Genomic DNA, 72,089 nt, shown 5'->3' with positions numbered 1-72,089 from the left:
CGGTCAGTGGCAACAAGTGTTGACGGCATGATGCAAGGGCACGCTGTCCCAAGCAGCCTTTCTTTCTTTCTTCTTTGTTTTTTAATTTATTTAATTTATCTATTATAATTTGCACAAGAATTTGTAAATAGGTGATAAAATACTAAATCAAACTTGAATTTATTGGAAGACTCAAGTTATTTAATATTTGGTTACATTTAAGAAAAAAATATTTTATATGCACCAAATGTTTTTTTAAGTACGGATATTAGGATCGAAAATAAATTTAGAGGAGATGATAAATTTGTCTCAAATAATTTTGGTTGTGTTAGTAACACTGAATTTTGTTATTATCACTTGGGTTCTCAGCAACTCAATCAATGTCAACTGTGCGAAAGTAGACTTACTGAAACTGGTTGAAAAAATGTCTTAACAAGAAGGTCAGTAAGGGAAGTAGATTGAAATGTTAATTAACACAAGGTTATTTCTGGATGTTCGAATATTTAAAAACTCTTACGTCACCGTTTTTTTTCTCAGAAAGTTTGTACTAAAAGACTTTGGTAATTAAAAGTAATTTGAAATCACCCACTTCAGCAGAACTTAAGACCGTCTAACTGAAACTCTTAGTAAAACTCCAATCTAAATACTTTGAGCAATAATACTTCTTATTCTCAATTACACTGGTTTCACAGATAAATTCTAAGTACAAATTTGATTAACAAAATGATAAGATAATGATATATTAGCGTGTGCTTGTTATTTCAGTTTGACTCTAAGAAAACTTTTACGGAAAATATTAATTTACTTTTATAATTCAAATATAGAAGGTGTGACTAACTAACTTAAAACTTTTTCATCTAATCTATTTTTAACTTTAATATGCAACTGATAATATTTTCAAAATATATTCTTTTTAAATGCAGATGAAGGCTTTTGTCATGTCATCGTACTTTCCGACATGTTCTGATAGTGTGTCGAAACCTGACATTCTATTTAAAATTTAATGACGGTTAGTATACAATTGTCTCTCTCACAATAACAAATTATATATATATATATATATATATATGTCCCATTTTATTAAATAACATGATCTTAAGTAAAAAAAATTAAAAAATAAAAAAGAAGAAAAATATAATATAAAATAAGATTAACAATTTATATATATATAAAATTTGTTTATGGGGAGAGATCCTTCCGATATAAATTAGATATAAAATTTAGTTTAATTTTAAAATATTAAAATAACTCTTAATTTTATATGTAAAATTGTCAAATGACCATTTAAAGAAATTTAAATTATAAGTTAGGAAGAAACTTAATTCAGTATTTAGTATGTGACCTCAAGTCTTAATTTATTAAATAAGAAACACAGTCCTAAGTAAAAATAAAAAGTAAAAAAAAAAACAATTATAAAATAAGATTAGCATTTATATATGTGTGTGTAAATTGTAATTAGTTCTTGGGGAGAGATCTTGCAAATTTAAATTAGATCAAAAATTAAATTCAATTTAGAAATATATTAAAATCAACTCTTAAAAATAAAATAAAATCAATTACTGAGTTTCATATTATTAATTTAGAATCGAATATATTATGTGTGTGCGTGCGTATAAAAATTGGTAAACAAAAAATAATTATTAAAAATATAAATATATAATTATTAGATAATTTATTTTAAAAATTTCAATAAGAATGAGATCAATAGAAGCATCAATCTATAATTTTAAAATTATTTTTAATTTTGTTATTTTAATTTGAGTTTTTATTTATAATAATTTTTTTTATAAGTATGTGAAAAAAAATCTTTGTACATGTTGGTGGCGCTATTAGGGATGACTTTTTGGGTTATTTTTGTAACGTTCTTCAAACCAAATTAATTTTGATTTTTTTTAAGATAGATATTTTTAAGAGAAAATTGATTTTAAATCCTCAAACCCATACTTATCTTTATCGTAACTCCCTACACCCAAAAATTTTTTGTCCAAACTCCCTAAAAAGTTTAAAATTGACAAAAATACCCTTACATATTTTAATGATTGATTTTCCTGGGGAAAATGGTATCAGAGCCTAGGTAAAATTATTTCAAACATACAAATTAATTATTATGAAGTAATTAAATGTTTGAGGAGGAGAATTTTCTCAATTGACATGAATTCGAACCCAGGTTCGAGATTAATTATTTACAGGATTTATTCCAGAACTCTGGAATATTTGAAACAGGAAGATCTAACCAATGTTAGATATCAAAAAAGAACTTATCAGAAGCCTAAGGTAAACTTATGATTCAAAATAACAGGTTCTTAGAAATAGTACCGGATTCCTGTAAACTCTCCGGAGATCTTAGAGAGATTCAAAAGACAGTACAAAATTATGGCAATATGTTGTATTATGTACCACAAAATGTGGAGAAAATCCTTAACCAGGAAGAAATCCTTGAAATATTAAAGGATATTCAAACAAGAATTCAAAACCTAGAACAACAACCAAGTTCTAGTAAAATGACTTCAGAAGAAAGGTTATTACCATCTTTTGGAACTGAACCCTTGTTACATCAACGAGGGAAGGCCAAAGTAATGCAAAAACCTTTGACTGAAGAAGGAAAAATGATCAATCTAATTAAATCTGTCTCAGAAAAGAAATTAATCTGATGACAACTTTAGAAAAGATTGGTCTTGATGATCTACAAGACTTTGCAGAATCATTTGCAAATCTCAAGGTCGTAGATATGAAGATGAACACAACTGGACGGTGAACAACCTTCTATAACCTGGTCATTTTCTCAGGAACCACCAAGGGAAAATGTGGGATCTCAGAATATAAATATGAAAGAGTCTCAACATGAAGGATCGTGTGCTGAGCACCTTAAGGTGCTTCAAACAAAATATTCTCCAAGAGCTGCAATAGCTCGTGTTCTAAGAATGTATACACCAATGAATTAGATTGAGTTTAGTATTAAACCAAGCGGAAAACACTCGAAATAATCATTCGTTAAGAAACACTGATATATTTTATATCCTATATAACTGAATAACTGAAAATAACAGGAATCAGTTGTGACATATATCAGTTCAGCTATGGGGAAAAACTGAACCGACGGATGCTCTTACTGATCAGATCAGTTTGAAAACAATAGTTAAACAATTAAATACACAAGATATGTTTATGGATGTTCGGAGACTTCAACTGCTGCTACGTCACCCCTTCTATCACCTCGAGTAGGATCCACTAGAAGACTTTGATTAATTACAACAAGTGTAATAACCCACCCAGCTTAGGACTTACCCACTGCTTAACTGAACTCATAGACTAGACTAAAGGCAGTACCTTCCAGTCAACACTTGTTTAATGTCTGTGTGTCAAAGACTACATACACAAGTTTATTGTCTTTGTGCAAGACTGTGTTTGAGTGGTGGTATGTGTGCGTGTGTGAGAACTGAACAAGGAATGCACCACGAAGGTGTTCTCGCACACTAAGGAAGTAAGCTTCTAAACTAAGCTGATAGCCTGATATGACTTGAGTATTCCCTCCGGGCAAATTGCTTCTAGAAAACTGATATGCAATATGTGTGCCCCTTTTCTTTGTATCTTCACACACTCTTGTATGTTCGTCTACTTGCTGATGGTCTTGAGCTTGTATTTATAGAGGCATTGAGATCGTGCTTCAAGACTCATCACATGTGATCGTTGCAGTTTGAATGCGTTCCTTGATATATACGTCTTGACTTTTCTGACATGCCTCCAGGAATCTCTCGGCTTTAATCTTTGCTACAACGTCCATTATTGTACCATTGATCGTACAGATGCTTTGTATCTTTGTTCGTAGCTGGAATCCATATAGATAAGCTTGTCTTGATCTGCAACTGATTGATTCCCAACTGATGTTCGTAACTGGTCATCTGAAATGATCTTCAGTTGGGCTGGTGAAATCAGTTGACTCGTCAGTTGAAATGATTTCACTCTTTCAGTTGAACTGGTCAGCTGGATTCTTCATCAGTTGAACTCTTCATCAGCTGGTCGGGCTTCTGAAGGTTTTCTGCTGAACCACTTATCAGCTAGACAATCAGTTGGACTGTTCTTTGATATGTCAGTTGAACTGATTCAGTTTGGTCGATCAGTTGGTGTTTTCAGTTTACGTCTCTCGATAGCTTCAGTTTTGGCTCGTTTACCTAATCAGTTCGAAGTCTGATCAGTTCCAGCTTCCTGCGCACTTAGGTAAATCATTAGAAACAAAATAACAAGTTTTGTTAACATCAAAATCAAGATTGCGAACATGAAATGTTCCAGCACAACCTGATTTCCATACTGGTGAAGAATCACACCCAGCGGGAACAAGTACACGGAGAAATCAAATTCTCTTGCACCAAACACCATATGAGAAAACAGTTTTAGAACCTATACATCCTTATGGGGTTATGATTAACCTTGATATACTAAATTTCAAAAACAGAGAAGATCTCATAGATGACTGAACATCTGCTATGAGAATCACTGCAAGAACACTTGATCTCAACAGAGAATTATTCATTAAACTTCTAGAAATGAGTCTTATGGGATCGGTTAAAATTTCTTGGGACATGACTTTGGTAAAAACTAAAGAATCAGTCCTATTCGGAGAATCTCTAAGCGAGATAGCCGGAAGAATGGCTACCCTTTTTAAAGCACAATTTATAGGGATAGACTATTTTAACAGTCAAGATACAGAGAAGAGAAAGAAATATGCTCAAGCTCTGTATAGTCTTGAATTACATGATATATGTTTAGTGGATGGAATACATTATGTTATTCACTAAATATAGATGAAATTCAGGGGTCAAAGAAGATATAGCAATGCAATTTTTCTTCGCCAAAATGCCAAGTCCCTGGAGAGAAATACTTATAAGGGAATATGTCCCTGGAAATCCAGATACGTTGGCAAGAAGAGCCTCTTTTCTCAAAGGAAAATTGGCAGAATTGTGTCATATGGAAACATTACAAAATAATTACAAAAGATATCAATAAAACAACTCCTTTGTGTTGTAAAGAATATGATCTTCAAACAATTATTGGAAGTAAACCACAAAGGCAGAAAAGAAAAAATTTTAGATCTCATCATCACGCCAGAAATGGAAGGAGTTCTTGGAAACCAAGAACAATATGGTCTAGACAGAAAGCTAGGATCTTACAAATCTGGACAAAGAAGTGGACCATCAAGAAGTAGGATATCATCTCAAGCATCAAGTATATCTCGAAGCACACGAAGAACACCTACAAAGAAAACTTTTAGAAGAGCTCATACTCGAGCTAATGAAAGTTTTAAATATTGTAATTGCTGGACATGTGGAGCAAGATGCCATATCTCAACCAAATGTCCAGAAAATGAAAAAAGAGGTATTAAACGCTTCGATCCAACCCCGGATATTGAAGAAGCAGTTTATTACGAGGATCTTATTCAAGTATACCAGTTTAAGGATATTGCCTTAGACGAGAATATATATATGAAGAAGAAGAAGTTTTGAGTCAGGAATAATATGATAGAACTGAATCGAAATCTGACAGAAGACGAGGTGTTTCAACACGAAACACATGAAGATTTGTCTAGTTTCTTTAGCCAGACAACAATATCTCATAACATGATCCGAAGAATATGAGAAAAAATCCTAGTTTTCAGAGATATCAAGGGATTCTCTGCAGGACATGTAGAAAAGTTCTAAGGAAGTCTCAGACTAAGAAACTGAAAGCATCATCTAATCTATAAAGTTTCCAGAAGGGAAATGGCAATTCCAATGGAACTTACAAGAAATAGAATAGAGATGCAACTAATTCCTTCTGAAAAAATTAAGGATGAATTACAAAAACTCGAGATAGAAGTATCACAGACCATGTCCTGGATTCATTTTGGAGCAATCCAAATTATGATAAAAGCTACTTTCAAAGAAGGAATAGATTCACCCATTGATATTGCTATATGTGATAAACGAATGGGGAACCTTCAAGATTCTGTACTGGGAACTATCTCAGGAAATCTTTGCGCAAGAAAGATTTTAGGAGTGGTTTATCTGAGAATTACCTACAACCTGGCAGACCGAGATTTCAGTCGAGTCTTGACATTACATCATAATTTCAGGGAAAAAAGGCTGATGAAAAAATGTAATAGACCATATTCTATTACCTATTAGATTTCATATGCTCTATCTAATACACATCATTCAGAATTGTTTATTAGAAATGAGTTCATTGAAATATCTGAGATATTTGAAAAAGTTGCACAGGAAATTTATCTAAAAAGAGTTGAGTTTTCTTTAATACAGGAAACAAATATTCAAATACAAGACAAACCGATTCTACAGATGAATCAAAGTCTTAGATTAGAATCAAGAATACTATCTTTTCAGGGAGATAGAATTATAAGTTACAGGCGGGGAAAAAACACACGTCCAAGAAACCCAACAGGAGCTAAAAAGCTTTTCCACAATAGGAAAACTCAGATGCCCAGAAGGGTGAAAGGAAGTAGAAATAGTATTTGATATTACGAAACAAAGGAATCAATTTCCTTGTAATACCATATACTATTTAGAACAACCAATGATAGGAACTTACCAAGGAATGATCAATATCGGAGAATTGGAAGTTCGTATCAAAGGAATTCCAGAAAAAGAACCAGATTGATGGGTTCTTTGACTAGAGTTTCTAGAGGAACATAAACCGTGGAAACAACTAGAATATGGAATGGAGTTTATGACCGAAGATAGGATGTGGAAAATCCAATAAACACAAGCCCATTCTCGATATACATTCCACTCGGGATGTTATACGAACAATACAAAGCAGAATACTTTGCTGCATATATTGATTCAGGAGCAGGAATCTGTACAGCAAAAAGAGGGGTTCTTCCAAATTACTGAATCAATATAAGCAGCAAAATATTCTACTTTATATTGTTCGTATAACATCCCGACTGGAATGTATATCGACAATGAGCTTGTGGTCATTGGATTTTCCACATCCTATCTTCGGCCATAAACTCCATTCCATATTCTAGTCAGTTTCCAAGATTTATGTTCCTCAAGAAACTCTAGTCCAAGAACCAAATCGATCTAGTTCTTTCCCTGGAATTCCTTTGATATGAACTTCCAATTCTTCGGTATTGATCATTCCTTGGTAAGTTCCTATCATTGGTTGTTCTAAATAATATATGATATTACAAGGAAATTGATTCCTTTGTTTCGTAATATCAAATACTATTTCTACTTCCTTCCACCCTTCTGGGCATCTGAGCTTTCCTATTGTGGAAAAGCTTTTTAGCTCTTGTTGGGTTTCTTGGACATGTGCTTTTCCACATCTGTAACTTGTAATTCTATCTCCCTGAAAATATAGTCTTCTTGGTTCTAATATAAGACTTTGATTAATCTGTAGAATCGGTTTGCCTTGTATTTGAATATTGTTTCCTGTATTAAAGGAAACTTAACTCTTTCTGGATAAATTGTCTGGGCAAATATTCCAAATATATCATGTATTTCAATGAACTCATTTCTATTAAACAATTCTGAATGATGTGTATTAGATAGAACATATGAAATCTGATAGGATAATAGAATATGGTCTATTAAATTCTTTCATCAGTCTTTTTTCCTTGAAATTATGATGTAATATCAAGGCTCGACTGAAATCTCGGTCTGCCAGGTTGTAGGCAATTCTCGGATAAATCACTCCTACAATCTTTTCTGCCCTAAAGAATTCCTGAGATAGTTCCTAGTACTGGATCTTGAAGGTTCCCTATTCATTTATCACATATAACAATATAAATGAGTGAATCTATTCCTTCTTTGAAAGTAGCTTTTATCATAATTTGGATTGCTCCAATATGAATTCAGGACATGGTACGCGCTACTTCTATCTTGAGTTTTTGTAATTCCTCCTTAATTCTTCAGAAGAATTAGTTGCATCTCCATTCTATTTCCCGTAAGTTCCATTGGAATTGCCATTTGCCTTCTAGAAACTTTATAAATTAGATGATGCTTTCAGTTTCTTAGTCCGAGACTTCCTAAGAACTTTTCTACATGTCCTGCAGAGAATCCCTGATAACTCTGAAGACTATAATTTTCTCTTATGATTCTTTGAACCATGTTATGAGATATTGTTTTCTGGCTAAAGAAACCAGACAAATATTCATGTGTTTCGTGTCGAAACACCCCGTCTTCAGTCAATTCTGCTTCAGTTGCATCAGATTCTTCCTGACTCAAAACTTCTTCTTTTTCATATATACTTTCGTTTGAGGGAATATCCTCAAATTGGTATACTTGAATAAGATCCTTGTAATAAACTGCTTCTTCAATATCCGGGGTTGGATCAAAGCGTTTAATACCTCTTTATTCATTTTCTGGACAGTTGGTTGAGATATGACCTCTTGCTCCACATGTCCAGGAATTACAATATTTAAAACTTTCATTAGCTCGAGTATGAGCTATTCTAAAATTTTTCTTTGTAGGTGTTCTTCGTGTGCTTCGAGATATACTCGATGCTTGAGATGATATCCAACTTCTTGATGGTCTACTTCTTTGTCCAGATTTGTAAGATCTAGCTTTCTGTCTAGACCATATTGTTCTTGGTTTCCAAGAACTCCTTCCACTTCTGGCGTGAGGATGAGATCTAAATTCTTCCTTTTCTGCCTATGTGGTTTACTTCCAATAATTGTTGGAAGATCATATTCTTTACAACACAAAGAAGTTGTTTTATTGATACATTTTGTAATTATTTTGTAATGTTTTCATATGACACCATTCTGTCAATTTTTCTTTGAGAAAAGAGGCCTTTCGTGCCAACGTATCTGAATTGTCAGGGACAAATTCCCTTATAAGCATTTCTCTTCAGGGACTTGGCATTTTGACGAAGAAAAGTTGCATTGCTATATCTTCTTCGACCCCTGAATTCCATCTATATTTAGTGTACAACATAATGTATTCATCCACTAAACATATATAATGTAATTCAATACTATACAGAGCTTGAGTATATTTCTTTATCTTCTCTGTATCTTGACTGTTAAAATAGTCTACCCCTATAAATTGTGCTTTAAAAAGGGTAGCCATTCTTCCGGCTATCTCGCTTAGAGATTCTCCTGAATAGGACTGATTCTTTAGTTTTTACCAAATTCATGTCCCAAGAAATTTTAACTGATCTCATAAGACTCATTTCTAGAAGTTTAATTAATCCTTATCTGTTGAGATCAAATGTTCCTGTAGCGATTCTCATAGCAAATGTCCAGTCATCTATGAGATCTTCTCTGTTTTTGAAATCTAGTACATCAAGGTTAAGCATAACCTCATAAGAATGTGTAGGTTCTAAAACAGTTTTCCCATAGGGTGTTTGGTGCAAGGGAATTTGATTTCTTCTTGTCATTGTTCCTGCTGGGTGTGATTCTCCACCAGTATGGAAATCGAGTTGAGATTCTCTCATATTTATATTCTGAGATCCCACATTTTCCTTGGTGGTTCATGAGAAGATGACCAGGTTATAGAAGGTTCATCTCCCGTTGTGTTCATCTTCAGATCTACGACCTTGAGATTTGCAAATGATTCTGCCAGGTCTTGTAGATCCTCGAGACCAATCCTTTCTAAAGTTGTCATCAGATTAATTTCTTTTCTGAGACAGATTTAATTAGATTGATCATTTTTTCTTCTTCAGTCAAAGGTTTTGGCACTGCTTTAGTCTTCCCTCATTGATGTAACGAGGGTTCAGTTCCAAAGGATGGCGGTAACATTCTTTCTGAAATTCTTTTACTAGAACTTGGTTGTTGTTCTAGGTTTTGAATTCTTGTTTGAATATCCTTTAATATTCCAAGAATTTCTTCCTGGTTTTCAAGAATTTTCTCCACAATTTGTGGGGCATAATACAACATATTGCCATAATTCTGTACTGTCTTTTGAATCTCTCTAAGATCTCCGGAGAGTTTAGAGAAATCCGGTACTATTTCTAAGAACCTGTTATTTTGAATCATAAGTTTATCTTAGGATTCTGATAAGTTCCTTCTTGATATCTAACCTTGGTTAGATCTTCTTGTTTCAAATATTCGAGAGTTCTGAAATAAATCTTGTAAATAATTAATCTCGAACCTGTGTTCGGATTCATGTTAATTGAGAAAATTCTCCTCCTCAAACATTTAATTACTTCATAATAATTAATTTGTATGTTTGAAATAATTTTACCTAGGCTCTGATACCATTTTCCCAGGAAAATCAATCATTAAAATATGTAAAGGTATTTTGTCGAATTTAAACTTTTTAGAGAGTTTGGACAAAGTTTTTTAAGCGTAGAGAGTTAAAATAAAGATAATTTTGGGTTTGAAGACTTAAAACCAATTTTCCCATAAAATAACTTGATTTAACTCCAAATATAATCGAATTAATTTAGATAATATTCAAATATTCAAAAAAATTAAAAAGCCAACCACCAAATTCTCCAACTCAAACCCTAAAGGGTAACGGGCAGAAGCTGCCCGGATAGGCATCTATCCCACACCAAGCAGGTAAGCCTAAATTCAGTGGCCAACAATGAAGGGCAGCATAACGGCAGCAAATATCTTATTCGATAAACTCGTAGATATTTTCACGCCCAATAGCAACAAAGCCTTTGATATATATTATATACAATATTAATTAATTTAAATATTAATTTAAAAATGAAACGTGGTCCAATAATATTCAAGATTAATATTAACGAGATTATTCAACTTGGCCATGTGATGCATGTGGGACCATAATCTTTATTGGTAGTGATCCGAATATATTACATGTTATGGCATGACATGGTTTCAGACATGCATGTCAGACTGTCAGTACATAAATCTTGATAAGATGCATTGAATTTAAAGAAACTTCGTATCCTAGGAATTTTCAAAAATTAAAGTCTCAATTTTTTATTTTTTTTAATCTTAGAACATGTAACCGTAATTTGTAGTAGACAAAAACTTGTGTGAGACGATCTCACAAGTCATATTTTGTGAGACAAATCTTTTATTTGAGTCATCCATGAAAAAATATTAATTTTTATTGTGAATATTGATAGGATAAACTCGTCTCACAAATAAAGATTCGTGAAATCGTCTCACAAAAGACATACTCGTCAGTAAATTAAATTGACCAGATAAATCATATTAAACAAATCTTGTTTGAAGTTGATAGTGGTCTGATTCAGATATCTGATTCTAAGTTAATATAATTATTAAGAATAAAATTGTTTGAATAACAATAATTATATAGTTAGAACTATGATCGAAAAATGTGATGTTCAATATCGTTGGTTATTATAACTTTTAGTAAAATAAAAATTATTACATCATTCTAATGCACATTCTTTACAAATTTTATTGATCAAACATTTTTTTTATAAATTAAAAAATTCTTCTAGCGACTATGGCTACATGGCTAATCACTATGAATGTAAAAAGTTGAAATATAATTTAATTATATGAAAAGTGTTGTTGTACAATAATTGTCTCTGTTATATAGAGCAATTAAAACGTAACGTTCGGACTGTTGTAAGATTTAAAATAGTTAATTCACAATGTTACTATCAGTTATAGCTTTTGGTGCCAGGTGTATGATTGCTTGTCATTCTACTAAAGATTATAACTAATGGTAACAGTGCAACTAAAATCTTTTAAATCATACAACTACTCAAGTGTCACATTTCGGTTGCTCTACCTAACAAAAAGATCATTATTGCACCACAATAATCCTCTCTCAATAATTGTACAATTTGACAATACGTAGAATTCGAACATATGACATTAGCTCAAGTACCGATTATAGATTAAACACTTGTCGTTTTACTGAAAATAAAGCTAATGTTACTCACAACGCGAATATTTTAAACCACCCAACCACTGATGATCTACCCATTAAGAAGAACTATTGCACTTATTTTCACCTTAACAAAGGGATCGAATCTTACCATCGGAATGATATATAAAGTAAAGGTTCCAAACTATGGCACTAGAGTGGGGTTAGCCATAGGCCATAGCCAATTAGCCATTATTTATTTCCGAGAATGATCATCCCAATTTTTAATACCTCAAGCTTGACTTGAAATTTTGTTTTCAGAAGACACCTTATCGAGTATAATAACATGTAAGTGCCAGAGTTTGAATAGTAAAGACTTGAATTCGAAATTATCAAACTCAACCGGAGTTCAAACTTGTTTGAATTTTGAGCCGAATCTGACCACAAATTATTTTATCTGAGAGCTTGCAAACTTTGATATATTTATTATTAATAGTTTATAAATACTAAAATTAAAAAGAAATCATGAACTTGATAATAAAGCTTGAAAATTTAGTTAAACCAACTACTTGACATTGGGCAAGGCTAGTCAATTAAAGAGGGAAATTAGAGACAGAGATATTAGGTAGGCTCAGTTCTTTGATAGAAGATGTACTTTGGTTTACTGCACCTTTATTTGAAGAAAACCTCGTCACCTGAAGAAGTAAGAAAATGTTGCAGACAAAAGTAATGCTGAAGCGGAACTCAGAGCTATGACTAATGGTGCGTGTGATATCGTGGCCGAAAAGGGTTCTTGAAGAGTTGAAGTTAGACTGTGAAGTCCAAATAAAATTATTTTGTGATAACAAGTCTGTCAAGAGTATAGCCAATTAACATGTTCAACATGATCATACCAAATAGATTGACGTCGACTGACATTTTATCCAAAAACACTAGAAAGTAGAGTCATCTGTCACGTCTAAACAACAAATTATCTCTGTCTTGACAAAGGGTCATTTAAAACCAAAATTTGAAAAATTTCACCTGCAAGTTGTGTTTGTGTATCATGTATATCTCCATGCCCAACTTGAGATGGAGTTTGGGGAAAATAGAAAGAAAAATAATACTATTTTAATATTTTGTACCTTACATATCCCAAGCTAAACTTTGTACACTACATATGATTAAGATAGGTAATTTTGCGTACACAGGAACAGGGGCAGATGAAAGTTGGGACAAAGCTGCGTTATTGTCCGGCAGTTTTGCCCTAATGTTTTATTGTCTAATTTCATGTTGAAAATGGTAAAAATCTTGGTAGAATTTCTATCCTATAATTTTAATAGTCAAATCCAATTAAAGTAGCCACCTCTTTTCCCAACTTTAGTTCAATTTTGAATCTGGTTAGTTTTCTAATACTGACTTGAAATATCGATAAAAATAACAAAAATAATCGCCTTTGAACTACGATATTAACAAACCCAAATCAGTGCAGAGCAGTAATGAATCATACCTTTCATTCAATAAAATTTCCTTTTCTTTCCAGTCCAGAGCCTGAAATCCGGCATCCTCTGCCCATTTCCTTTTGAAGGATTGATAATCAGTGTTGTGGTTGATATCCTAAATATCAAATGTGTGTTTGGTTGATGTGATTAAACAAGGATAGATAAATAATCACATACTTATCTAATGTTTGGTTAAAATTTAAAATATATTAATAATCATTTTCATATTTCTGTTCTTAAGTTATGGTTGATATGATTAAATAAGGATAGATGAATAATCACATACTTATCTAATGTTTGGTTAAAATTTAAAATATATTAATAATCATTTTCATATTTCTGTTCTTAAGTTCTGCCCAAATCCAGAGATGGTTCCCTCTTGGCCATTGCCGGTTACTGTTTTGTAAATTTTATTGTAATGATCAAAATGCCCCCAATGCTAATTAGGTCTTAAACCGGGTCAAAATGATTATTAATATATCTTAAAATTTTAACCAAATATTAGATAAATATATGATTATTCATGTATCCTTATTTAATCACATCAACCAAACACACCCTCCAGTACTTAGGAGTAAACTTCTGAATCATTCTGAGAAGAGTTGGATTGTGTCCAGCAGCCTGACATAAATCAAGCAACAGTCGAATCAAAGGCTAGTTCTCTCTCTTCCATTTCATCAAGAAAATTTGCTGCCTCATCAAAATTACCCCTCAAAAGAAATCCCCGAACAATAATGTTGTAGGTAATCCTATCAGGAATACAACTTTTTTGTTCCACTGTTCGAAGAAAATATTTAGCCTCCTCGAGTAGCCCTTCTGGACAACATCCATTTATCATTGTATTGAATGATATAACATCAGCCTGGAATCCTTTAGAGATCAGATCATAAAATAATTTTTGTGCGCTATCTAGATTTCCAACTTTGCACAATCCATCCAGGAGGATGTTGTAGTGAGTAATATGAAGATATGCCCTTTTGTCCTCCATCGACTCCAACAATGACAATGCTCCAGCAACAAGCCCATTTGCGCACAAACCACCCAATATATTACAGCAAGTAAAAAAATTAGGTTTTTGGCCTGCAATTTGCATCTCATCAAAGAGTTCAAGCACATCACAACACCTGCCGACACGAAATAGCCCCTGTAACATAGATGCATATATAGCCACGTCAGGCTTCAATCCTCTGTGGGACATCTCAAGAAAGAGGTGCATGGCATCATCAATTTTCATCTCCTTGCAATATCCATTAATTAAAATGCAATAGGCTTGGACGTTAGGGAGAGCATGGCTCATACCAGCCATAGAGTCAAAGAGCTTCCTTGCCTCGTTGACTCGGCCTTGCAAACAATATCCACTAATCAATGCACCATACACAACCACATTAGAACCACATTATTCTGGATCATGATGTGAACTACACCACCGGACTCATCCACCAACCCTTTCTTACACAAAGCATCAACCAGTATGCTAAACGTGATAACATCTGGATATATTTTACATTTCATCATCTCCTTCATTAACATACTAGCATCTTTCAAATGACTCAAACTACAAAACCCACATATCAAAGCAGTATAAGCAACAACGTTTGGGATGATGCCTTTTTCGAGCATATCATTGAACAAATTCACTGCAGAATCTAACATTCTATCCTTACACAACGCATCTATAATCATGCTATATACATAAACATTAGGCCTACAACTCCCACTTTCCATCACTTTAGGCAACTCCATTGCTGTGCCAGTATTACCAACTTTACAAAGTCCATCGATCACAATTCCGTACATCATAATATCAACTGAGCAAACATGTTCCTGTCTGATCTTTCTAAACAATTCTTGTGCCTCGACAACCCGATTTTCTTTGAATAATCCTTTCAGTAAAGTACTAAAAGTGGTACTATCCAGCAAACACCCAAGCTTAAAGAACCCACATAGCATAGAAAATCCATAATCAACACGATTGGAAATACAATAAACATTAATCATAATATTCATTGTATAATTATTAACTGGAATAGCCATAGAGCATATATCTTTGTAAAGAGAAGTAGCAAAAGAGTACTCTTTACGCTTTACAACACGAGAAAGCAGTTGGGTGAATTCACGCACAGAAGGCAATGGTTTTACTCTAATCATTTGTTTGTATAAACAGACCTGCGTCATCTAACCTATTAATGCTGGAAAATGTTTGTCCAACCCTGCCACTCTTACTTGCACGCATAACTTGGTTAAATTTAGCAAGGCCAGGAACGGAAATCTGCAAAAACAAGATGGAGAAGGTGAAAAATACATGATAACTGGACATATTCATCACCACCACTACCACCACCACCACCAACGCCGAATATCTTAGCAATAATAGAAAACGAACCTGAAAGAAAAAAAATTCGGGGAAGAATCTGCCTGCAGAAACAAAATGGAGGGGTGGTTGTTATAGATAAAAATGCAGTGGGCTCAAAAGAAGGTTTACTAAAAGAGAAACAAGAGAGGCCCATGTAGAGAGGGAAGTATATTAAAGAAAGGAAAATAGTAGCTAGCTTTATGTCATTTTCATCTTTTGTGCACGAGGACTAGCCAGAGTGGTAAGGATAGTGGAGAAAAGATTGTACAGAGACAACTCTGGATTTAGAACATTCATTTTCAGTTATAACTCATATTTTTTTATATTTCACTTCGGTTCATCCCTTTATTATTTTAATGGGATTATCTTAAATTCTTACCGCGTTTTGTGATCAAATACCATTGCATGTCAGTGGTTAAGCAGTTCCTAAATGTTATAAAGGAAAAAAATAACAACAGAATCAGGTTATACATCTAAAACTATTAATGCTAAGAGTTTTCTTGGGATGATAGTGTGAAAGATAATAAGGGTTTGAAGTTTTCGGACCACAAACAATGGAATTTGGATATACAGCACCCATTTTTAAAATCCAAAGCAAATCAATTTTTTGATATAATAAATGTCCAATCAGATGTGGACTCGAATAATGGTATCGGTTGGGTAAAGTAGAGAAAAAGATTAGTAAATTTGTTTCCATTCTTGCTTACCAAAATATATTTTACAGAAAAGAACGGCTTCAACTTAAAGATAAACTCTAAACCAACAAAGCATGTTGTCCATGCAGGATGCCAAAAAGATGCAAAAAACAAATCGATATATTCAACAAATACAAGGCAACAGGAAACCTAAATTTTTCAGTCAACAGCAGAGAAAGAGCTTAAGGCACTTTGTCCACATAACCTCAAAACTTTTCACGTCATAATTCAGTCATCACTTGCCTAAGACGAAACTGGCCGATCTTTTTCTACACCCCGGCAGTTGGCTGCCATATACACAGATAAAATCTAAAAGCATGAACATCCTGGTTGCATATACCTAGGTGAAAACTAAAAAGGACACAGGTTGAACACACAATCACAGAGATGCAGTCCCTGGCTACATCATTGTGCCGCCTGCAGTGTTCTCCAAGTGCTTGGAAAAAATGATTTTGAATCGGAGGGAGACAGAAGATTAGAAATTTAAAGAAATTGGTTTTTTATGTACACTTGTTTTACTATATCAATCTTTTCTTTCATTCTCGCCTAGAATGTAATACACGACTCATTCCCCAGTCTAACACTGTCTTCATATGTGTTATTCACTCAATTCTTAATTATGCGTCAGATTTACATAAACATACATGGGGGCACTGTGAGGAGTTGGGAAGAAACACAAATTTCGAGAAAGAAGCACATAAATTGAAAGAGCTTTTGTATCTATTGTTGAAGATTTAATAAATTAAATCTATAAATCATGTGATTAATCCATATATCGCAATAAATCAGGAATTCATGTCGAACTATCAGAAAATATAAATAACAGTAAACACGTATCAGAATCTATTGATTGATGTAGCCTCGGGGTTATGGATCTTCCTAGGCAACAGAGAATAATACACCTTATTTTTGCCTAAGATATGAGAAGGAGAGAAATCTAGAAAAAGTGTATTGTATATATTCAGTGTTATTCTCTGTGCCTCGGGACCATAACCTTCTATAACATTAGCAGTCTTCGACACATCATTGAAGACATAATTAGGCTAGGTTTCTATATATAAGGTGGATCGTACTAATTTATTTAATACTTTGGAAACACATAATTAATTAGATCACCTTATTGTGTCTTTTATTAGATAGCTTGTCCATGTACAATTAAATAAATTACGTGAGCTCACAAAACAATTCTAACATCTATTTCCTTGTAACAAAAGTTTTTCCCTCAATCTCCTCAAATTCTCAACTAAGTGGGGTGTATTCAATTCAGACTTTTGATGATTTTTAATGACTTTTTCAAATTATAGACTTTTATAAAATCGATAGATTTTTATTGACTTATACAGAATCTCACAGATTTATAAACAGATTTATTTGGATTTATGTAGACTTTTTTGTAAGATTTTTATAGACTTTGTGATTTTTTTTATAAAATTTATAAAAGTTTATACTTAATTATAACATATTATGAACTAATAATTAGTTGACATATATAACATATTCAGTTTGAAATATTTTTTCGATATTTATATTAATAAGTCAATTTATTTATTTAAAAGTTAAATCATTTAATCTTTACATATCTATATATGTGGGTTTGTATGCATGTTTGTAAATTTCTAAAATACATCAATTGATTAATTTGTAACATTGTTTTTGAATTGACACTACAAGAAAAAAGGCGAAAGACAACGGTTTTTAACCGTTGTCGTAGGTAAAAAAAAATGTTGTTAAAGCCACTGTTGTTAAATAGTGCGCTCAAAGACAACGATGAAAAATCGTTGTCGTAGACATCAAAGACGATGGTGAAAAACTGTTGTCGTAGGTCTTATAAAATCATTGTTAAAGGCACTGTGGTTAAAAGGGTGCGCTCAAAGACAACGGTGAAAAACCGTTGTCGTAGCACTGAAAAATCGTTGTAAAACAAAATTTTGCGACGATTTTTCTAAATAACTCCGTCGCTAATAGCGACGGTTGTGGTTGTCCGTCGCTAATTAGCGACGGTTTTTGTTATGATTTCCGTCGCTATTGTTTTTCATAAAATAAAAAAAATTACGGTTATAATTTTATAAACCTAACAAAAAAACTAACAATCTTACTAAATTAATATATTTATAATCTTTAACTTAAAATTGAAGTTTAAGGAAAATCGTGGACAAATCGTGGAAGAAAAAAAAAATTTGAAAAGTGAAACTGACTAAGGAAATGACTTAGGTGTGTGAACAAAATGACCAAGGACGCGGATATTTATAGACAGTGTGCGACGGTATTTGAGTAAACTGTCGCTAGTAGCGAAACCGTCGCTATGAGCAACTATTGTAATATAACCGTCGCTATTTGCGTCGGTTATCTACACCGTCGCTACGAACCGTCGCATTTTTAAATTCTTGACGTTTTAAATTAGCGACGAAACAACCGTCGCTAAGTTAAATCGGCGACGGTGTGCTAAAAACCGTCGCTAATTTTAGCGACGAACAGGCGAGAACTGTCGCTAAAGTTAGCGACGGGTTTTTTAAAACCGTCGCTAAATTTAAATTAGCGACGGTAATTTATAAAACCGTCGCTAAATATTAACCGATTTTTTTTAAAAAAAATTAGAAACTACGACAACGTTTTTTCAAAAACCGTTGTCTTTAACCAAATAAAACACTAAGAAACGACAATGTTTTAAAAAATCGTTGTCGTAGTTAAAAAAACCATCCGAAAGACAATGGTTTACACAAACCGTTGTCTTTGACTCTTGACAGAATCTTATATAGACAACGATTTTTGAAAAAACGTTGTTGTAGCTCAAAAAAACCATGCAAAAGACAACGATTTTTAAAATTCGTTGTTGTAGCCTAAACAAAACCGCTCATAGACAACGGTTGTTAAAACCGTTGTTGTAGTCCAAAAAAAAGCTCTTAGACAACAGTTTTTAAAAACCGTTGTTGTAACCAAAAAAAAACGCTCATTTAAACCGTTGTTGTAGACGCATAAAAGACAACGGTTTTTAAAAAACCGTTGTCTATAAGCGGGGTTTTTTAGGCTACGACAACGGTTTTTGTTAAAACCGTTGTTAAAAGAAAAAAGACAACGGTTTTAATAAAAACCGTTCTCGTATGAGTGTTGTTAATTGAAATTTTTCTTGTAGTGTGATAATATACATGTGAAAAAATATTAATTATCATTATATGGAAATAATTTTGTATAAAAATATCATAGCTTACACATTAATTGAAACTGCTAAAAAGAATTTAAAAAATCATGGTTGTTGCGAGACTATTCAATTATTAAGAATTAAGCGACATTTTTTGGATCATCTTTTATTATTATTGAATATTACATTAATTTGTATAAATCATAAATTAAAAATCACAAAATCAAATCTAAAATTCAAATTTTCTTATGATATTAAAATAAAAAATTATTAAATAAAAAATCATCCAAAAAATGAAAATTTTGATAAGAAAGATGAAAATATAGAGATATATTTCGAAAATTCAAGAGAGTGATATAGATAAATGAGAGGAGAGAAGATAAGATAAGAAGAGAGGTGATGTGAAACGACAGAGAGAGATATAAAATAGCTCGTGTATGAGTTAGAAGTTTTAAAAATCCATCCCAATCTTTGGGTTGAACCAAATACAATTTTTAACAATTTATAGTTGTACCTTAGGTTTTAATGTTTGTATGTTAACCAATTCCACGAAGTTATTAAAGTCTATTGAAAATTTGAATACCTCTAGACTTTTAGGGAGTTTTTAAAAGTCAATGTTGAATACCACTTGACTTTTTAAAACTCCATGAAAATCTATTTTGAATACCACTAGACTTCTATAGAGTATGCAAAAGCCTTTGATTGAATACCTCTAGACTTTTAAAATCTACAAAAGTCATTAAAAATCAATAAATCTCCTACATTGAATACACCCCCCTAAAGTTCTTTTAGAGAAATGCATCAACATAAAGCAACCGTATAAATTTCAAAAAATTTCAGAAGACCCACAGGACATAGTTAGTAAATCACACAGAAGCAAAACTTTCTGTCTCCCCACTATTCTCTGGAATTGTAGATAACCAAAATTACAAATCCTGTATAGCTGACAAAATTTAAATCAATTCTGCCGCATACATCAAGTAGAACTATAAATGCCACCTGCTATCTTAAGGAGACAGTAAGTTATGAAGAAGAATGTCTGTATTTTGGACACAAGAATCACAACATATCATCAACAGAGAAATCACCTTTCGTTGTTCTGCATCTTGTGGTGGAGGCCAAAACAATGAGGAAAACTGCAGGCTGTCAATCCACCTCTCATTTGAAGTTGCCATAAGCCTTCATATTCAAACAAAATGGACGCACTCAGATGTAGGTACATCGTATTCTTGCACCCAAGACGCAGCGGAAGTTTAAAAATTTTGTTCTTGGGCGTTGTGTGTTTAAAAACATTCATATGACGTTTAAGATTATACTTTTACGTTCTTGACGCTTGACTCCAAAATATTCCGATGTTAAACGGATATAGTCCTTCTTGTAAATCCCTATGAACGACTCTTCAAATTTGATCGCCTAATTAGGTCCACGATCATAAACTTTGTTACTCGCTTGGATTGCACTAGAAATCGCAAGCGATTTGTGCGTTGAGACTGTATCCTCCGAATTTCAAAAATCCAGAGACAAAGTGGCACGGCGGTGGAAGAAAATCAAATGGCCTAAATTCTCCCAACCCTTTTTGTATAGGCCGAGAGTTTTTCTTAATTTTTCCCTTTTGATTCTCAATCAATAATTAGCCAAATAATTATTGATTCTTAATCAATAATTAGCAAATCTAATTTGCTTAATTGGAAAAATCTTTCTTCCCATATTTTGGGATAGCCGTGGGTTTTCTTTAAGTAAAGGAGAGATTTTCTTTTATTTTGTATGCAAAATTCATCATCCAACAATGAGCCCTAATGGTGTATTTATATATTGAGACTTCTAATCTAATTAGCAGTCAATCTCCCACAAGGACTCTAATAATTTCATTATATTTAAACTCCCACATAATTAATATGTAATGTATTTATTAACCTTTAATAATACATTATATAATAATATCATATACACATATTTTATATCACCATATAAAATATATACATGTATATGTATATTAAATTAAATAAGTATTATTTAATTGACAAGATAACTCTTTGGTTAATTTAATTCTAGACTCTTCTAGAATATTTATGGGAATTTGTGCACATTAGTAGTCACCACTACTAGCACAATCATTTAATTAGTAAATTCTCAATTCACTAAATAAATGATTCCGAACTCATTATAACCCCGATCGACGATCCCAGAGCGTCGATGTATCAAGGATACAAGTCTTGTTCATATAATGAAAATCGAAAATTTCGAAGATCAAAATTTTCATTTTGCCAAATTTAGAACTTACCATTATGGTAGTTACCATATATGGCAGTTACCATATTTGACAGCTGCCAGTTTTAGTGAACTCCTTCACAAAACAGGCAGTTCCAGTCACCTTCCTTATTTAGCAATCATGCTAACTTCCACTTCTTCCATCCTATGGAATCAGCTCATAAAATCCTTTATAAGCTTTCTGTTTGATCTCCATCAAACTATAGTCGCCAAATTCCAACTCCTTGAAATTTGACTATCTCAACGGGAGCACAGAATCCGATACTTGTGTGACCCTCAATGGTTCAGGGATACAACTAACCGTGGGTTCACATCTCCATGTGACTCAGAATAACATTTATTCTTATTCGGGTTTACCCTAGTTAACCCCATTTTTTCATCAACTCCTTGATCAAGAATGTCAGAACTCATTTCTGATTGCACCCATCGGATTATGGTAAGAGCGTCTAGTAGTATCGCCCCACGATCCTCTACGTATCACTGATAGTGCCTGCAAAAACTTTTAGTCATGGTTAGCGTACAGTACGGTCCCTTTAACACATATATCCCGATCGAATCTGCAACCATTGGTATATCGAGAGTTGCATATGAATTCGATAACGATGCGATTTATCTTTGAGTACTAATAGTTGCATGACATGCGCAACTAGGAAAACACCTTTCCCTAAAGCACATTTCTTGCTCTGGCCAGAGACTCCTCGCACTATTAACTCATCAGATAAAATAGGATATCTTCACCCGTAGGCGAACGATGAATCCCTGACTACAATGCATTTGCTCCTACGTATTTCGAAACTACACCCAACCTCGCCACCTGATGACTCGATGGAGTCGGTAAACGGATCAAAGTGTATGCTAGTACGTATAGCCCCTACATTGTCCCGGGTCAAAGGACTAATGGTGTACAACCATAAATGCAGACTATTTCCACTCGATAGGTGAGAATCACTTGGACAGTCCGAAGGAGGGTTGTTCAAGTGCATCATCACATGATCACCCATCTGTGTGAATGGACATCTCCATGCCCTTGCCAATGAAACATGGCGTTTACATCACAGATGCTAGTCTCGAGCTCGAGCGATCTTTATTCTTGTTTTAGGTGGCTGAATCGACTAGGAACCTGTTTAGAATATACGGTACGCTTCCTAATGAGTTTCATGATCTTACGTTACGACGCAGACCTCATGGTACCTATTGTATATTCAAGGACTTTATCTATGCAGCTTGCATGGTATACATATAAAGTATAATGTCATAATCGAATAAAATCGTAAAATATTATAAAATAAATATTGTTTTAAATTAGAGTCAATAAAGCCCGAGCCACAAGTTGGCTTACCGGGCACCTACTCTAACAATCTCCCACTTGCCCTATAGCCAACTACCCATAGATCCTAGACCCATGGCTTCGCGATGCTTCTCAAACAATGGTCCTTGCAGGGGTTTTGTTCCTTATGTCGTAAGCTTTCTTTTGGTAGCACTTTTGGAAACTTTCGAGAAAGACCCGTCGGCTCCGTTTTTCTGCGTGATTCCGGTCATCTTTTCCGGCGAGTTTGCCGCCTGTTGTCGGTTAGCTTCTGTGTAGGCTTGATTTTAGCCACTACTGTTTGGATTTCAAGCTGCCTCGGTGCGAATTGTTGCCTACGTGAATTTAATTCAATTTCGACTCAAATAATGTACATTATTGATTAATTATTGGGTTATTGTTGTAGGTTCTGGAATTGTGCAAGTTGGAGGTATAATCTGGTGAACCTAGAATTTATTGCAGTCGCTTAAATATTAGTTTAGCGTCACTTAAAGCTAAAAAGAATATTTACGACGATATAATAGAAATGATTGATTTTAGGCATTTTAGTCGAATATTGGAATTTTAGGAATTTAAAATGCCTAAATAGTTGAAATTGGATTTTTAGTGAATTTAAATGGTTCTGGAATTTTTATATGATAATAAGATCATTTAAATTAATATTCAGGTGATTTGTCTGAGTTGGCAATTCCAGGACTTTCTAGAGGATTTAAATTACTGGTAAATTAGTTGAGATAGGTAGAGATCAGTTATTTTCACGATGTCTGACAGAGGCATCTGATGATCCTGTGTATGATTTATTTGCTATTTGCTGACTTATGTGATATTATATGCTGACTCGCTTATTATCAGTTGGTAATTGATGTGCAAAATAAAATAAAATATTTCTTTTGTTCACACACATTTTATTTTAGTTAGACACATCAATACCACTGAACATATCATATCGAGCCTATCTGTTATTGAGATCCAGTTATATTTCGGTTGAGATCCGTTATATATTTATGATGTGTTATGGTGTTCTGGAGATGTTTGGCTACCTTGATTCGGTCCAGCTTAGGTAGTTGCTGGCTTCGAGGCTGCGCCATATCCCAGGCACGGTATGCTGCGTCGTGGACCAGCTCGAGCATATATGTATGATTGTTGATATCGATCATTTGATTCCTGATATCCTGTTATCTTGCACCTATTCATGCATTGCATTCATGCATGGCATCATTGCATTTCTATGTCATATATCGTGGTTTCTTGATGTCTCGTACTGGGGTTGCTGACCCCCGAGAGGGGGCTGTCGTGTCTTTTGTGTGTGGACATGACAGGTGGTACATGTGGTTCGACCTTCAGGTGCTCGAGAGGAAGCCTCAGGAAGTACCAGAGCTCCTTGAGAGAAGACGCAGTTGTATTTAGGTATTGCGTGGTGTTGCTGTCTCCCAGATACTCTATGTATATATTTGGAGGATTGTATTATGGTATTATCGAGCCTTGTTGGCTCTATGATATTTTGGTTTGGATATGTCATGATCGTGTCTGGCTGGCACGTGTGTATGATGTTGTGTTTATTGAGGGCACATGTTGTTTATTTTGAGTATTTGATTTCTGGTATGTCCTATTTACTGGAAGGTTATGCCGAAATTTTTATAGGCCCAAACGCAAATTTTTAACTCACTTTTCTGCTGTTTACTGATTAATCAAGATTGCATGTTAATAAATCGTGATTAGGATAACGGGCCCTCACAGTTGGTATCAGAGCGTAGACTGGGATACGCTCGTATTAGAGTTAGTACACTCGAGTTTAGGCACAAGAAATTTGTGTGCATGTATTTGATTATTTGAAATTATTTGCTCTTGCCTGGAATGAATTATATGTTAGTATCTTAGAGATACATGTAGATTATACATTTGAGTTGTATTTCAGTGCCTTGGATTATGTTGAGGTTATTGAATATTTTGGGAATTTAGCCTTAAATTCTGTAGAATGGCAACTAGAGGAAATAAAGGGAAAGGAAAAGAAGTGGCTCAGGAGTCTGGGGCACAGAATATCGGAGGAAATGATAGAGTTCCTCGAGGTAGGCGCGGGCGTCCTACTGCAGAGGTAGCTGATAAAGCTAATGCAGAGGTAGAACAGTTAGTGCACAGAGTTGATGAAATGGAATTGGCTGTAGCTCGATTTCAGAATATGCATCCTGCAAAATTCTTTGGAAATGAAGGCAGTGATCGAGCAGAAGGATGGCTGAAACACATGGAATTCTTGTTTAACACAGTACATTATGATTCTGATAGAAGGTTAACTATGACAGTTCTCCAACTACGGGATCATGCACAGCGTTGGTGGGAGGCTACTACAAATGTATTGCAACAAACAATGTAGTCAGATCATTTGGGAGGTGTTTCGTGCTAAATTTCTCCAAGAATATGCTCTACCATCCTATTACTCAGCCAGAGAATCGGAATTTCATCGACTAGTTCAGGGCAATATGTCTGTTGAGGAATATGATCGACAAATTTCTGCTCTTCTCACTTATGTACCCCACGTGGCTGTCAGCGAAAAAGAAAAAATTTCAAAATTTTTGGAAGGACTGGACTACCAAATACATGCTATGGTTATGGCTGGGTCGCCTGCAACTTATGCCGAAGCTGTGGACAAGGCGATTGGAATTGAGGCTGGATTGGAAAGGGGTAAACAACCACATGCTCCACCGATACCTAGTGGTAGTTCATATTTTTCAGCAAGTACACCATCCATTCCATCTCAACTGTCATATCAACAGCAGAAACAAAAACAATTCAGACCAAAAGGAAAACAGTTTAAAAAGAAATATCAGTCCTGTTCCTCTAGTTCGAGCAGTTCACAAAGTGCAACAGGTGGATAGTACCCCATTATTTTTATGTGATAGATGTGGGGGCAGACACCCTACTGTGCAGTGTCGCGGAGTACTGGGGTCATGTCATAGTTGTGGTCAGCCAGGGCATTATGCCAAAGTTTGTCCGAGCCGTGCACAGAGACAGATGCAGCCACAGCAGTTACCTTATGCCAGAGGTAGTTTTTCAGGTGGCTCATCTCAGCGACCATTTGCTCCTGCACCGTCCTATCAGCAGTCTAGTTACCCACAGGTCAGGGAAAATGTGCCACAGTCTTTTCCGGGTCCCCAACAAGCCAGAGTATATGCTTTGACTGAGGATCAGGCTAGAGAGGCTCCAGGCGGGGTGATCGCATGTACTTGCCATAATTACGATCATATTGCATGAGTTTTATTTGATACTGGGACATCTCATTCATTCATTGCATCCGATTATGTCGATGAATATGAACTTTGGACTACATCATTTCATGAAACTGCATCTGTGTCTACGCCAGCTGGTCGATTTATTCCATCTGGGCAAATTGTGTTAGATTGTGTGTTGCATTTCGATGATAGCATTATGATCACAAACTTGATTGTATTACCGATGCATGATTTTGATTGTATCATTGGTATGGACACAATGTTCAGTTATCGAGCCACTATAGATTGTTTTCATGGTGTAGTACGATTTAGGCCATACTATGGTAGCAAATGGAATTTTTATTGTCGAGGATCATAGGCTAAGATACCGTTAGTCTCAACGATGGAAATGTTTAGATTATTATCTTTAGGAAATGATGGATATATGGTTTATGTTGTGGATGCGACAAAGAAAGAACCAAAATTATCTGATATCCCAGTAGTGAAAGAATTTCCTGATGTCTTTCCTGAAGAAATACCAGGCTTTCCACCGCAGAGAGAAATTGATTTTAGCATCGACTTGATGCCGGGTACTGCGCCGATCTCTAAAGCGCCGTACAGAATGGCTCCGGCAGAACTGAAAGAATTGAAAGAGCAATTACAGGACTTACTCGAAAAAGGTTATATACGCCTTAGTATGTCACCTTGGGGAGCACCTGTACTGTTCGTAAAGAAGAAAGATGGTTCCATGAGAATGTGCATTGATTATAGGCAGCTCAATCGAGTTACTGTTAAAAATAAATACCCTCTGCCTAGAATTGATGATTTGTTTGATCAGCTTGAAGGAAATTCTGTTTATTTGAAGATTGATCTTCGATCAGGATACCATCAACTTCGGGTTAGAGAGGAAGATGTTCCTAAAACAACTTTTAGAACTAGATATGGGCATTATGAATTTCTAGTAATGTCATTTGGTTTAACAAATGCACCAGCAGTATTTATGGATCTGATGAATAGAGTGTTCAGAAATTTTCTGAATAAATTTGTTATTGTCTTTATTGATGATATACTGGTGTATTCGAGATCAAAGCGGGAACATAAAGAGCATTTATGATTGGTTCTTCAAACACTTCGAGATTCTCAATTGTATGCTAAATTGTCGAAGTGTGAATTTTGGATGGGTAGCGTGATATTTTTGGGTCACGTGATATCAGCCCAAGGTATATCTGTAGATCCGAGTAAAGTTGAAGCAATCCTGAATTGGGCTAGACCAACCAATATACCAGAGATTCGAAGTTTTATGGGATTGGCTTGGTATTACAGACGATTCATTGAAGGATTTTCACATATTGCCCGACCTATTACCCAACTGACCGAGAAAGATGCAAGATTTATTTGGTCAGATGAATGTGAGAATAGTTTTCTTATATTGAAAGAGAAGCTGACAACAGCACCAGTGTTGGCATTGCCATCTGGATCAGATGGATTTGTGGTTTGTACCGATGCATCATCAAGAGGTTTGGGATGTGTTTTAATGCAACATGGAAAAGTTATTGCCTATGCTTCAAGGCAATTGAAAACACATGAATCCCGATATCCAGTTCATGATCTTGAACTAGTAGCCATTGTTTTTTCTTTAAAAGTTTGACGACATTATTTATATGGTGAGCAGTTTATTATCTACTCAGATCATAAGAGTTTGAAATATCTCTTTACTCAATCAGAACTGAATATGAGGCAGAGATGATGGTTAGATTTACTGAAAGATTTTGACTGTGAAATACAGTATCGGCCAGGAAAAATGAATCAGGTTGTAGATGCATTAAGTCGGAAGTATCAGGATGTTATGATAGCATCTATCCATGTCTGGCAGAAATATGATGATTTATGTACTTCTGGTTGGAATTTTCAGCCGAAAGGCAATCATTTTATTGTATCTGCTTTACAATTTGAGCCGGATTATTTCGAAGATCAAGAAAGCTCAAAAGAATGATCCACAAGTTCAGAAATCAAAAGACTTGGTTTTGTCTGGTAACCCAGATAGATACAATATCTCATTAGATGGTTGTTTACGAATGAATAACAGGTTAGTGGAACCAAATGTCACAGGATTGAGAGAAGCATTGCTTCAAGAGGCGCATTGCAGCCGTCATAGTGTTCATCCTGGTACTCATAGAATGTACCACATACTGAAACCATATTTTTGGTGGGATGCGATGAAGAGAGATATTTCAGAATTTGTAGCGAAATGTTTGACATGCCAGCAGGTTAAAGCCGAGAGAATGAAACCTTTGAGGTATGTTATAGAGTTTAGAAATACCACAATGGAACTGGGAACATATTGCAATGGATTTCATGACTCACTTGCCCAGATCAAACAATGGTTGTGATGCTATCTGGGTGATAGTCGATAGATTGTCCAAATCAGCGCATTTTATTCCATACGATCGTACTTATGCTTATAATAAAATGGCACGATTATATGTGGATAATATTATTCGATTGCATGGAGTTCCAGTATCTATTGTATCTGACCGAGATCCTAGATTTGCTTCCAAGTTTTGGAGTAGTCTTCAGAATGCTTTGGGTACTAAGTTGGCAATGAGTACAGCTTATCATCCTCAAACAGATGGTCAGACAGGGAGGACTAAACAAACTTTGGAAGATATGTTACGATCAGTGGTCATGGATTTTGGTGGAAACTGGCAAGAATCTTTACCATTGGTTGAATTCTCATACAATAATAGTTTTCAAACAACTATAGGGATGGCACCATTCGAAGCTTTGTATGATAGAAGGTGTCGATCACTCGTATGCTGGAATGAGGTTGGAGAAAAACCATTGGTACAACCTGAGTTTGTTGAAGAAACGAATGAAAAGATAAATTTGATTAGAAAAAGGATAAAAGCATCTCAGCATCGTCAATCTAGCTACGCAAATAAAAGACGTAGGCCTTTAGAATTTCAGGTTGGCGATCAAGTTTTCTTGAAAGTGTCATCATTTCGTGGGACGATGAGATTTGGGCGAAAAGGAAAATTAGCTCCACGTTATATTGGACCGTATACTATTGTTGAGAGGATCGGTTTATTGGCTTATAGATTGGACTTGCCGCATAGTTTGTCTGCTATACATGATGTGTTTCATGTATCTATGCTGCGGAAGTATGAGCCGGATCCATCTCATGTTCTGCGACACGAGGATGTGGAGTTGGACAGTTCTCTTAGTTATGTTGAGTATCCTACACAGATTCTTAATCGAAAGGATAAACAACTTCGAAATAAGACGATTCCGCTGGTTATGGTACAGTGGAGTAGACATGGGACTGAAGAGGCTACATGGGAGTTGGAGGCTAAAATGCGGCAAGAATGGCCTCACTTGTTTGAAATTGTTACAAATTATTCCATGTACTCTGACTTTCCTATGTACTATCAATGGTAGATGTTTGACTAGGTTGTATATAAGATGTGTTGTGTGTTTCGATTTTGAGGGCGAAATTCATTTGTTAGAGGGGGAGAAATGTAATGACCCGATTTAATTATATGTTATTTGGCTATAATTAAGATTAATTATTTTAAATTGAGGAATTTAAAATAATTAAATTGTGTATTTAAAATATGTATTAGAAAATATCGGTTTATAGACGATATTAAAATGCATATTTAAATTTTATATCACACAAGAGTTGAAAAAAAATAGACCGGGTCAAGTTTCGAACCCCAAACGAAGAAAAGAGAAACACATATAAATATATATATATATATATATTATATATTATAATACACTCTCTCTCACACACTACACCTATAAACACACACTAATCATCTCTCTCCCGTAACTTCAGCCCAAAGCTTCAAACCACCGCCCCACATTGACCGTCGATTGTGGCCGCACCTAGTCCGCCGGAAAATTCAAGTAAATATACGATTGGAAAGCCCATGATGAGAGCTATCCATTGATACCACTCTTGCTAGGTAAAATTTCGACTCCTGAAAACACGTCGAAAAACGTCGCCTCTTTCACTGCTGAAATCGCCGCTCAAAACTAAAAATTGATTGAGGGGTTTTGTTCCTTGTGTCGTAAGCTTTCTTTTGGTACCACTTTTGCAAATTTTCGAGAAAGACCCGTCGGCTCCGTTTTTCTGCGTGATTCAGGTCATCTTTCCCGGCGAGTTTGCCGCCTGTTGTCGGTTAGTTTCGGTGTAGGCTTGATTTTAGCCACTGCTGTTTGGATTTCAAGCTGCCTCGGTGCGAATTGTTGCCTACGTGAATTTAATTCAATTTCGACTCAAATAATGTATCATTATTGATTAATTATTGGGTTATTGTTGTAGGTTCCGGAATTGTGCAAGTTGGAGGTATAATCTGATGAACCTAGAATTTATCGCAGTCGCTTAAATATTAGTTTAGCGTCACTTAAAGCTAAAAATAATATTTACGACGATATAATAGAAATGATTGATTTTAGGCATTTTAGTCGAATATTGAATTTTAGGAATTTAAAATGCCTAAATAGTTGAAATTGGATTTTTAGTGAATTTAAATGGTTCTGGAATTTTTATATGATAATAAGATCATTTAAATTAATATTCAGGTGATTTGTCTGAGTTGGCAATTCCAAGACTTTCTTGAGGATTTAAATTACTGGTAAATTAGTTGAGGTAGGTAGAGATCAGTTATTTTCACGATGTCTGACAGAGGCATCTGATGATCCTGTGTATGATTTATTTGCTATTTGCTGACTTATGTGATATTATATTCTGACTCGCTTATTATCAGTTGGTAATTGATGTGCAAAATAAAATAAAATATTTTTTTTGTTCACACATATTTTATTTTAGTTAGACACATCAATACCACTAAACATATCATATTGAGCCTATCTGTTATTGAGATCCAGTTATATTTCGGTTGAGATCCGTTATATATGTATGATGTGTTATGATGTTCTGGAGATGTTTGCCTACCTTGATTCGGTCCGGCTTAGGTAGTTGCTGGCTTCGAGGCTGGGCCATATCCCAGGCACGGTCCGCTGCGTTGTGGACCAGCTCGAGCATATATGTATGATTTTTGATATCGATCATTTGATTCCTGATATCCTGTTATCTTGCACCTATTCATGCATGGCATCATTGCATTTCTATGTCATATATCGTGGTTTCTTGATGTCTCGTACTGGGGTTGCTGACCCCCGAGAGGGGGCTGTCGTGTCTTTTGTGTGTGGACATGACAGGTGGTACATGTGGTTCGACCTCAGGTGCTCGAGAGGAAGCCTCAGGAAGTACCAGAGCTCCTTGAGAGAAGACGCAGTTGTATTTAGGTATTGCGTGGTGTTGCTGTCTCCCAGATACTCTATGTATATATTTGGAGGATTATATTATGGTATTATCGAGCTTTGTCGGCTCTATGATATTTTGGTTTGGATATGTCATGATCGTGTCTGGCTGGCACGTGTGTATGCTGTTGTGTTTATTGAGGGCACATGTTGTTTATTTTGAGTATTTGATTTTCTGGTATGTCCTATTTACGGGAAGGTTATGCCGAAATTTTTATAGGCCCAAACGCAAATTTTTAACTCACTTTTCTGCTGTTTACTGATTAATCAAGATTGCATGTTAATAAATCGTGATTAGGATAACGGGCCCTTATATGTCTCCTCTTCCCACAATCTCCCGGATTATGTGGAACTGCCTCAGTATATGTTTGGATCGCTGATGAGACCTCGGTTCCTTCGCTTGCGCTACGGCACCGGTGTTGTCACAGTACACCGGGACTGGATCAACTGTTTTGAGAATGACACCCAACTCTTTGGATGAAATTCTCATCCAAACACCCTCCTTTACTGCAGCCGATGCAGCTATGTAATCGGCCTCAGTGGTTGAATCCGATGTGGTGTCTTGCTTGAAACTCTTCCAAGAGACAGCATCACCATTGAGCTTGAATACAAATCCATGGGTCGATTTCGAATTATCCACATCTGATTGGAAGCTAGAATCAGTGTAGCCTTCCAATTTTAGTTCCCCACTCTCGTATACCAAGAACAAATTCTTAGTTCTTCTCAAGTACTTAAGAATGTCCTTTACTGCTTTCCAATGCAGTAGATCGGGATTCGACTTATATCAGCTTGCAACACTCAGTGCATGTGCAATATCAGGTCAAGTAGATATCATACCATACATAATACTGCCTATAGCAGACGCATATGGAATGCGGCTCATGGTTTCTATCTCTTCATCAGTCTTAGGACACATAGACTTGGATAGATTCACACCATGAGACATTGGGAGATATCCTCTCATGGACTCCTCCATAGAGAATCTCCTCATTAGCATTTTCTTTGATCTATCCCTATAGATCTGTATTCTTAATACATATGATGCTTCACCCATATCCTTTATGGAGAACTTACCAGCTAACCATACTTTAGTTGATTGCAACATCCCTATATCATTCCAATGAGTAGTATGTCATCAACATAAAGTACTAGGAATGTCACTGCACTCCCACTAACTTTCTTGTATACAAAAGGTTCCTCAGGATTTTTGACAAAATCAAATTCTTTGATAGTGTTGTCAAATCTGATATTCCAGCTCCTCGATGCCTGTTTGAGTCCATAAATGGATCTACTGATGTGAATCATTCAGGTTGAGACATATAAATCTCTTCCTTAATATCCCCATTAAAGAACGACGTTTTCACGTCCATCTGCCATATTTCATAGTCATACCATGTTGCTATGGCTAGCAGTATCCTAATGGACTTGAACATTGCGACTGGAGAAAAGGTTTTCTCATAGTCAACGCCTTGTCTTTGAGTATATCCTTTTTCTACCAATCTAGCTTTGAGGTTACCACCTTCCCATCCGCTCCAAGTTTCCTTTTGTAAATCCATTTGCATCATATTGGAACAATTCCCTTAGGTGGATCTACTGAGGACCATACTTGGTTCGAATACATGGAGTCCATCTCGGACTGCATAAATTCAAGCCATTTAGATGAATCGGCATCAGACAATGCTTCCTTGAAATTTCTTGGATCACATCCAGGAATGGGCTCCCCTTGGACCTCTTCAAGAAGCAGGCTCAACCTATTAGGCGGCCTTGGGATCTTTTCGGATCTCCTAGGAGCTTGTCTTTCTTTGATTGGCTGTTGGGGTGTGGATTCTACTACTTGTGTAGTGGGTGATTCTCGAATCTCATCGAGTTCTATCATTCTGCTTTTTCTATCCAATAAAACACATTTGTTTCACTAGGATAATAGAAGAAATATCCAACAGAGTTCGTTGGATATTCCACAAAGTAGCACAAATTGGCTCTACTATCCAATTTGTCTCCCACTGCCTGCTTCACGTAAGCAGGGCATCCCCATATTCTTAAGCAAGAATATTTGGGCGGCTTTTCCATCCATATCTCATATAGAGTTTTATTCACTGCTTTTATATGGACTTGATTCAACGACCTTGCCGCTGTTTCAAGCGCATATCCCCAAAAGGATGGCGGCAACTTAGTGAATCCCATCATAGATCGGACCATGTCCATCAATGTCCGATTACGACGTTCTGACACACCATTAAAACTGGGGTGTGGCAGGCGGAGTCCACTGTCAGAGAATCCTATTCTCTTTAAGGTAGTCTTGAAACGCAGTACTCAAGTACTCTCCACCTCGATCTAATCGTAGTGTTTTAATACTTTTTCCTAGTTGTTTCTCTACTTCTGCTCTGAATTCTTTGAACTTTTCAAAGGCTTCAGACTTGTATTTCATCAAATACACATACCCAAACCTCGAATGGTCATCGGTAAATGTAATGAAGTAGGAATGGCCAAATCTCGTGCTAACACTTAGCGGGCCACACACATCTGTATGGATCAAATCCAACAGATCATGTGCACGTTCCACTTTCCCTACGAAATGGGCCTTGGTCATTTTTCCTTTCAGACAGAACTCACATGTCTCTTAGAGAGCTTATGTCCGACGAGTCAAACATGCCCTCTCCCATTAGCTTGTGCATCCTTCTTTGAGAAATATGTCCTAGCCTAACGTGCCACAAATGTGCTTGGTTTAGACTATCTTGTTTTCTTTTGGTTGTTTTCTTATCATTGACAAAACATTTCTGGCCCAGATAATTTCTTATGTCCAGACTTCTTACAGTGAAGCAAACATGTTCTGACTTATCGGGGTTTGTCAAATTCAAGACCCCCCACCTTCTCAATAGGCTCAATCATACTTACACCATGCTCATGGGCAAGAGCCAGATCTTGCATGCGTGTGGTCATGAGCTCCTTGAAAATAGTGTGCATCATTGTGCGAGTTTAATGCACTATGCAACTCTTGCATGTGTATTTGAATGTCAACAACATTCAAAATTTTCTCAAACTGTCTCTACAGTTCATTTGACATAGACGCGAGCATATTACACTTTAGCTTGCATACTATCCTACCAGCTTGTATGCTTTGTCAGTTCAGCAAGACTGACATTAGTGTGTATGCTATTCTCTCCGAACTTAGAACAATTTTCCCAGCAAATCTTGAAAATTAATGTTCGGTTAGCTTGTTTTAATAACAGATTTGAATTACGTGACTAAATCATAAATATACTGATATGGAAACAGAATAAACATTGTCGACTATTTTAAAATATTTTGTAAGACGTAAAATATGGACTTTTGTTTTTACGAATTGTCCTCCCACTATTTTGTCATTTTCACCACCATCTGATGAAAAACGGGAAATCCAATTTCCTTAATGAGTACGCAAGGCCCAATTGCAAAATTATGATCCCGAATAATATCAGCAAATCATAACTTCCAAAAGGTAGAGCCCAATTGCAACTCCTTGCAACCCTTACGTAATTTTGCCTCACGTTTGAGGAGGGTCCAATAATATGATCTCCTTTCTCTTCACGTGTCGAGCTCGGCCCATCAACGTTGAACCTTAATGGATGGTCGCCATGAGATCCCCCAATAATATGAGCCGAAGTCATGGGAGTTTCACGTAGTTCACATCAAATATGTCAGTGGAAGTCACAGCTTTCCGGCGTCCAGGCCTCCCCAATAATATGAGCCAGACACTGACCGCGGGTAGCGTTCATCATGCAACCACCGTTGATGGAAGGCAATGAATTATTAAACTTTCTTTTAATTATCCTTTTAATGGGCTTGATTTAAATTTTGGATCTCATCCAAAATGAGGGATTTTAATTTTAAAAATTTGTCTCATCATTAATTTTAAAACTCGTGCCATGATTGTTTGTATGGTTGCCGGATTCATGCAACTCTTGTCATTATATTAATAATAACGCACATACTGATTATTTATAATATATCACATACATCATAAATAATAAAGGATGATCGATAACCGAGAGATTATTGATCCGTACGAGCCACATACGGATCCATGTCCATAACCTAGGTAAATGCGGGGATGCAAATGCAATATTACATAAGCTTCCAATATTTTACATGTCTTCGATCTTCAAAACTCTTTCCGATGATCGGGCCCACCGTCTTCAAATCTTGATATCCCACTAATTCTAATATTTACATTAAATATCCATGGCACATTGGGATACAAATTTAGGGGGTGGGTACGGACCAAAAACCAGGTCCTACTTTTAATTATCAAATAATAAAAAATACAACACGTAAAATATCCTAACATACACCTAGCACATTGGTCATGGCTCTCGATCATTCTTTTAAAATATAATATCATATATTACATAAATTCCATAATATCACATATTATCAATAAATCGTGTATCTCGTAAATTATCACTAACCGCCATAATTATCAAATTAAATAAACACTTTTATTTAATTTTAAATAATTAAATTTCTTGTAAAAACTTTTTACCATAAATAATTAAAATCATATTTCAATTATTTATTTTGTAAGAAATTGATTTTATCAAAATTATTGTAGGGGTAAAATCGTCCGTATTTTCACAAAGTATCAATTTAACCCAAAATTTTAAAAAATCAGAAATTCGCCCTTGGCCCGAACAATTCAAGCCAACGACCCACCGCGGTGCCCAAGACGTTCCCGGATACCCGTCCGCCCGCTGCCCGATCCGATCGGGCGCTGGCCAGCGCACGGATCGGGCAGCTGGCGGGCGCGCCTGTGTGCGGTGGCGGTGCGAGCGCCGCTCACCCGTAGTGCGCAAGGGCGCTGTGCGCCTGCCGTGTGGCGCGTGTGCGCGCGTCGCTCGTCGCCCGGAACAGTTCTGGGCAAACCCAATTATTATTTTTTTTTTAAAAACATATTTTTCAAAAATAATTTTAGGAGCATTTTTCACAAAAATTCTTACGCAGTTAGAAATAATAAACTCAACACAATTTAATTAAAACACACGATTGAGAATAACTGGCTCTGATACCACTGTAAGTACATCATATTCTCGCACCCAAGACGCAGCGGAAGTTTAAAAATTTTGTTCTTGGGCGTCGTGTGTTTAAAAACATTCATAGGACGTTTAGGATTATACCTTTGCATTCTTGACGCTTGACTCCAAACTATTCCGATGTTAAACGGATATAGCCCTTCTTGTAAATCCCTACGAACGTCTCTTCAAATTTGATCGTCTAATTAGGTCCGCGATCAGAAACTTTGTTCCTCGCTTGGATTGCACTAGAAATCGCAAGCGATTTGTGCGTTGAGACTGTATCCTCCGAATTTCCAAAATCCAGAGACGAAGTGGCACGGCGGTGGAAGAAAATCAAATGGCCTAAATTCTCCCAACCCTTTTTGTATAGGCCGAGAGTTTTTCTTAATTTTTCCCTTTTGATTCTCAATCAATAATTAGCCAAATAATTATTGATTCTTAATCAATAATTAGCAAATCTAATTTGCTTAATTGGACAAATCTTTCTTCCCATATTTTGCGATAGCCGTGGGTTTTCTTTAAGGAAAAGAGAGATTTTCTTTTATTTTGTGTGCAAAATTCATCATCCAACAATGAGCCCTAATAGTGTATTTATATAGTGAGACTTCTAATCTAATTAGCAGTCAATCTCCCACAAGGACTCTAATAATTTCATTATATTTAAACTCTCACATAATTAATATGTAATGTATTTATTAACCTTTACTGATACATTATATAATAATATCATATACACATATTTTATATCACCATATAAAATATATACATGTATATGTATATTAAATTAAATAAGTATTATTTAATTGACAACATAACTCTTTGGTTAATTTAATTCTAGACTCTTCTAGAATATTTATGGGAATTTGTGCACATTAGTAGTCACCACTACTAGCACAATTATTTAATTAGTAAATTCTCAATTCACTAAATAAATGATTCCGAACTCATTATAACCCCGATCAACGATCCCAGAGCGTCGATGTATCAAGGATACAAGTCTTGTTCATATAATGAAAATCGAAAAATTTCGAAGATCAAAATTTTCATTTTGCCAAATTTAGAACTTACCATATATGGCAGTTACCATATTTGACAGCTGCCAGTTTTAGTGAACTCCTTCACAAAACAGGCAGTTCCAGTCACCTTCCTTATTTAGCAATCATGCTAACTTTCACTTCTTCCATCTTATGGAATCAGCTCATAAACTCCTTTATAAGTTTCCTGTTTGATCTCCATCAAACTATAGTCGCCAAATTCCAACTCCTTGAAATTTGACTATCTCAACGGGAACACAGAATCCGATACTTGTGTGACCCTCAATAGTTCAGGGATACAGCTAGCCGTGGGTTCACATCTCCATGTGATTCAGAATAACATTTATTCTTATTCGGGTTTACCCTAGTTAACCCTATTCTTTTCATCAACTCCTTGATCAAGAATGTCAGAACTCATTTCTGATTGCACCCATCGGATTATGATAAGAGCGTCTAGTAGCATCGCCCCACGATCCCCTAGATATCACTGATAGTGCCTGCAAGAGCCTTTAGTCATGGTTAGCGTACAGTTCAGTCCCTTCAACACATATATCCCGATCGAATCTGCAACCATTGGTTTATCGAGAGTTGCATATTAATTCGTTAACGATGTGATTTATTTTTGAGTACTAATAGTGGCATGACATACGCAACTAGGAAAACACCTTTCCATAAAGCAAATTTCTTGCTCTGGCCAGAGACTCCTCACACTATTAACTCATCAGATCACATAGGATATTTTTACTCATAGGCGAACGATGAATCCCTGACTACAATGCATTTGCTCCTACGTATTTCGAAACTACACCCAATCTCGCCACCTGATGACCCTCGATGGAGTCGGTAAACGGATCAAAGTGCATGCTAGTACGTATAGCCCTTACATTGTCCCCGGTCAAAGGACTAATGGTTTACAACCATAACTGCGGACTATTCCCCTCGATAAGTGAGAACCACTTGGACAGTCCGAGGGAGGGTTGTTCAGTGCATCATCACATGATCACCCATCTGTGTGAATGAACATCTCCATGCCCTTGCCAATGAAACATGGCGTTCACATTACAGATGCTAGTATCGAGATCGAGCGACCTTTATTCTTGTTTTAGGCGGCTGAATCGACTAGGAACATGTTTAGAATATACGATACGCTTCCTAATTAGTTTCATGATCTTACGTTGCGACGCAGACCTCATGGTACCTATTGTATATTCAAGGACTTTATCTATGCAGCTTGCATTGGTATACAGATAAAGTATAATGCCATAATCGAATAAAATCGTAAAATATTATTAAAATAAAGATTGTTTTACATTAGAGTCAATAAAGCCCGAGCCACAAGTTGGCTTGTCGGACACCTACTCTAACATCAGAAAAAGTCATCACCCTCCATATTACAACATCCAGTAGACAATAATTAGGCATTTCCTTGAATCCAAACACAATATTACAACATCAAAGACTAATTTATGACTTCCAGATGAAATTATCCAAGATATCACAACAGCCCTGCAAATATAACAGCAAATATCAGTCTGATGCGTAAACGGAAACATTGAACTAACTTGTGGATATATTCAACAACTTTATTAGGTCATATTCCAGCACTCAACTAATCAATAGAAACACTAACTTTGATAGCCCACATACCACACATGTGATACAAGGCACAGATGACATGAAGTCACAATATTAAATCCACGACTCCTTGAGAAGTAAATTACGAAAAACAAAATTCAGTCTTTTCATGCTGCTAAGGGCATCTCTAACCGTCCTCCATAATGGAGGATTATAATGGAGGAATCCTCCATTATGGAAGATGAAATCTTTTCCAACCGTGCTCTATTTGTTTCCTCTATTTTAGAGTATGCAACAGTGATCCTCTATTTATGGAGTATCACTGTTCATATGGAGGATTGAAAATGAGTGAAAAATAATTACAAAATAGATATTTTAAAATTACAATATAATCCTTTTAAACTGCTGGCTTGAAGAAGAAAGGATCAACCCACACACAAGCTTGGTCGACTCACGCACCCACACTTCAGATTTGGCCGTGCTTTGATCGACCAACCAAAGCACCATGCTTTGGTTGTGCTTTGGTCGACCAAAGCATACCATGCTATGGTCGACCAAAGTATCGACCAATGCTTTGGTATCTTGCTTTGGTCGACCAAGATAAAGTTTGGGGGGTCGACCAACTTGTTGATCAAACGTTGTTTTAATTTTTTAATAATTTACTATTAATTAATTATATCTGTGTCTATGTGTATTCGAAAATGAAATAAATTAAAAAAAGAAAGTGTTTAGTAGTATTTAGAGAATATGGGTTGAAAATGAAATAAATTAAAGAAATAGAGTATTTGATAATATTTAGAGGATAATTAAATAAATAGAATATTTGGTAATATTTAGAGGATATGGGTTGGAGAAGGTTTTTGAAAATAGAGATCATGGATCTCTATTTTGGAGGATAGATGATGAAAAATAGAGGATATGGATTGGAGATGGCCTAAGTAGAACAATCCCACAATCTTCTAAATTATCGACAAACACACAAAATTTAACACTCCCAGCACTCTTCTCTATCCATTAAACATGCGAACATTTAAAGCACGGCGCAAAAAGGGAAAAAGAAAAAAAATGGTACCTTGTATCAGCTTCAACGGAGAGATTAATTGTAGTTAACCAAGCAATTATTAATGCGTGAGTGCAATTAAAAAAAAGGATTTGGTGGGATTTTTGAACGATAGATTTCAAATGAAGTGGTGTTTGATTGAATTTGATTATAATTTAATAAAATATGATACTCATCAAAACATGTAGACATATACAATAAAATATGATATTTCTGGATCATATAGACATGTTGGGTAAATTCATAAACTCTATCATATTGAGAAAGTTAGGTAAAAATAAATAAAATAAGTTAATAATAAAAGTTAAATTTATCAATTTTGTTCAAAACTTTGTGGTGTTGATAACTCAAGATAGAAGTTGAAATTGAATTTAGTCAAACTGAAAATCTGAGAAGTTTCAGTGTTTTGATAATATAAATGACCAGCCGCTAAAATTCCTAAACAGAAAACTCAATTTGGTACAAATCGTATTTCACGTCAGCTGAGATAAATTGAATGTTAATTAGGCAAACTGATGGTTGCAAGATCAAATTGATTCAAGGAAAACAACAATCAGTTTGCATGAGCAGTTGCGATATTTCGGTCTGTCTGATCAGCTCGGTTATACAAATAGAACGATGCAGTATGCGTTACGAAGATAATACGATGATATACAAATCATATTCACAAGTCAAAGTCTGAATCTGTAACGTCTGAAAAATCAGTCCACGTAAACCGCATGCATGCAAATTATTTTAATTGCTTAATTTTTTTTATTTAATTGCTTTTAAATGCTTACATGATATTTATTATATTATTAAATGAATGATTGCATAATTAAATGATAATATGACATGATTACATGAAATTAAGGATTTTACCCGAATATTCGATAATAGGCAGGGAAAAAGAGACAGGGGACGATCAAGACAAAAATATGCATTTTTATTTAATTAATGGTAAGACTTCCTAATATGATTTAAAAATGATTTAATTTTCCTAAAAATGTTGGAGTTCGACTTATTTTACGAGTTGAACTCGATTTTTTCGGGGAAGCCAGGTTTCGGGCAAAAAAAGAGATTTAAAATATCAAAAATATTATTTTATGGAAACTAATTTTATAAACTTTTATGTTTTAATTAAATAAGTGTTATTGAGCTCAAGTTTAATGATTTAAAGAAGGCGCAATTACCTTTAAGCTTGCAAGCCCAAAACCAAAGTCCATTTAACTTGTTAATTAAATTATAAATAAGTGTCCTGGGTCTTTTAAACCTCACAAATCACCTAGAATCATCCGAAATTCTCCCTTGCACACACTAGCAATTTTCGAAAAATAGGAAGGAAGAAAAGCTTGTGTTCTTCGTTGTCCAGTCGTCCAACGTAGCACCCTCGCCAACGATCGAATAATCAAGCGTTATAAACGCAGAGGCATGTTTCCTAAACCCTTTTAAACACCATACAAATCATAATATGTGTGTGTTTATTGATTATGCATGAAAAATATTGAGTTTCGATTATTTTACGATATGATATGTATTTTCAACGTTTTTACAATTTTACGCTTGTTTTAAAGGAATCGTTATGAATCCAACGGACATGCTGTCAATAAATGATAAAATATGATTGATTATGATCAAAACATGATAAACTGATAAAAAAAAAACAAGCTGGAACCATGGGTTTTATCATGAAGGACTCGTGGGTTTGTTGTTGGGTTTGCAAATTCAAGGGCTCGGTTCTTATGCAATGGGGCATGTGGCTCGAACAGGTCTCGAGGAGGGCTCGTGCTGGAAATGGGTTAGGGTCAGGGTCAGGAAGGGTTCTATCATGTCTAGGACCCCTCGCGTGCAGCTTTGGAGGAGTCCCATGGAGCAGGGACTCCTCGTGCGATCTGTTGAAGGTGACAGCGGCCAAGGGGGCTTGATGCTGGGGCTGGGTGGCTAGGTAGGTCCTTTAGGGTCCAAGGTTGATGGGCAAGGGCTGGGTCAGGGGGTGGAGTGGCTGGACTGGTCGCTGGCTCGAGAGATTTTGAGGGAACTCAAGGGCGCACATGTGGTGTTCTGAATTAAGGTGGCTCGCTACTTGGGTTCAGGGGCTTGGGCTGGTATGGGTTGGGCCTGGGCATGGTCCAGGGACGGTTAGGGTCATGGTGGTTTGGTGGTGGCTCGACTGGAAGAGCCCTAGGCTAGCTAGGAGTCCAAGTGCAACTAGAACACCTCACACACACACACACACGCAATTGGTCTACTGTCCAGCAGGGTTTGAGCGAGTCAGGGGCTAGGTCCAAGGGTCAAGGCTGGTCAGGAGGGTGCCTAGGTGGGTTGTATTGGGTTTGGCTCGAGGTGACTCGACCATGGCTCGAGTAAATTGGGAGATGACTCGAGTGGTTCGATAATGTGTCAATTTCGAGATTTTAAGAAGAAAAATTAGAACCATGGTTTTACGGGTGTGGTTCATGGCTCCCAAGGGTATAATAAATAATAAAAATGTTATGTTTAAAGTTTGGTATCAAAATAATGAGTTTTGGAATTATCCGGAATTTAATCGCCGCACGAAACATTAATTAAAGATTTAATTGAAAAGCCTAGCTTTAAGCTTTATAAAATTATGAAAAATTATATTTAAGCTTAAATAATTATTTAGAATAATCTCATGTCATTAAAAGTGAGAAAAAGATAAAATCAAGAATTGTTACGTCCAAGGGGCAAAACAGTAATTTTACACTTAGGAAAATATGAAAACGCTTGGCATCGTCCCGAAGGATCATAATGCTTGTAAAATGATATTATATGATTTAAAATGATGTTTTTGATGAAAATATGTATTTTATAATTTATGATAAAGCTGTGCAATTTGTATTGTTTAAAATGCTATTTTTGGTAAGCTATGATATTTTATGATTTTTTTTAAAAAGAGAAAAAATATTTTGAGGAATGTGAATTGACTGTGACATATGATATATGATTTGCGGGGGATCCGTTTATGTGAGGACGGTGAACTTACAATTTTGTGGGGATGACGTGAGGTCCAAAAGACCCCATATACGGGCCAAGGCCCTAGAGGGATCCCGTTTATGGTCCAAGGCCCCAGAAGGACCCCGTGTATGGGACAAGAACCTAGAGGGACCCCGACGATCGTATTTCCACGGTGGAGCCTAGTGCACACCCCCATGGGCCATGTGGAGCTGAAGACTGATCAGTCGACCGAGGATAAAAGCTAATCACTTTCAAGGATTATACTTCACCCAAAATGATATATGATTGAAAGCTTATGATTAAAGTAATTTTTTGATTTATGATTCATGATGATGGTTTAAGCTATTTTTAAAAAATGATTTATTTATGCTCAAAGCTTATTTTTAAATGATTTTTAAAGGATTTATTTATGCTTAAAAGTTATTTTAAAATGATTTTACGATTTATGATTTAATTATGCTTAAATGATTTTAAATTGTTTATTTAATTTCAAAAGCTATTTTAAATAAAAATATGATTTTCAATGCATGTGATTGTATATGTATTATTTGTTATCCATGTTTAGAACGTGTAGAGTTTTTAGACTCACTAGGTTTGTATGATGCAGAATTTGATGATTTATGGGAGGCGCTGACTCTTGAGTGGATCGAGTGCAGCAGTACACACCCGAAGGATTTTATGTTTCTGCACTAGTTAGATAGATTAATGATTTTAAAGATTATGTTAATGATTTTTATTAGAGATATTTTTATACTTTATTTTATAGTTAGTTAATCTTTTTAAACGTCGATTTAGGAGTTTTGGTTAGTTGGTGATTTATGATTTATTTTATGCACTCGAGATTTCATATGCTAAATTATTATGATTGTTGATTATGTTAAGTTATTTTATTTAGATAGTATTTTCGAGTTTATGATTAGTATTAAAAAAAATCAAGGTCGTTTCATAATCGAAGTTTAAGATGTTGATAAATGGAGATGAAGCTACTAGTTATGTACAAGCTGAAATAAGCAAGTTCGGTATAGCTGAAGAGCCCAACTTAATCATCACTCTAGCTGACGAGCTAAACTGACAGCAGACCTCAAAATCAGTCAGGCTCAGGAAAAGCGACCAACAAGGCGGAAATGACTGTTTTAATGTCAGAAACTGTCCAAAATCTTCTCTAACGATCATATTCTTGAGTCAAACATACATATCATTTTTGGAGCCTATAAATACAACGGTTTGAAGATCAAATATAAGCTTTTTTGAGGGAGATTCAAAGTATGAGCAGCCTACATAAAGAAATTATTTAGAATAAGAGCAAGCTCTACACACACAATGTAATTGATTAAATCATCACACTCAACCACTCACATATATACATGAGAGTTGAGCTTCAAAGTTGTAATGTCCGAAGTAATTATTACAATTTATTGATTTAATAATGCGAGATTACTAAATAATTAACGATATTAAAATAATGAAATATGATGTATCTTGGTCATAAGAAGTCCAAATTATTTGAAATTTGGAGTAAATATAGTAAACTAAATGTCAGGATGAGTTAATACAGGTAAAGTGTTTAGAATAAAAGGTTAAATAAACACTTAGACTTTTTGAGATATTTTCTGAATGTGAATCACTTCTTTGAGGAGCTGATCCTGAAATCTTGTATGTCAATATCGATCAGTTAACTAAAGTAGTGAGGAAATAAACTGAGGATAGACTCGAATATTTTGGTTTGGGTTCTATGAAAACTGAATGAACAAGAAAATTATACACACGGATTTTTGTGGATGTTCATAGACTTCAAATACTCCTACGTCACTCCTTCTATCTCAAGGATAAGTATTCACTAAAAGAAATTGATTAATTACAATATAATGTAATAACACACTATAGTTTGGACTTAAACAATTCCAAACTGAAACTCTTAGTTTTCTTACAAAATTTATCAGTTGAAAACTGGATAGCTCAAATGAGTAGACTGACTGTTACGAATAACTCAATGAACTGTGAGCTTGAGATTGCGTTGCAAACTGAACTCCTCAGCTATATATAGTCTTTGATTCCAATGGTCACATTGAATACTATTAATGATTAATATCTGTTGAATCGTCTTTTAATCCGTGTAGACATCTTTTTCTGACAAATGTACGTTGTATCAGACTGTTATGCTTCGTCTTTTCTGCTTTGGTATGGAGTGTCAATTTGTTTACTGAGATTCAAAATTGTAACTGATGACATGTCCAACTGATCTAAAGTCAAACTGGTCGAATAATCAGTTCAACTGGTCTAAATCAATTTAACTGATGTCTTTTCAGTTTGAACTCTCTTATAACTTCAGTACCAGTTTCAGTTATAATATATCGATTTACATTTAGCTATGTTCTTCAGTTCTGGTATTCAGTTTTGATATCAGTTAGTTTTTCTATCTTTGAATCATCCGTTTTGAGACTTATTAATACTTTTGAGAACTTTAGTTTATTTACTCCAGTTCTATTTAGTCCATTTCGGTCTGATAAGTAGTCTTCTTCAGTTATGAGATATCATTATACATATCATATAAATGAATTCTAATATTAAACAAATCAATGAGATAGAAGGAATCGTTTTTAGTAATAGAGTCTACAAATCATAATATAATGTTAACTTTACTTGTAAAGCGTTTACTTTAAGTCTAGAATATAAAATAAAAGCAAATAAAAATATTTCAGGAATTTATAAAAAAATATTTTTCACATTTTGCTTTCATGACGTAAATACATTGAAATAAATCATCATTACTAGAATTAATATGTTCACTAAAAATACATGTAATGTTACAACAATGTGTTAAAACTAAATGATAAATAAGATATAAACACTAGATAATTAATCACTAGCATCATTAAACAATTTTAAATTCCACAAATACTCGCACATGTGTTCCATTTATTTGAAAATAAATCTCACAAGCACGAACATAATGAAAGCCAATTTTCAAAAGAAAATTTAATCCTAAAACTAAAAAAAAGTTGCTCAATCGCATAATATTTAGTCATTTCTTATCTAAATTTAGATTCGAAAAATTTAAATAATGGAGAATCAATACCCATTTGACATGAGAATGTCGGCCTTTGCATTTGAGAAGGATCAATGACAATTTCCACCGGGTGATTCTTCTCGAATTTTCATAATCACCTCTTGTTGAAATTTGTAAAATTTCAAAAAATATTTGCATTTGACTTGCAAATCAATGGAAGGAAGTATCACTTTGTCGAAATGTTTGGTGAAAATATCGGATGTGTGGGAAGGCACCGCTCGAGTTTTAGGCGCTTTCAGATTGCTCATAATCTATTGACTTTGTTGTTGATGTGTTTGTTGAGTGGCAACATCGGCTTGAGTATCTTGTTTTTATGTTGTTACTCATTGAAAAAATAAAGATCATAGATGTTCACATTGAATGAAGGAAAATCGCGATCATTGAACTCAGGCATGATGCTTTTCCTCTTTCCCTTACCACTCCTATGACTTGATCCAGCCATTATAAATATAAAATTGAAGAAAATAAATGAACAATTGACAATAAATCAATAATCGAGACTTGATATTTTGAGAATTGAGATAGAAATGAGAATGATAGATCGAGAGATAATTGTGTGGGAAAATGAAAGGGTGAGAGTATTTATAGAAAAACATTTCGAAAAAAATAATTCCACGGTTGACCCGTTGGTTCAGGATCTAGGTTGATTGTTGAACAACGACCATATCATTTGTGATTTTTGTCATCAACAACCACAAAATCGTGGCCGTTCATTTCAAATTAATTTTTAAAAATAATAAAAATAAACGATCGACCCGTCGAGTCCATCATCATCCACTTGATTGTAGTCGTTGATCTCCAAAAACACTTAATCGACTGATTGTGGACGCACACCAAAATAATTTTTTTAAAAATACAAATAAAATATTTTAAAAATTAATTAATCATTAAAATTGTTTTTTCAATTTTATATTAAAATATTATCACAAGTTAAAAACTAACATTTTTTATTCAATTAATAATTAAAAATGTATAATTATATATTTCATATCAAATATATAATAAATTTATTTCAATCTTAAAATATTATACAATAAAATTATAAAAAATATAAGAAAAATATAATAATATTATTAATAATATATACACATTATATTTATATAAATATAATTGCGGAGTGAGTTCAGTTAAACCCGAGATCCTTCTCGGATCTGTTTGGGACGCTTAATTGGGTCTAAACCTGTCCCGTCGAGGCCGGTTTAATATGATATCGAGTTTAGACCCAGTCCATTGCCATGTCTAGGAAAAATGTAATTTTTTTTAAAAAAATCAAGGTTTTTAAAGCTCACAAATGATTGAAGCAATTTATTTTTTGTTGGAACATTTCATGTTCGCAATTTTGATTTTGATGTTAACAAAACTTGTTATTTTGTTTCTAATGATTTTACCTAGGTGCGCAGAAACTGGAACCGATCAGGATTTGAATTGATCAGTTATCGAGCCAAAACTAAAGCAATGAAGACGCAAACTGAAAGCGCCAACTGATCGCCCAAACTGAATCAGTTCAACTGATATATCAAAAGACCAGTTCAACTGATATTTTAACTGATAGATAGTTCAGTAGAAGACCTTCAGAAGCCCGACCAGCTGATGAAGAGTCAAGCTGATCAGTTCAACTGAAGTAGCGAAATCAGCTCAAGCTGACGAGCCAACTGATTTCACCGAACCAGTTCTAGATCAGTTCAACTGACCAGTTTAGCACATCAGTTAGGAATCAATCAGTTTACGAAACATGACAAGTTTATTTAATGGAATCCAGCTGTGCGCACTGAGGAAAAGCTTTTGTCCAGTCAAATGACAATAATAGACGTTGCAGCAGTGCTTAAAGCCAAAACGTTTCAGAATGGCTGTCAAAAAGTACAGACACATTTCGAGGAAGGAATTCAAACTGCAACGTTTATATTCGACAAGTCTTGATGTAGGTCACATTGCCTCTATAAATACCAGACCCAGATCATCAATATACAAGTGTGTGAAAAATACACATGTGTATGGAAGAAGGGCACGATCAATTCATATCTGCTTACAGAAGCAATCATCCCATATTTGAGAGAACACTTCAAAGTGTTATCAGCTCAGTTTAGGAGCATTTTTCTCTCAATGTGTGAGAATAATTTCGTGTTGTAATCATATCAGTTCTAACACACACACACACAATCACTCACATATACAAAGAGTTGAGCTTTTTGAATAGTTGAGTGAGTATTGCACAAAGATGTTAAACTTGTGTATGTAGTCTTTGACACATAGACGTTAAACAAGTGTTGACTGGAAGGTATTGCCTTCAGTTTAGGCAAGGATTTCAGTTAGGCAGTATGGTAAGTCCTAAGCTGAGTGAGTTTGTTGGAATCAAAATTACGGCGTTTGACAAATTGCCAACTGATTATGCGAACCAACTGAATATAATAAACTGATTTACGCAACTGAAACGCAACTCAGTTATTCTCCTCACCAGTTTATTGCACAGCAGCTGATTAATTCAGCTGAACACGTCATTAACAACCGACAGATAGTACCACTACAGTCTGCAACTATTAGTGGGACGCCGCATTTCAGAGGTCACAGAGTACGGTTGTCAGAAGAATAACCACGTGGCATATCAACGGATATAATATTCAAATAGCAGTTAATGTTACCGTTGAAATGGAAGCTTATAAATAGTTGAAGAGAGCAGCTGAAAAGAAGAATGAACCTACAATGAAATTCCAATCTCTTTGAAGCTTGCTGTTACGCTGCAAAATTCTTTACTTACATTCAAATATCGAAAGCTCTCGCTTACTTGTTATATCAATAGCATTCAGGCTATAAATTTGAGCTTAATAGCACTTTGTAATATCTACTAATTCTTTTAAGTTGTGCTAAGTTCAGTCAAGGACTGTAAAAGCGTTTGTAACTAAGAGTTTCAGTTTTGGCAGTGTTAAGTCCAAACTGAAGTGGGTCAGTACAAATCTTGTATTTGATCAAAGTCTTTTAGTGGATATCCTATCTTCGTGATAGAAGGGGTGACGTAGAAGTTATTCAAGTATCCGAACATCCAGAAACAATTGTGTTCTTTACTTCAGTTATTATATTTCAGTTAGATATTCTATCTTTCAGTCAGTTCATATTCCGCAACTGTTTTCTTCAGTTTAACTGATTTTCATTGACCGACGTGATACCTAGAGTCAGTTTGTAACCAAACTGAATCCAAATCTTCGAAGAGAATATAAAATTCGTGAAGTATTTATTCAACCCCCCTTCTAAACACTTTTCATCCTTCTAACCGATCCTTTCAAGTGGTATCAGAGCAGTTGTATTTCGTCTCAGAATATATTACTCAAACTGTTCAGTATGTCTTCTTTTAACAAGATTCCAATGTTTTCCAGAGAGGATTTTGATGACTGGAAAATAAGAATGCAGGCTCACTTAGCTGCACAAGATGATGATATGTGGTACGTTATAACTGACGGACCTATGAAGATTTTGAAAGCCAACACAGCTGTTACCATTACTGATGGGGCACCTCATCGTATCGAAAAACCCAGAGAAGAATGGACGACAGAGGATAAAAGAAAAGCCAATTTGGATAATGTGGCAAAGGACATACTATACAAGACGCTGGATAAAGTAACCTTCAGCAAAATCAAAATGTGCAAGACAGTCAAAGAAATTTGGGAGAAGCTGATCCAGCTTTGCGAAGGGAACGAACAAACCAAAGAAAACAAACTTTCTGTTGCTGTTCAGAAGTTTGACAATATCAAAATGAGAGTTGGTGAAACGATACATGAATATGATGAAAGAACCAGCTGCATCATCAATGAATTAAGTGCACTTGGAAAAGTGTACACAAACAAAGAAGTTGCATTGAAGGTAATCAGAGGTCTTCCCAAGGAGTGGGACGTGAAGACCATGGCAATGAGGGAATCCAAGGATCTGAACAAAGTTGAGCTTCATGATCTATTTGCTGATTTGAAAGCTTACGAGTTTGAGCTGCAAACTCGAGAAGGAGAATTTTCTACTCCAGCAGCCACGACTGCCTTAGCTGCTGTTAGAACAGAACCAACTGGTTCAGTTGAAAAAGCTGCTGATCAACTAAGCAATGATGCCATGTCATTGTTCATCAAAAAATTCGGAAGATTTATGAGGAAAAATCAAGGAAATTTTCAGAATAAATATCAAAGAAGCAATTCCAAGGAAGAATCAAACGGTTGCTACAACTGTGGCAAACCAGGTCACTTCATTGCTGACTATACCAAACCAAAGAAAGACAGTCAAGGCTCAACTGAAAGAAGAAAGAAACCATATGAGCACAAAAAGAGATCCAAGGATGATAAGAAGTTCTATAGGAAGAAGCATGAAGTGCTCTTGGCTGAAAAGAGCAAATCAAAATGGGCAGAAACTGACAGCGAGGGGTCAGAACCAGAAACTTCATGCAGTTCTAGTGACAATGAAGAGGAAGTAAAATGTTTGATGGCCGGTGATACAGAACTGGAGTCCAGCAGTCAACATGTATTTGACTTTAGCTCAACTTATTTTACCAGAGAAGAACTTATTTCAACTCTGCATGATATGGTTAGTGAGTATCATAAGCTTGCCTTATCATTTGAAAAGGCTAGAGCAAAGCAAACTGATCCTATAGACAATAAGACTAAAACTGATGAATAAGTTGATATGTTGAGTCTGAAAAAGGAGATTGCTGAACTCAATACTGAAAGAAGCAAGGATCAATTAATGATTCAAAAGTTAATGCTTGAGAAATCAAAGCAAACTGAGCTTATTCAGGCTTGGAACAAATCATCTGTTGCATTGACTGATATACAGAACTCACAGAAATCAGTTACTGATAAAACTGGTTTAGCGTTCAGTAACCAAGATGAAATGTCTCCCAAAGATACTCGACCAAAATTGAATATGAATAAAGGGAAATACATTCACTTTGTCAAATCAGTTATGGTACAAGAACAATCGGAGCCAAGTAAACTGGTTGAACAGCCAACTGAAAGTATGAACAAGGGCAAAAGATGTGGTATTGGTTATAGCCCAAAAGTGGTAACTGATTCACGCAGTCAGCCACCAAAAAGCTTTATCAAAAATTATTCCAATGGCTACTCCAATTACTATAACAGGAAGCCAGTTCAGAAAAGATACTGGCTGAACAATCAGTTGAAAAAGGACAAATCACATGTTGTATCTTTTGCACACTATACACCAAGCACACACAGATCGGGAAAGACCATCTGGAATACAGCAACTGGACGGTCAGTTAGACTGATCCAAGTCTGGATTCCTAAAGGACTAATCAATTTGGACCCAAATAGAAAAGGGTACCAGAATCTTATCTTGTGTGTGATTGTAGGTAACAGGTACAAGCATTGAATCAATATGGTACTTGGATAGTGGATGCTCACGACACATGACAGGAGAGTCAAACTTGTTATCTCAACTGGTTAAGTACACTGGACCAAACATCAGTTTTGGAGATAATTCCAAAGGTAAAACTGTAGGTAAGGGTAAGCTTATCCATGGTAACTTTATCATTAATGATATTTTATTAGTTGAGAATCTCAAGTATAATCTGATTAGCATCAGTCAATTATGCGATAATGGATTCTCAGTTCAGTTTGACAAACATTCTTGTTCAGTCAAATGCTCAAATAATGAGATCATCCTAACTGGCAAATGGTGTGGAAATACATACAAAGTTAGTTGGAATGATCAACCTTATGCACTAGTATGTTTAGTTGCTTCAAAATTTTCTCAAAACTGGTTGTGGCATAAGAGATTAAACCACCTGAATTTCAAATCTATTGCATATCTGAGTAACCACGAGCTTGTCACTGGTTTGCCCAAAATGGATTTTTATCAAAGACAAAATTTGTCCAGCATGTCAGTTTGGTAAACAAGTAAAATCTTCTTTTAAAAACAAGGGCCGTAAATCCTCCTCCCGATGCTTAGAGCTGTTGCACATGGATCTATTTAGGTCCAATACCGGTCATGATCTTAGGGGGAATGAAATACACCTTGATGGTTGTAGATGTTTTTTCAAGATTTACTTGGGTTATTTTTCTCAAGACAAAAGACCAAACTGCTGCACAACTGACCAAGCTTTTCAAAAGATTATTAAATGAAAAATCAGTTGGTATTGATAGAATCAGATCCGATCGAGGAACTGAATTCATCAATCAAATTCTTTCAATTTTTTTAGAAAATACTGGAATTAAGCATGAGCTCTCAGCAGCTAGAACTCCTCGGCAAAATGGTGTAGCTGAGAGGAGAAATCGGACCCTTAAAGAAGCTGCTAGAACAATGCTTGCTGATTCGGGTATTTCTCAAAGATTTTGGGCAGAGGCAGTAAACACTGCGTGTTATACTCAGAACAGATCAATGATTAATAAGAATCATATGAAAACACCTTATGAGATCTGGCATGGAAGAAAAAGTGTGGTTTCATATTTCAAAATATTCGGCTGCAGATGCTTTATTCTCTGACAATGGCAAAAATTATTTAAAAACTTTTGATGCTAAATCTGCAGAGGGAATATTTCTTGGATTACAAGTGAAGCAACTGGAGTCGGGTACTTTCATTAGTCAAACTAAATACACAAAGGAATTACTGAAGAAGTTTGGCATGGAATCGTGTTCAGCTGCAAATACTCCCATGAGTTCATCAGTGAAACTGGACACAGATCAAGGGGGAATATCAGTTGAGACGACGCTTTACATAGGTTTAATAGGTTCATTATTGTACCTAACTGCTAGTCGTCCAGATATTGTATTTGCTGTTGCATGTGTGCTAGATTTCAGGCAAATCCTATGCAATCACATTTTACAGCTGCCAAGCGTATTCTAAAATATCTAAAAGGCACACAAAATGTTGGGTTATGGTATTCTAAAGATTCATCTTTCAATTTAGTTGGATATTCAGATGCAGATTATGCAGGTTGTAAGCTTGATCGTAAAAGTACAAGTGGATCATGTCAGTTTCTAGGAGACAGACTGGTCTCTTGGTTCAGCAAGAAGCAAATATCCATAGCAACTTCCACAACTGAGGCAGAATACCTTGCTGCTGGAAGCTGCTGTGCTCAACTACTCTGGGTTCAGCAACAACTGAGAGATTATGGAATTGACGCAAAAGAATCACCCATATTTTGTGACAATACAAGCACGATTGCTATTACCTACAATCCAGTTCTTCACTCCAGGACCAAGTACATAGATGTCAGGCATCACTTCATCAGAGATCATGCCTTGAAGAAGGACATCAGACTGGAATATGTTTCAACTGATCAGCAAGCTGCTGATATCTTCACCAAACCATTGGCTGAGACTAAGTTTTCTCATTTTCGCAATATACTTGGATTAATTGATTTATCTTAATTTTTTTAGTTAATCTTTATCACTAATCTTGCTTATAATTTTTTATATGCATCTATTAAGGGGGAATATTGGTTTTAAGAGGTCTGAGAAGACAAATGTTAGTCAACTCTCAACTGAAAGGACTCGGTCTTACAACTGATCGTTCAGTTGGGTATTTCACTAATCTTCTCATATAAGCTATCTAATTAACCATATGATATTCCAAATCAAGTGACGTGACTGTCTGCTATCTCATCATGAATTTTATCTTAAAATGTAGACGCATATTAACCGTTTAATTTGTATACACGCTTACAGCACACGTACACATGTTTTCATTCAAAATTTTCAATGGACTAACACGTGTCCAGAATTTGAATAGTCACGTACATAAGTACCTTTCCCCGCTTAACTTCAGTTTCTTCTTACGCGTACATCACCTTTCAAGAGAAAACTCATACACTCCGAGCTTGTGTCTCTGTGAAATTTCAGGTTTTCTAAATCTCAGAAATGGCAAATCAAATTCCTGTACACTTATTGAACGCTATGGCTATCAATTTTGAGTCAGCCCTATCAATCGGAGAAGCCGATGTGAAGAATGTTTTTCTGAAGCTTGAATCAGCAGGGTTGAAAACTTTCTTAGGGCAATTCTCTCAAGAAATCTATCCAAAGGAACTTCAAGATTTCTACTCAAATGGATTTATCAACTCTGATGGAAATATCATCTCTACGGTCAACAATCACCTGTTGACCATCTCTGAAGATTCTCTTGGAGAATTATTTTTGCTGCCTTCTGATGGGTTAGCACAACTTGCTGATGTCAAAGCATCTGATGTCGAAGAGATGCAAACCTTACTTTCTGCTGATGGACTGGAAAATCAAAGTTTCCGATCCAAAGGAGGAGCTGAAGCATGAGGTTCAGTTACTGGCCGACATTGTAGCCAAGGGGCTATTGGCAAAGGCAGGATCCTTTGCTGCTTTAACTTTGGAGAAATTTCAAGCCATTACTGTCATCATGGCTGGACAAAGACTCAACTGGAAGAACCTCATTTTCAACATCTTGAAGAATATGTTCTCTTCCACCAAGCAGTCAAAAGGTTTTGCAATACAGCTGAGCTATTTGATGAAAGTCAAAGGGTTAGTAACTGATGATTCCGAAGATTATCTAAATTCAAGGTGTTCAATGCCAAGAATATTTTGCCACCAAAAACTAAGTTGGACATCTCTCCTGAAAAATTTGTTAAGATCAAAACAGAGATTGGGACGCAGCAGGCTGCTCCCAAATCGGTTAAGATTGCCAAGACTCTACACAGAAGAAGACTTCAAAGCGCAAACTGCTTATCAGTGATTCTAATGTAGAGAAGACCCAGTCTCCTCCAATTGCCAAGAAACCACGGACACTGAAAACCAAACCTACTGCTACAGTTGAAGTCATACCAACTGATAAGGTGATGAAATCAGGAGCTCAACAGCCAATCTAGGCTGTTCCATTGAAGGCAATTCCAACTGAGTCCTCAACTGAGGATCAGTTACCCTTGTTCACCATTCCTCCAAAAAGTATAATCACTACATCTAGTGAAAAAACCAGACTTGCTGGAGTAAAAGCTCCACTTATTAGTATTTCTCCTTACTCCCCTTTACCATTTGCCAGACCAACAGGGGTTGTGCTCAGAGAAAAGATTGATGCAACTACGTCTGGATTAACCATTCCTCATATTTTGACTGACTCCAAGGGCAAAGGTAAAATACAAGAAGAGCCCAGACCTTCGAATGCCATTCAAATTCACATTGATCTAATTTGGCAAGAGGTCAATAAATTTGCTGAAGAGAAGCTCCAAGTTTTTGAAGAATGGGTAAATTTCAGAGTTTGGGTTTTTGCCAAGGACCTCAACAAAAAGTCTAAGCTGAAAAGATTTATTGCTCTAGAAAGAGTAGTGCTGAAGATGGTCAAAGCTTCTTCAATTTATCAAGCTTTGCAGAGGAAGAGGTATTTCTTTGATCTTTCAAGAGAAAAGAAGCTGAAGCAGATTGTTACTGAGTTTCGGCAAAATTTCAATCCCACAAGTCCAACTGCATTCAATGATAAAGTAGTCTATGCTCAACTAGAAGCAGATTTAATTGGACTACAAGCAGAAATTAAACAGTGGAAAATGGATCAAGAACTGATAATCCCAGAATTTTCTCAAGAAATTGTGACTGAAGATCTAGCTGAACAATCAGCTGGAGAGCCTGATAAGGACACTACTGCTACCCTTTCTCAGAAAGCAGATGTCTCCTCATCTTCAATTGCTCCACCTTCACTCTTGTCATCACCTCCTATTGATGATCCCAAGATGTATTCAGAAGCTGAACTAGAAACTTCCACCAATGAGCCCTTGTCAGTTGATCACTCCGCTGATCAAGCAGTTGAAGAGAATCCCATCTTAACTGACGAGCCAGTTCAAGCTGTCATTTCTGAACCAAATGATCAAGCTATGATGTCTGTTCAATCACCAGATCACCACATTACTAAGAATCTGGAGGATCTATTGACTACTTCTGAAAATCCTCCAACTGTTGTGTCAGCTCGTATTTCAGGTGATCATCAGGCAGAAGCATCAGTTCATGACCCTCTAGTTGAAGACCCTGCAAACTGTCACATTCAGCAGGAAAGCTCAAATGCTAATCAACTTCAGTCTTCACCTCCTCTGGTCCAAGCGGAAGTAACTGAAATAGATGTTCTAGCATCGACTATTGCTGCAACAATGATATCTGAAAGAACCATGGTGGTTTTTGATCGACTTTCTCAGGAAACTGGAACGTCAGATCAGCTAAATCCTCACTCTGCCAAGGATCTTGAGTTTGCTCTTGAAGAGATTCAGGACATTCAGCATAATATACAGAGAGTGATTAATGATTTGTACAAAATTCAGCATACTCAACTAGAACATTCTCTGAAGCTAGAACATTCTGAAGCATTCAACTCAGAGAAACTGAAAGCAATTCAAGAAGCCTTAACCTCTCTTTCTCAGTCAGTGAACGCGATTCAAAAGAACAAAGGTTTGGATCAGAGTCTCTCCATCACTCAAGACGTTATCAGCAAACGCGTTGAAAATCTGGAGACGCTTGTAACAAGCAAAATAGACTCGTTGCAAACCACAATGCTCTCTGCCGTCTCTAACATATCCTCTTCTGTCAATCTCTTATCAATCGATGTTCGGAAATTATCTCTTCAGATGGGTTTATTTGAAAAAAAGGGGGAAGAGATTAAAGAGCTGCTAGATCAACAAAAGAAGAGCAGTCTTTGAGTCATTGTCAGTTACACAATTCTATATCAAAACTTTTATGTTATCTACGATGAGTTCAGTTGTTCAGTTATTTTGTGCTTAGTTTTGTCAAACACCTTAAAGGGGGAAATTGTTGGAATCAAAATTACGGCAGTTTGACAAATTGCCAACTGATTATGCGAACCAACTGAATATAATAAACTGATCTACGCAACTGAAATGCAACTCAGTTATTCTCCTCACCAGTTTATTGCCCAGCTGCTGATTAATTCAGCTGAACACGTCATTAACAACCGACAGATAATACCACTACAGTCTGCAACTATTAGTGGGACGCCGCATTTCAGAGGTCACAGAGTACGGTTGTCAGAAGAATAACGACGTGGCATATCAAAGGATATAATATTCAAACAACAATTAATGTTACCATTGAAATGGAAGCTTATAAATAGTTGAAGAGAGCAGCTGAAAAGAAGAATGAACCTACAACAAAATTCCAATCTTTTAAGCTTGTTGTTACGCTGCAAAATTCTTTACTTATATTCAAATATCGAAAGCTCTCGTTTACTTGTTATATCAGTAGCATTCAGGCTATACATTTGAGCTTAATAGCACTTTGTAATATCTGCTAATTCTTTTAAGTTGTGCTAAGTTCAGTCAAGGACTGTAAAAGCGTTTGTAACTAAGAGTTTCAGTTTTGGCAGTGTTAAGTCCAAACTGAAGTGGGTCAGTACAAGTCTTGTATTTGATCAAAGTCTTTTAGTGGATATCCTATCTTCGTGATAGAAGGGGTGACGTAGGAGTTATTCAAGTCTCGGAACATCCAGAAACAATTGTGTTCTTTACTTCAGTTATTATATTTCAGTTAGATATTCTATCTTTCAGTCAGTTCATAATCCGCAACTGTTTTCTTCAGTTTAACTGATTGTCATTGACCGACGTGATACCTAGAGTCAGTTTATAACCGAACTGAATCCAAATCTTCGAAGAGAATATAAAATTCGTGAAGTGTTTATTCAACCCCCCCTTTCTAAACACTTTTCATCCTTCTAACCGATCCTTTCAGAGTTTATACAAGGTGTTGTATAAATCAAAGTCTTCTAATAGAACCTACCCGATGTGGTAGAATGGGTGACATATGAGCAATTGAAGTCTCCGAACATCCATAAACATATCTTGTGTACTTAACTGTTTAACATTTGTTTTCAAACTGATTTGATCAGTTCGAGCTGTTATCAATTCAGTTCTCACCATAACTGAACTGATATATGCAAGAACTGATCTCCCTTATATCAGTTAATCAGTTTACACAAGTTAAAAATTTTAAACTGACTAGCTTTCTCAACGAATGATTATTTCGAGTATTTTCCGCTTGATTTAAAATCAAACTCGATCTAATTCATCGGTATTTACATTCTTCGAACATGAGCTATTGCAGCTCATTGAGAATATTGTGTTTGAAGCACCTTCAAATGTGTCCGAATCGATCCTAACAATCTTGAACTAGTATTATTCTAAATTTGATATATTAATGAAATTTGAGTTTTCTTATATTAAAATTACTAACCATTTTGGTTTTCATAAAATAAAAGTACAAATATTTGAATACAAAAAAATATGATAACGAAAACCTGGAAAAACATATAAAAAGAATATATCATTTCTCCTCCCATCTTTCCTCTTTTCTTCTTGTCTTTTACGCTCCCTTGTTTTATAAAATAGGCCTTAAACAGGGTTGTTTTAATAAATAATTTAAAAATATAAATTTATTTCAAAGTTAATTTTTTTTAAAAAAATTTCACATATACTTTAATTTATGCTTACGAAGCACGGACCATGCTCCACGTTGGAGCATCCGCGCTACAAAGCGCGGATGCTCGTAAGCACGAACGCTCCACGTGTACCATCTCCACCCTCACACCCCTTATCCCTGCGCCAATCCCTGTCTGTTCTCTTTTCATTCTCTCCTACTTCTTCCTTCTTTTACCCTTCCATTTTCATTTCTCCATTTCTCTGTATATCGCAATTTCTCCCTTCGTCACCGAACAAATTTTGAGATCATTGCTTACCGTAGAACAAAGTTTAGAAGATCGACAATTTATTTCAGAATGAAAGATAATCGAGGTTTAGAAGATCCCAGTGTCCTTCTATTTACAAGCGACACATATGTCATCAACAGTTTCTTCATTAACCGTTGATGGTATTGTCAAAGTGAAGAGGTCAGACAATTTGATTTGGAAGTTATACACTGATAATTATATACACAATCGTGTACTTGCATATCTAAATCATATGGGTTTCTATGGAGTTTTAGAATGTGGCTCACAAGTTTTTGATAATCATTTGATTACTGCTCTTGTTGAACATTGGCGACGCGAGACACACATGTTTTATTTTACATGTGGTGAAGCAACAGTCAGTTACAAGATGTTTCAATAATTTGGGGTCTAACAATTGATGTTGAAGCAGTCACTGGAATAGATGTATCACATAAAGTTGAGGAATGTCAACATATATGTTTGGATTTGTGCCATCATCAAAAAATTTGAAAGGTGGTCATTTGTCTATGACTGCACTACACGATCATTGCATGTCTAACCTTGTTAATGATGCTACTTCAGAAGTAGATGCTGTGAAATATACACGTTGTGTAGCGTTAATGATTATTGGACGAATAATGTTCCCTGACTATCAAGGAGGGTCTGCTAGACTAATATTTTTGCAACTGCTATGAGATATTGATAACATGAAGTCTTATAGTTGGGGTAGTGCAGTTTTAGCATTTCTATACCGTGAGTTGTGTAACGCGTCACGTATGGAGAAGACTACAATGGCTCGACCTTTATATATCATGCATGTATAATTAACGTAATGTGATTATTTAACACAATGTTTTTGTTAATTTTGTTGATCTATTTTTATTATTATAAGCAGGTATGGGCATGGAGCATGATTCAATGTGTTAACCCTGACTGAGATGGGTTAACATTAGTTGTACCTCCCATTGATCCAGATGATATTATTCCAGTTTCTCAATATGGTGCACGGTAATATTTAAAAATTATTGTGATAATATCATATATATCTCTTATAAATTTTTGATATGTAATTATTTTTGTTAAATTGTAGGTGGAAAATTGGATTTAGTTACACTCATTCGCCAACACATTCTGTAAGAATTATAAGTGATTCTCTAGATCGTATGAATTATAATGAGGTATTATAGATTTTAATATTAATAGTGATTAAATGAAGATTATTTTTGTTTTGATTAAATGAATTTTTAATTTGAACATTTCTATTTTTTACAGTTTAATTGGATCGTTTACCAGAAGAATGACATAGATGTAAAGACCATTATTGATTCATACGACAAGAAAATATGGCGATGTGTTTCTCCCATTATTTTCTTTGACATCGTGGAGATGCATCGTCCTAATCGGGTGATGCGACAATTCCGAAGATGACAATCAATTCCAGTGTATAATGTCGACAATGATGATATGCATAATATCACGAGAATAGGTCATCGAAATACCAATTAGAGAGATTATCATAAAAATTCAATTGAGTTGTGGAATAGTAGGTTGAGGTATGTTGCTAAAGGGGTACGACACGTGCGATCGATGCAAACTGATGAAGACTACTTCCAATGGTATAATCGAATAACTGTACGCACCATATCACCTATAGTTAATGTCGTTGGTTTTCAACCATACCCGTACAATGCTTTTGCCGGACAATTTAATGTCCAACAAAATTTCAGTACACCTTCTCTTTTTTCGCATCAATCATCATTCGGGTGGGGAAGTGATATGGTTAGGCAACCAATTGGGTTTGCAGGAACCTCTACTACTATTCCGTCAACTGGTTTGAATATTGCAGGAACCTCTACTACTCAACCTGATTTTTCCAGTGATTCAGGGATTGCTGACTTTCGTTCGTTTGGTCAGCAGGATTTTCATACTCCGTCTTGGTCGAACATACAAAGTTTTACAAATTTGCTTAATGTTGGTCCTCAGCATCTTATGCATGACATTCGATCACAGAAGAATGTTATTTAACCTATCACTTTTCCAGGTTACTCGAATGAGGAAAATCCTTAAGATGTAGGATTGCGTAGAGGGACGAGAAGACGCAATCCACCTGATTGTGGAACATGGAGCCATTTGTATCATTGTAATTATGACGATGATTCTTCTATTTAATTGTAACTATATCATTTCTATTGTTGTACAGTTTGCATTGTTGCATCGTCTAAATTGTATTATTTCTACAATATAGTGATCATAAGCGAAAGATAAGATGAAAAAAATCAGAAGTGCCAAATAAAAACAAAGATAAACAATTAAACAAAGCTGAAATCAAACATGTCCAAAAAATGTTTTAACATTTACACATATCAACACAAGAAAATACACAAGCGGAAGATAAGATGAAAAAAACAGAAGTGACGTCTCTGTCATCAAATTTGTTGCTCTTTGTTTCGTGATCATCTGGGAAAAGTAAATTAAAATTAAAGAACCCCAAACTTTAGTACATGCAATGTCTCCAATGTACAGTAATAAACAAATAAAATCATGGGATCACATACCTCATTCAAGCTAGCATCAGGAATCGTTGATCACGGCTCATCCTCGTCATTTTCTGGTGGTGGCACTCCCGATGCATCCCCTTGCTGCTGATAATTATACTGAAAATGGAACGGGCGAATGAACGGCGGAGGTGTATGGATGGTCCCTGGGTCAACACCCCCATGGATTAGCATTGTGCACATCATGGACTCGACATAGGCGAAATGTTAATTGAAGTTCGAGTTGACTTGCTCCTGATGAGCCATGAAGGCAAGAGTCTTATCCAGTTTGTCATTTTGGGACCGCCTGCGGGGCTGTGGGCGACGCGGGGCGGCGGTGCTCGATCCACCTGTATCTCCCTCATGAGTGGGGAAGCCTAATTGTCGTTTCGCATACTTCCGCTACAAGTCCTCTCCATAAATAGGCTTCATTGGTTGCAGCCACTCCTCATCATCATGGAACACAACCCCTGCCCTCGCACACAACTCTGATATGATAGTGGGAAAGAAAAGCCCAATGTGGTTATTATGAACGCTCATCATGATTTGAGAATTGATGAGCTTTCCCACATTGATGTTGTAACCCTCAAATAACGCATATAGCACCACGGTCCACTCTTTTTGTACTTCGCTCTTGTGTGAGGCCGGCATCATTCTCCTTGCCAAAAACAAATACCAAAGGGCAATATCGGTCGTCAAATATTTCTCATCAAAACAACTCGGTGACCCCATACTGGTTTCCAGATCGCCCCTGGATGACACAGAGTGTCGATTATCACAGCGTAATCAGGGGCAACAACCAAAGCCTAGAAGGCGGAATCATCGACCTCGGGCGTTTCTAAACATGCATTGATTGTATCCGAATCAAACGACACAAGTCTACCCCGAAAAAAGGCCTTGTCATCCGTCCTCTCATCCACATTTGCATAAAATTCTCGCACCACCGATACCACCGTCGTGTTAGGTGGAGCTCCAAATTTTTCCCATCCCCATCTCTCCAACCCCACAAGAGGCCCTACGTATCGATCCTCCATTTGTCTACGAAATCCCCGCTCGGTAATCCGGTTTCTATGAATTTTGGCATGGGCATACCGAGCCCGAGCCGCCTCACTCACAAATCGAGTTCTATCAAAGGAAACTAGAAGAGGAAGAGCTGGGATTACCTTTCGCCTTCTTGAGAGCCATGGTGAGAGGAGATGGAGGTGGTCAAGTGTGTTGGAGAAGATGACCGGAGAGTGGAAGGTTCTTGATTCTTAAGGAAGAGTGCGAGCCGGTTGCTTGAATCGTGATTTGGATGTGATTTTTGAAGAAAAAAGGAGAAGAAGGCGATTTTTAGTTAGGGATTTGAGAGAAGGGGAAGGGGAATTTGTGTGCAGAATGAGAGAAGGGGAAGGGGAGGGGCGCGACTTATGTGCAAGTCGTGCCCGAGCGGTAAAATATTACCGCTCGAGCGCAGACTGAACTGGAAATTTTTTTTCCAGTGCACTCCGCGCTCGAGCGGTAATATTTTACCGCTTGAGGGCGACCTGCACTGGAAAAATTTTTCTGGACAGAAACGTTCGCGCTCGAGCGGTACAATTTTACCGCTCGATCTCGACCATTTTCCGCCTTTTTTTTAATTAAAAAAAAACAACCAAATTAAATTTTAAAAACAGTTCAACAAATAAAAGAAAAAAACGAACAACGAGGTAAAGAGATTAGTTCTCAGTTAACATATCAAGCGTTATTACAATTTAACAAAAGACTTCATCGATGTTGTCTTTCTCTAAAAACCGCTGTGTCAATCTCATTTCTCAATCGAGTTGTTCTGTCTCTACCAACTCTTCTTCTTTCACGTCTAACCGGGTTGTGGTGTAACTCGAAATTTGGAGGATCCCAATATCGCTCATCTGCAAGAGGTTGAAATCTGCCCTCGTACGTTGCTAAGTACTCAGATATGTTATAACATGGCTGCACAAGTGTCGCGGGATCTAAAGAGTGCCACTTAGCGGTGCAAATAGCATGAGATAATGGGATGCCAAAAATCGTCCATTTATCACATGAACAATCACTCGTGGATAACTTGACCACCTGCATATGTTGGCCACGACTTGGTCTTCCTACAGTTGCAACCGAAGCAGTTTGCTCACGTACATCATATTTGGCAACACGATGTTCACTAGATTTTCTTGCCGATTTCTCATACTTCCGACATGCATAATCTGACCACAACTGAATTTTTCTGAACCATACGACCACCTCTTGTCACACATTCAGTGAAATATTGTACACACCTCAGAAGTGTCAAGTGTACTACTGGCAGATATAGGAAGTCTACGAGCACCCTTCAATACACTATTTAAACACTCCGACATATTGGTTGTCCTCACCTCACGACGCCAACCTTCGCCATGAGCCAAACTCCATTTTTCTTTCGCAATTCCAGCCAAATATCGGTGCGCCATAATGTTTTTTGCTTGATTGCCTCCATTATTGCATAAAACTTACAAATTTGATTTTGTGTGCCTGTCGCCCAGCATAAATCTTTCAAATGCACGTCTTTGAATTTAGCGTTAAAGTTCGAACACACATGTCTCAAACAAAAACGATGCACACCATAAGGAGATTGAAAATATGGTAGATCTTCAGTTGCTCGCACAATTCCCTTATGCCTATCAGAAATATGACACACACCATTTTCACCACGAACAACATGTCTTCCTAGGTTCTCCAAGAACCATTTCCAAGAATCTGATGTTTCTTCACCCACAATAGCAAATGCTAGCGGTAGAACTTGATTGTTCGCATCCAGAGTGACACCGATAAACATTTTTTGCTTGTATTTGGTATACAAGTGTGTACCTTCGAAACTAATTATTTTTTGACAATGTCGAAACTCATCAACACACGGCCTGAATGCCCAGAAAACATAGTTCAGCGTCTTACTCATTTCAATTGTTGGCTCTGAGATGCTTCCACTCCACAGCTGTTCCCGGATTATATTTGGACAAAGCACACATATATTTTGGAAGTAATTGAACGGAGCTCTCCCATGTAAACAATTTCCATAGCACGTTTCAAACTTCACCATGCCTTCGTATACGAGATTTGATATCCATATTATCTTTCACATTTTCGATGATATACTTAATCTCGTAGGAATGATCACAACGAACAACTCCCAATAGCGTATGTGCCACCATATCACTGTTCAAATTCTTATGGCCTATACCAACAGAGGTAGATATACACGTGTGAGGCCTGCCATATTTTGTTATTTTCAATAACCAGTTTTGGCCTTCAAAGAAGCGCGAAGTCCCCATCGACAAATGACCGTAGAAGAATTATTTCTGCAATGTAATTTCCAACATATTTAACGAATAATTCACCTCTATCCGGATTGTAATAGCTTGTTTGCATTCCAGAAGGTACATCGACAGAATCAGGAGGCTCTTCTCCAAAAAATTTATTGAAAAATGATGGCATTTCAGAAGTGTTTAAAAGAAATGGTACGATTTGCCTCTGTAAAGTGTCACTAGATGGTTGCCGAGATGATGTCCCCTCATCAAGATTCGAAAATGTATTCACTTCATCATCATCATTTACTTCTTCTTCAGACTCGCTATATGACATATCGGGTTCAGAATCACTCCTCCAAATATCATCATTAGTGGCCAGATCCGGACAACGAGCACTCGTATCTAATGTTGGATTCGGCCAATATGGAGTATGATTTTGTTCCGACGAGACATTGATATATTGATCCCAAGACCCACTTACATCATCGAAATTTATATTACCGAGTCCTTCAGTAACCTGTGGAACATGAGATTTTACATCCTGTAAACCACCATATGTAGAAGTCCGGGTTGGTTATTGAACCCTGAATCGGATGAAGGATCATCAAATCCAACATGATGCTCAATTGAATTTGCTTTCACGTATAAATGTAACATATGTATATTGTCACATTGCATTATAAACTGTAAAGCATCATCATCAACGAGATTGACTTGAATTTCATGCCAAGATGATCTCTCCATGAATGAATATTTTGTTGACAACTTCAGAGAAAATTTCGTTGGATCGATTCCTAACATTTTATGCACAACTTCAACCAACTCCAACAAATTAATAGATCGTAATACTCGTATCGGTCCAACAAATTGAATGCTATATTCAACCGATCCATATCGATAACTACATGACCACCAAAATATAAGAGTACATCGATGTTGACATTTTGCTGATAAAATTTGAGAGAAAATTTGTGTAAATTCAAAGAGGAAATTGATAACTCATTCGTCGAAGTTCACAACAATTATATAGACGAAAAATGCTGAAGAATATTTAGATTTCAATTATTGAACTTCACGTGAACATTCAGAATTCACGGGAAAGATTCAGGAAATGAACGGACAGAAAAGAAGCGAAAAAGAAAAAAAAATGGACAAAATTTAGTACGGGAAAAGAATATAACGTGGAGCATGGTCCGTGCTTACGATATGTGAATTTTTTTTTTTTAAATTGATTTTGAAATAAACTTATATTTTTAAATTATTTATAAAAAAACCCCTTAAACATATTGTCTTTTTTTCTTTTATTTTGTTATTTGGAATCCGAATATCCAAATTCTAGTAATTTTCCTTTTATCCAGAGTAAGAGAGAAGAGATGCGGGCCATAAAGTTATGATATGTGTAGTTTGAGGGGTAAGATGCAATTAAAGTTTCATTTTATCTAACTCAGTTGCAGCTTTGCTCTGCAACTTGTGCGTTGGAGAAGATTGAATGAATTACGTCAACGGATAGAGTGAGAGCGTCGGTGAAGCTGCGAACGGCTTCCATTGAGAGTACGCAAGGTGAGCAGGATAAGCAGAAATGCCGATTATTCATCACCCCGGTTGTAGCACGCCATCTTTCTTCAAGCCGTGTGCACCATTCACTAATTACTGTAATAACTTCTCTACTATTACGTCGTTTGTTAAGCATTCAAAGTCCCGGTTAATATCTTTCGAAAGATTGTATTTTTCCTCCAAATTAGAGAAAGTTAGGCGAGCCCATGTTCGATTGTGCGCTGAAAATGGAGTTTTAGAGGAAATTGGGGATACCATTTTGCCCCGGGAGCGTGAAAGTGAAGAATCTGTAGAGCTTGAATTACTTAACAAGCCTTCTCCGAAGATAGTGGACAACGGGCCTGTCGAGGAAGTAGTAGAAAATGATCAAAAGAAACCGGACAGGGATGAAGTGTTAGAGACCTTTTACAAGTTCTTCAAACCATTTGAGGAAGAAATTGATCCCCGAGACATTGTAAATGAGAGTTCAATCGAGGAAAGTAAAAAGGTGAGTGTGGAGTATTATGAGCCGAAGCGGGGTGATTTAGTGGTGGGAGTGGTGGTTTCGGGCAACGAGAGTAAGCTTGATGTGAGTGTGGGTGCAGATTTACTTGGGACAATGCTGACTAAAGAAGTGTTGCCTTTGTATGATAAGGAGATGGACCATCTGTTGTGGGACGTGGAGAGGGATGCTGAATTATTGGTGCAGGGGAAGATGGGAATTGTGAAGAATGACGAGGCGCTGAGTGGGGAACCAATGCCAGCTAAGCCTGTCGTGGAGCCGGGCACTGTTCTTTTTGCTGAGGTTCTTGGGAGAACTCTTGGTGGCAGGCCATTGCTGTCAACTAGAAGGCTCTTTAGGCGCATTGCATGGCATCGCGTGAGGCAGGTTTTTTTCTTTCTTTTTTCTGTTTGCGCGTTTAAATCTATTGTATCATGAACTGCTTTGGCAACTTAAGAAAGTTGATAATGGTGCCACAGTTGTATTAGTTTGGATATTCAGAAATAGTGGCCAGATATTATAGGTTGGCCAACAAATGCTATTTACTCTAGTGCAGTTTTGAAGCCAACCAATGCATATTATTCCTTCTTGAATGACTTCCATGACTAATAATTCTTTAGTTAAGATGCCTACTCTAGCCATTTTCGTATCATTCTCTCCAAAAATCAACAGGGGATTGCAAACAGAGATTTTTGCTATTAATTGTGAATTTAAATGCAGAAATTTGTGTCAGGATAATGCAGGTTGGGCCAACCAATGTTTTCTTTTTGTCTTAACTCTGTAATGGTATAACCTCTATGGTGGATATTCTTGTGATCACTTCCATGGCACATGACAAGCAAATGGGTGCTGTCTAAATAATGCTGATTCATTGCTAGACCAGTGGGCTAAGTTGCCTCAACTTATCTGATTTTGGTAGATGGAGGAATTGATTTTTTAATAATTGTTGAAACATCAGTATGGATCAGCCTGAAGCCGGGTGATTTCAACATAATTTTCATATTAAGATATGCTGGTCTATATTTCCAATTCTCTAATCTTATCCTCCAACGTTTTGATTTTATGGGTACTATATATCGAGACATTTGTTGTTTGATCTTGTGCAGATTAAACAACTTAACGAGCCGCTAGAGATTAAAATAACCGAGTGGAATACTGGTGGCCTCCTTACAAGAATAGAAGTAAAATCTCTCTCTCTCTCTCTCTCTCTCTCTCTCACACACACACACACACACATTGCAATAATTCACAAGCAAATTATTTGTTTCACTCAATGATTGATGCCATTTATTTTTCAGGGGCTAAGGGCTTTTATTCCAAAAGCTGAATTGATCAATAGAGTCGACAACTACACTGAACTGAAAGAGAACGTATGCAAAAATTTTGTTTCTCACGTCTACCGTCTTTTCCATGATATTTTTGCATTTCAGACTGATATTGTATTTAAGTCATAAATATGAATTTGTTGGCTGAGCTGTTACGAGTGCACAAAGCCAATCTATTATCTTTCACCTACATGTTAAAGGCATAAAGCCGTGTCAATTAAGGGGGAAAAACTAATAATAAACTTTCTTGAATGAACTGCAAATGTTTTGAATTAATAACTATAATTGAAATGTAAGAGCATTCAAAGCCTGTGCTCACTCGTCTAAGCCATTGCATGACCGATGTTCATGTTATTTACCTTTATGTTTGTTCACCTACACATTGGTATGTTATTATGCTAATTGGTTTCCTCTCTCCCTTTTTTGATTTTCCAGGTTGGACGTAGAATATATGTGCAAATCACTAGAATAAATGAAGAAACTAATGATTTGATACTCAGTGAGAAGGAAGCTTGGGTTGGTATTTTCTCCTCAAACAATCTCCTATCGTCCTAAAGGGAATCTATTATATTTGAATCTTGGATTCAGTTTAAGAAAAGTTAAAGGTCGGGATGGTAGAAACATGAAAAAAATGTTTTTATGAATTTTTTTTATTGGATACCTTTACCGATCAAACTTTCATATGTTTACAGTGTTCTAAAAATCCCCACCTATGACCGCTGAGGCGGCGCCTAGGCGCTTGGACCGCCCCGATTTTAATCTAGTCGAAACTTCTAGGCGCCACCATATTAATCGGCCGCCTAGGCGGGCGGTCCGGGCGCCGCGTGGCGCGAAAGCCGCCTAGGCGATTTTACAATTAAAAATCTGCCTAGGCGGTTTACACTTAAAAAAAACAAATTATGAAGAAGCAACTATGGCACAAGGATGGATTGTTGATGGTGGAGATGAAGATGTTGAGACAAATGTTGAAGGTGTAAGGGAACTTCACGAAGAAGAATTTGTATCGAATGAAGAGGAGGAAGAAGCCATGGATTTTGAGTTTGAATCCGATACAGAAGAAGTATTGGAAAAATATGGAGATGAACTAGAAGAGTTAGATGTTTAGGTTTAATATCAATATATTATGTTGGAAAAAATGTTGAACAAATTTAATTTTTATTGTAACTGATGTGGATGATTCATATATAAAAATTTATTAATATATATTTATTATTACAATTTTAAATTTTATAATAATATATATTTCATATACAAATATAATACTCATGAACCACTTAATGAATTTAAGTTTTAAAAAAAACCGTCTAGGCAACCGCCTAGGCCCCGCCTAGTCGCCTAGGCGCTAGGCGGTAGGTAACCGCCCGCCTACCGCCTACCGCCTACCGCTTTTTAGAACACTGTATGTTTAATTGTTTCATTATTTTCAGCTATATTAAATATTCTTAAGGTTGAGTCGTTGAGATCCAGTCCATTTGAAAGGCAGTGTAACATATTTTCTTTGGCCACATTTTCTGCTTCTTTCCTCTACAAATTCCTGGATTAGGATGCACTGTGTCATTATTTACTTGTTTTTTTTGTGATAATCACTTCTAACTTGGTTATACAATATTTAGGCCATGATGCATCTTCAAGAGGGAACACTTCTGGAAGGAACAGTCAAGAAAATTTTTCCATATGGTGCACAGATACGGATAGGTGATACTAATAGGAGGTGAATGATGTTTGTTTAGTTAGAATTTTCAATTAGTTTACCCACTGATCTTGATATTTTGTTACCTCCTTGTGTTGATAAGGTATTCTTGCGTGAATATCAACTTCTAAGAATATAATGTGAATTGAAAGATATGTTGGCTTCTATGAGCTTTCTATTTCTCAACTCAAGATATTATTTCTCGTCAATTATTTACCTGCACTATGTTATCCCTATGTTTACAACTTTGGTCCTTTTTGTGGTTTTTGTAGAAGAGTATAGATTATTATCTAAATTCCTGGTCTTTTGTAGTGGATTGCTGCATATTTCAAACATAACTCGAGGGCGGGTTAATTCTGTTAGTGACCTACTGGCAATTGATGAGCAGGTTAAAGTACTGGTGGTTAAGTCAACATTTCCTGACAAAATTTCGTTGAGGTATATTATGACATTCACATGCTGTTTCTAAGTATCTTTTAGCTTGATCTATCGCTATTGGAGTCTGACAATTGGTTCCTCTAGTTGCTACCTCAGAAAAGCTACGTTTTATATTAAAAAATGTTTATAAATTCTTCATTATAATCGAAGCTGCTTCTATGTTGAGGCAGGCATTTTGTTGCTACAATTTTGCTCTTGACATAAATTGTATGAAGTTAATTAGTCAATAGAAGAGGTTTCCCGTTTTTCCAGTTTGTCATTAGAACATTTCTATAAATATGAGTAAAAATTGATTGCTGGAGAATAGTTAAAAGGACTAAAGTTAATAATTACATTTTGTCATACAGCATTGCCGACCTCGAAAGTGAGCCTGGACTTTTTCTGTCTGATAAGGAGGTAAACATTTTAAACCATGCAATTGAGTTCCTCGTTTCATCATCTTTAGGGTCTCTCTTATAAATATCTACTAGCAATTATCTAAGCACAGTTTCCCCTTTGTTCAGAAAGTATTTTCTGAAGCTAAAGTAATGGCAAAGAAGTACAAGCAAAAAACTTCAGTCTTTTCTGCTACACGAAAACTAGAGGCTCTTCCAACATGCGGCATACCTTTCGAAGATGAAGAAAGATTGTGTGCTAATTGGAAATGGTTTAAATTCGAAAGAGACGGTGAGAAGGATTTATGACACCCGAACTACGGAAAGAACAAGAATCATCAAATCAGGGATAAGTAAATCACTGGTAATGCTCCAAGAAATCTTGGTGGATGTTAGGCCCCTTGTGCAAATTTTCAGAATGATCAAAGTTTTCGGTCATTTAACTGTCCATTAACCAAATTCAACAGAGGGGCTAATATATTCTGTAGTTTGAGAAACACTGAACAAACTGTTCTTCTCGAGAATACTTCAAGCCCGATGGCGATTGTTCAGTAATTTGTATGCTACATTTACTTGGGATGTAGAAAGAGTTCTTCAAACATTATTGCCATGTAATTTTAACTGTTGGTGTGATTATTTCCGAATGTAACTCCAGCCCGATTTATGATTATATATTTTCATTTTACTTGCATATTATTTATTTACACATGAAAAATGTTCGGCTCACGGGACGATTAAGAAATTAACCATGGTCAAATTTTTTTAAAAATATTTTAACTTCGAACATAATTTGTCACGTCCCAAGACCGATGTTAGTCGACACCGGCGGTATTCGACAATCATATAATCGTCAAATAACAAGTTTCGTAGTATAGTATATATCAAAACCAGTTTATTTCTCATAATCAACAAAAATAATTGTCTTTACAACTTGAATGCCAAAAAAATGGAAAAAAAAGTTGTCTTAAGAGTGCGCAAACGATAAGCATAAACTTATCTTTAAAACCTAAAATCTTCTACCATCTCAAAATTACTCTTGTTCATCTTTTTCCATATGCTCTTTGTTCTTATCTGGGGGGAAGGAAGTAAAATGTGAGTATTTTGAGAAATATTCAACAAGCGAGGACCCGATCGAACACATACATAACAACATACATGATTTAGAAGGAAAGAATATATCATGCAAAAATAATTTCGTACAAAATACTTCATAAACATATACATCTTTTCTTATTCTTAGGCACTGAGATAAGATATATGTAAATACCAAGAGCTTAGAAATAAGAATGTCTCAATCCTCTTAAATTGAATACATACCTGCTATTTATAGGAAAGAAAGTAGTAGGTACATTTTTTTTAGTGCCTACTTGTCACTTGTATTCTTAAATGTTGACTTCCTGTCACGCCGTTCTACTTTTCCATCATGTCACATCAGTAGGATCTTGTCAGAAACGCTTATCGAGGTAAGATTTTACCTACTGTCGCACTCGAGTGTGGCACTGTTTTGTCGAGGTACCCGAGTAGA

The 72,089-nt window shown here is 35.9% G+C and overlaps 2 protein-coding genes and 1 long non-coding RNA gene across 4 annotated transcripts; 2 read left to right on the top strand and 1 right to left on the bottom strand.

Moving 5' to 3' along the window:
• Positions 1-23,128: 23,128 nt before the first annotated feature.
• LOC142547337 (uncharacterized) lies at positions 23,129-31,814 on the top strand. Of its 2 annotated transcripts, none has more exons than XR_012820662.1 (3): positions 23,129-23,298; positions 30,511-30,534; positions 30,771-31,814. It is a non-coding gene; the product is annotated as an uncharacterized LOC142547337 (long non-coding RNA). The 2 variants fall into 2 exon arrangements; XR_012820660.1 differs by lacking the exon at positions 23,129-23,298 and adding an exon at positions 30,084-30,424.
• A 31,356-nt stretch (positions 31,815-63,170) lies between these two features.
• On the bottom strand, positions 63,171-64,494 carry LOC142544283 (uncharacterized). Its single transcript, XM_075651343.1, has 2 exons — positions 63,794-64,494; positions 63,171-63,645 (listed from the first exon to the last, which is right to left on the bottom strand). The coding sequence occupies exons 1-2, from the start codon at positions 64,492-64,494 to the stop codon at positions 63,171-63,173; spliced, it is 1,176 nt and encodes a 391-aa protein (XP_075507458.1).
• Positions 64,495-66,103: 1,609 nt separating this feature from the next.
• On the top strand, positions 66,104-71,260 carry LOC142547335 (protein PIGMENT DEFECTIVE 338, chloroplastic). Its single transcript, XM_075655589.1, has 8 exons — positions 66,104-67,124; positions 67,844-67,918; positions 68,036-68,107; positions 68,498-68,578; positions 69,676-69,773; positions 70,065-70,190; positions 70,538-70,586; positions 70,694-71,260. Exons 1-8 carry the CDS (start codon positions 66,282-66,284, stop codon positions 70,871-70,873), a joined length of 1,524 nt encoding a protein of 507 aa, XP_075511704.1. The 5' UTR covers positions 66,104-66,281; the 3' UTR covers positions 70,874-71,260.
• The last annotated feature ends 829 nt before the right edge of the window (positions 71,261-72,089 follow it).

The sequence above is a fragment of the Primulina tabacum genome, chromosome 5 (genome assembly GCF_025594145.1).
Source record: "Primulina tabacum isolate GXHZ01 chromosome 5, ASM2559414v2, whole genome shotgun sequence".
NCBI classification, from domain to species: Eukaryota; Viridiplantae; Streptophyta; class Magnoliopsida; order Lamiales; family Gesneriaceae; genus Primulina; species Primulina tabacum.
Note: the sequence above shows the minus strand (reverse complement) of the source record. Positions and strands in the feature narration are given on the sequence as shown.

What these genes read in the sequence shown, in the direction of transcription:
- LOC142544283 (XM_075651343.1), bottom strand. Translation starts at nt 64,494, where the DNA reads ATGGTGAAGTTTGAAACGTGCTATGGAAATTGTTTACATGGGAGAGCT. An exon ending in GCGAAGGTTGGCGTCGTGAG is followed by an intron (nt 63,646 to 63,793) that starts GTGAGGACAACC and finishes CGTATGGTTCAG; the next exon opens with AAAAATTCAGTTGTGGTCAG.
- LOC142547335 (XM_075655589.1), top strand. Translation starts at nt 66,282, where the DNA reads ATGCCGATTATTCATCACCCCGGTTGTAGCACGCCATCTTTCTTCAAG. An exon ending in GCCTCCTTACAAGAATAGAA is followed by an intron (nt 67,919 to 68,035) that starts GTAAAATCTCTC and finishes TTTATTTTTCAG; the next exon opens with GGGCTAAGGGCTTTTATTCC. An exon ending in TCAGTGAGAAGGAAGCTTGG is followed by an intron (nt 68,579 to 69,675) that starts GTTGGTATTTTC and finishes TACAATATTTAG; the next exon opens with GCCATGATGCATCTTCAAGA.